At 38.1% G+C, this 72,089-nt stretch overlaps 1 protein-coding gene across 2 annotated transcripts; it reads left to right on the forward strand.

Moving 5' to 3' along the window:
• The first annotated feature begins 16,380 nt into the window (after positions 1 to 16,380).
• ZBTB10 (zinc finger and BTB domain containing 10) lies at positions 16,381 to 50,123 on the forward strand. Of its 2 annotated transcripts, none has more exons than XM_037164163.2 (6): positions 16,381 to 17,879; positions 23,651 to 24,539; positions 38,126 to 38,236; positions 43,190 to 43,261; positions 43,565 to 43,737; positions 43,992 to 50,123. In XM_037164163.2, the coding sequence occupies exons 1-6, from the start codon at positions 16,926 to 16,928 to the stop codon at positions 44,295 to 44,297; spliced, it is 2,505 nt and encodes an 834-aa protein (XP_037020058.2). In that variant the 5' UTR covers positions 16,381 to 16,925; the 3' UTR covers positions 44,298 to 50,123. The 2 variants fall into 2 exon arrangements, with proteins under 2 accessions (XP_037020058.2, XP_037020057.2); XM_037164162.2 differs by having other exon boundaries at positions 43,190 to 43,366; positions 43,992 to 50,121.
• Positions 50,124 to 72,089: the final 21,966 nt, after the last annotated feature.

Consider the following 72,089-nt stretch of genomic DNA (forward strand, 5'->3'; position numbering starts at 1 on the left):
AAGATAAACAAACCCCTTTGCTAGAGAGCAAAGTGAAAGACAAGCAGTACGGGGCGATGATGAGAGATCAGCATAGCAAATTAGATGGGGACCAGATCATACACTTTTTGAATTCCATGCTGAGGAGCTTGAATTTTATCTTGCAAGCAATGAGGAGCCACTAAACATTCAAAATAGGGAGACAAGAACTCTGCTTGGCTATTGTCCCTATATGCCAAGGTTGCGGGTTTGATTCCTTGGTCAGGACACATACAAGAAGTAACCACTGAAAAAATAAATAAGTAGAACAACAAATTGATGTCTTTCCCTCTATTCTCTCCTCTAAAAAAATAAATAAAACGAATATATAAATAAATGAAATAGCGAGACAAAATGGTAAGGTATGGAGGGACAAGTAGGGACAAGGAGACTAGTTAAGAGATATTGCAGTATTTAGAATGAGGGTGGGGGTGAAAGCTGACTAGGGCAATGATAACTGAAATAGACAGTAGTAAAAGGAATCAGGAACTCATGAGGAGATATAATTGGTAAGACTTAGGTGATCGAATGTGAGAAATATAGAAAATGGAAGAGTTAAAGACAGTTGCGTAGCATCAATGCCAAGTGCAATAGGGAATACTTGATGAGTCTGAGGTGTACTTGGACACCTAGATACCTGGAGCATGTACGTAGCAGACAACCATCAGCTCTGGAGAAAGTTCTGGGGTGTAACTATAGACTTGGTGTCATCACCAAGTGATAGTTTCATGTTAACATTCCAGTAACTCAGAGAGAATGTAGAATGCGAATACTCTCTATCATTGAAGTTATACTGTAGAGTGCTTATGGTCTACCATTAACTGTGAGCTTTAGGTTTAGTAGGTCATGAGTGGGTCAACCTACTTTATTCCCATTTATTTATCTTTGAGGCTGTTCTCCAAAGACTACACATGGAGGCTCATGTTAAGTGAAGAAGCACAGAGCAACAACAAAAGCAAACAAAAGTACCCAAAATTGAAAGCATCAACAGTTCTTCAGGACTATTTCTTACATTCCAGGGTCTCAACAATACCCCCAATATACTCACTGTTCAATTTCCCTTACCCTTTAGTTCAGCTCTTATCCAAACTCTACCTGTCTAGCAAAGATGTCATTAATTTTTTAGTGATTTTGTTATTTATTAATACATCTTTTGACAATATGCTGTCAAGAAAACAATTAGGAACAGCACCATAAGACTGATTTCTCTGGGAAACTTTTAAAGTGGCAGCTGAATTCTTTGATTAATTTTTTAAGTAATCTATTATTTTTGTTGACTTTTAAGTTAAATCAAATCCATTTTCTGAGCAGCTTCAAGAAAAGAACCACAAACTGTTGCAATGACATTTCAGAACTGTGTGTGGCAACCATGCAGATCAGCACTCACACCATTTCCAAGGGCTACTAAAAATAGACCATGTGCAATTATGCAAAATGAGTGGGTAGATTTTTTTTTAAGTAGGGCCATGACCTCTGAGGTTTTCTGTTGTCTTCACTACGATCTATAAACTGAACAAAATGCTGTTTTCTGTCTTATGGGTGTAGTCCATTACTCGTCTGGGAACAAGACATTGTATAGGAACGCAGGCATAATTCCTGTTGTTTTTAATGGCCAGTATGGGCTACTGATGCCTCCCTCTCCTATGTCCTATATCCATGGCAAACAGTTTCCTATAGTAATTCAGAATCCTGATTCCCAACAATTACAACTTGCCAGAGCTTTTTTCCTTTTCTTTTCTTTTTTTCCTGATCCAGTACTCTGCTTCAGAATCCTTCTAACTACACTGTTTGGTAATAACTAAATTACTACCAACCCCTTGGAGTGCCATTGATGGTCAAGGCCTTTCCTTTACACTTGACTTAAAGCAGTCGTAGAATATGTTTTCCTTGAATTAAAAGGAGTTAACAGTGCAGTAAGGGAGACAGATGTGTGAGTAAATAAGGGAGGTTCCTTCATATTTATAATTTAATCTGATAGTACAGTTAAAACAAGAAAGGGGAGATGAAAAAGATATTCTGGAGATGAAAAAGATATTCTTAATCTATGTCAATGTATGCACATACATGGAATACAAAGCTCTTACCTCCTACTGCAACTGATATCCATGAGACCAGAGCAGATCAACTTATTTCACTCAATCATATAAGGGTACTGAGAATCATCTCTGAAATGTCATAGTCAATAGGGATTTAATGTTAACATTAAATACAAGAACTTTATTGGTTCAAATACACAAAATAAGTTGATTTACTAGAAGTCCTGTATTTACCATGGAGCAAATCCAAGCATAGCACTGAGGTATGTAAAGTTGTCACGTAAGATATTTAAGAAAATTCTTCCATGACACCTAAAGTGAATCTCAAAAGTACAATGTCCAGCAACAGACTCCACAGCTTAAAGATGGATGTGCAGAAAGTGGAAAGGACTCAACAAGGAGCCACAGAGATGATTAAAGGGTTAGAAAAATAGGAGCCAGAAGGTATTTTGCCTAAGCTAGAGAAGACGACCACGTTTCTTAATAACAGTACTCAAGACGATGCACAGCTGCTTTCTGTCTCAACTGGGGAGTGAACAGAAGAAAATGAACTTTGATTACAGCATAAAAGATCTAAGTTAGATATAAAAAAGGACTATTGAGAATGAGAATTATGGGATGAGAAACCTTCTCAGGCTCATTTTCTTCTTTTTAAAAAATCTGCACCCGAGAATATGCATATTGATTTTAGAGAGAGGGGAAGAGAGGGAGAGAAACATCAATGTAAGGGAGAAAAATCTACTGGCTGCCTCTCATGAGTGCCCTCACCAGGGACTGAAAATGCAACCTAGACATGTGCCCTGACCAGGGATCCAACCCACAACCTTTTGGTTTACAGGATGACTCTCCTACCAACTAAGCCACACCAGCCAGGGCCAGGCTCCTCTTCTTGCACCTGCTCATTAAATGATGCTATTTCAGGGGCTTTTTATTTTTTTAATATTTTATTGAATTTATTGGGGTTACATTGCTAAATAAAATTACATTATTTTCAAGTGCACAATTCTATATTGCATCATGGGTTCTTTTAAAATGTTCTCTTCTCACTTCACATGTTTTCCTTAGTTTATTTCATTTACTACAATTTTAATTACCCATTAGGAACTAATAATTTCAAAATTTATCTCTAAATACCTCCAATCTGGACTACTTCTCCCTAGACATCAGGCTTCCACCTTTAATCTGTTCCACTGCAGTAGCATCATGACTACACCTCTGTCTCTCCAGTCTTCAACCCCATTTTCTGGCCTATAGGATGGTCTAAACCTTTCCATCTAAAAGCAAGTCTAACCATGTCATTTCCTTGCTTAAAATCTTCCAGTGTGTCTCCATCATGGACTTATTTTCCATTATTTGGGCCCTCACTTACCTAGTATCACCTCCTGCTACTCCCCAAATGTTATTAACTTTAAGATAATTTCACTTTTTTCATCCCAGTGTGCTTTTCTGTCTCTGTGCTTTTTATAGTTAACCTCTATTCTTTACTCCTTCTAGAACATACTTCTGTACTTCTTTCTGTGGTCACCTTCCACTCACCATGATAGACTAGTGACCCTCACTACATGCTCAGATTCAATAGCTGATCATTGCAAATCCAGTGACTGAAAGACCAGACTTATGCTGCCCATCAGACACTCTCTGCAGCCTTTTCTCAGGCATCTGTACATTACTCTGCACTACCGACCCGCACCTTTTCTTTGCTCTCTCTTAGACTAGCATAGTTATGTATACATGCTTAGGTACTTTGTGTACATACATCATTCACAACTCAATTCTTACAACATTCCTTTGAAGCAGGAAAAAGTCACCACAAACATGCAGATGACATATATGTGCATGTGTATATACACATATATTCATTTATCATATATATGTATATTCCATGACCTCTAGCATACTTAACATGCCCTCTCAAATACCTCAAAAGAACTTCAAAATCAAAGTTCCAATAATGAATTCATAATTTTACCCCCAAACTTTGTTCTGATGCTGCTTGTCCCAGTGAACAGTGTCAGACACCTAAGAGTCTTTCTCAACACTTTTCCTCCTTAATGCTTGTATCCAACCTACCACCAACTTCTGCAAATTTTCCCTCTCGGATATCTCTCGTGTGTGCGGCGATGTATACCTGTGCTAGGGTCCACCTAGTCCATTCTTTCATCCTCTCTTGTGGATGCCTTCATTTCCTCTGGTCTTCTTCTCAGTCATTTTCTGCAGCCCAGATGATCTCAAAATGCAAATTTGTCATGATCCTGCACGCTACCTCATACTCCGACCCCACTCAAAAATCTCTTCAGCAGCTTCCCATTATTTTTTTCAAAAAGATAAACTTTAAACTGCTACAGGGCCCTGCACAGTGGACCCCATTCACATCATATCACACCCATGTCACCTCAAACCCTGTTCCCCTTGGCTGCCCAGCCCCACTCCTGCTTTCCATCTCCCCAACCTGTGATGACTCAGTCCCCTGTAAGCCTCTGCACAGTAGGAAAGCCATCTTTCTTTTCCACTCCATCTAAGTTACTCTCAAGCATCCTTCAGATGCCAGCTTAACAATCACCTGCCCGGATAAGTCCTCTGTGATCACCCTAAGGGGCAAGTCAAATCTTTCCATTTTACATTCCAAAACACTATGTGCCTCTCTTTCTTCCCTCCCTTTTTCTTTTTTATGTTTCTTTCTGTGATTATTGGCTCATCAACCTCTTCCACTAGACTGTCAGCTTCACAAGAGCAAGAACTGTGCCTATATTCTTGTTCACCATTTTATCTCTACCACTTAGTATAGCACCTAGCATGCAGTCAGTGTTGGAATAGTTGAATAAATTGTACTGGCTGGGTAGCTAAGTTAGTTGTTTAGAGAATTGTTCCAATGTGCCAACATTGTAGGTTCAATCCCTTCAGGGCACATACAAAAATCAACCAATGAATACATGAACAAGTGGAACAACAAACTGATATTTCTTTCTCTAACATAAATTTTTTAAAAAAGAATCAACCAATGAATGCATAACAACATATCAATGGTTCTCTCTCCTTTCCTTTCTCACTAAAATCAATCAACAAAAAATATTTAAGTTGAATTAATTGGTTGACTTGTATTTGCTAGGCACTAAGGTAGCTATATGTGTTTCACAAAGATCATGCCATTAACTTTCATGACCGACTTATGAGGATACTACCATTCTATTAACAGCTCCATTTTACAAATGAGAAAAAAAAAGAGTCTAGAGATTAATTGATTTTCCCAAGCCTCACAATATAAAAACTGAAGTCCTCCATGTAAAACTATACATATGACTGGTGCCCATCCTTCGTAGATGTAAACTGGTAGATGTCTTCGTAGATGTAAACATATTAACCAAAGTAATTGAGCATGTGAGAAGAATCACAAATTGATCATTTAAATCACTTGAGCGAACTTGAAAATTCTGAAATATTTAAGAGTCAACAACAGGCCCTGGCCAGGTAGCTCAGTTGGTTAGAGCATTGTGCCAACATGCCAAGCTTGTAGGTTCAATTCAGAGTTAGGCCACATACAATAATCAACAAATGAATGCATAAATAAGTGAACAACAAATCCATGTTTCTGTCCTCTTTCCTGTCTCTCTCTCCCCCCTTCTTCTCTCTCTCTCTCTAAAATCAGTTTTTAAAAGAGTCAACACTAGAATCCCATGGTTGTAGGTTGTTAGGTTGCTTAAATAGAAGAAGAAAAAGTAGGCTGTACCTGAATTGTACTTGTTCAATGAACCTAATTGTTCCACTGACCAGTGAGGCATGATAACTTTTCACAATACAACTCTGAGTGTGACTGGCCTGGGGACATATATCTCAGGGCTGTCTAGAATCTTACCAAAGCAAAATTAATGACATCTCTTTTCACCAACAGGAAAACAATTTACCTCACTTTTGTTGATGGTATTTTTATATTCAGAAAACTCTACTGAGCCACTGGGTGTAAGTAGTAAGTTTATCCAAAGTTTCCAAGGAATTTTTCCTTCTCCACCCATGCTGTCTGGTCCGCTCCTTTTGGGAACAGAGGCATTAATGCACTGTTATCTTTATGGTTCCTGTTGCAAGAATAATACCTAAAAGTCTGAGGCAAATTTTATGTTGGTTAATCATGAATATTTGGAAGAGCTTCATGTTCATATCTGGAAGTTGAGTTAAGGACTTTTAAAGTATAATTATCATCATTTATGGAATGATCGCCATCATGAGTATGGAATTCTCAGTACACCTGAGTAGTGGGAGGCTGATGAAAATGTCATTTTCAGGGTACTATAGAGAAAGTCTTAAGTCCTATTAGCTTCTCAGCCATGGTTTCAAGAGGGGAAAATAACTTGTTGATCTCAATAACACTGTCTCAGACCTGCAACTCAGGTATGGGTCAGGCTTGATCGCCATATTTAAAATACATTACATTTTGGACACTACCTTAAACCTAATTCAGAAGAGACTGACAAGCCATTATTTTTCAACAAAACATTTATTTGATAGGATAACCTACCTTGTCTCCTTAGAGAATTTCTTCCCAGTTGGGTAAATCTACATAGGAGGCCAAATTAAATTTCAGATTGTTGGATGAGCATATAATTAGGAATTAGGCATCATGAAGAAATGTTTGACTTAGTTGTTCCCTTGCTTGACAATGTTTCAGTTGCCTCCATTGCTGTCAGGATGAAGTCCAAACCCTTTACAGACCTCTCCTTCTCCTTCCTTTTCAAATCTCACCTCAAGCATTTTAATAGTCTGGTCACACTGAACTACTGAAAATTTCCTTACTTTTAGGATAAATTCCCTTTAATTTTGACAAAATTCATATCTGTATCTCAAAGATGTATGTTCTCCCCAGCAACTCAATTTTTGAATCCAGCAAGTCATTCTCTCCTCCATGTTTCCATATCTCTGTCTACACTTCACCACTATAATTATTAATTTACACATTCCTCTCTCTCACTACAATGTGAATTTCTTGGGGGTTGGAACAATTTTATTTATTTATTAAATCTTAGTATTTGGCACACAGTAGAAGTTCAAAAAATACTTTTAAACTGGTTGCTGGCTATGCCCATTAAAGTAGGTGGTCAAGTGGCTGTGTTGATTCCTTAATAATTCCAGAATATTCTTTTGTATAAAATATCCCTGTTTACACTGCATGAGGCCAATGGTTCTCTCAGGTTTTGAATGTTGTTAGAAAAAAATATTTTTTAGCAATTTAGGGAGCAATGAAGAAAAGAATATGACAAAAAAGCTACAATGCATTAACATTGTAATTATATATCTTAAGTCTAAATCATCAGAAAGAATACAATTTCAGAATAATAGGTAGTCTTTTAAGTTGAACAAATTTACATTTATTAAAAACTCTCTCTTCAGCACCAATGCTGAAAATGGCATTTGGGTCATATTGAAACAGGCCAGTGTCCTCTGCAAAACAACCGTGAGGGACTATGTATTATTTTATACATTTTTCGGGTAGCATCTGAGATATTTTCATTGTAAGTTCAAATTGTAATGGATGTAATTTCTGGCATGTTGTAAATATTGACACAGCAAAATAAAATATCTTCTTAGAAAATCCATTCAATGTCCTCTCTATACCATAATTACTTTAGACAACCACCATCACTCATTTAAAATACTTTGAGTTGGAAATTTACATTATTCCTTTACTTCTATCCTACTTCCCTGCAGTTTTATAATATGATCTTTATACTCAGAAATTTATTATCAATTTAAAAAATTTAAAATTTCCATGTCCCTGAATGTTATAAAATACCCTAAAATTATAACAGCATTATAATTATTAGTGCACACTTGGCCAAAGCAACATAAATATATTGATATAGACAGGACATAAACATTTATTAGAAATACATTTCTTAATTAGTTGAGTTTTCTTCCAACTAATTAATGTGCCCAAAATTTGTTGCTGGAGTGAGAAGGGGATTGTCATCAATGTATTGCCTTACATTCTTTGGAATATGTGCTGAGAACATTTGGTCACAAGAAATTGTGCATGACAGGAATAGAAGTGGTTTGTCTTAGCTATGTAATAAAATTCTTTGAACTCCTTCCAAGTTGTATGCAAAAAACCCTTAGTGATCTATTGTTGAAAATTCTTTTTAATGATCAACTGAACTTCAACTAGACCCTTCTTCAGTTTTGTTGAGGGAAAGCTGGAGACTATTAGAGCTGCTTCCAAGAGATTAGTGACATTTACTCTATTTGTCTCTGGGGCCGACCTTCCCATTCTGGGACAGTGTAACTAACACTTTAGGGCTGAGTGAAAGGTTTCCCTTCTGGTGAAGTGGGAGAAGGGGGATTGTGAAAGGGGAGATGGGGAATTTTTTGTATTCCTCCAGAGCTAAGCATATGCGGCTGAAGAGCACTGGACTAGCCCTGAAAGTACTAATTTTCTTTCAAGTAGTTATATTCCAATTGCAGATGTACCCTGAATCTCAAGCATATGGGAGACTCAACCTGATCACAACTTTGGGGAGGTGGGTTCTTTTGTAAAGACCAATCTCATGACTTATATCGATTCCATAGCTTTAGTTTCTGACCTCGACATTACTTTCCAATTTAGGCAGAAGGAAGTTACTTCAGTTGGAATCAAAGCCCCCTATGAAGTGACTGCATAAAGCTGTGTAGGAAACCCTGCTCTGGGAGGTTTCTTCATAGCACTGGACCTTATGGCCTTGGTACCTTTCTCTCTTCCATACCTCGTCCTGCTGAAGGTGACTGGTGGGCACTGTGAATTGATGAAAGAGGTGGATGACCATCAAATCTGTGGCAACTGAACAGAACCTAGGTAACTGACCTATCAGGGAAATAAATCTGTGACCCAAACAGTATCTGCAAACTGAATGGTTGGTTGGGATGGATATCCTACAGAAACCAGTAATGAATGTGTGGTTTTAATAATTGTTTTCAATAAAAAATGAGTATCAAACCCTACTCCACTGTTCTAATTCTTTGCAGCCTATATAAAAACTCATACCGTAAAAAAAAAAATCCATATTTGTACAACTCAAAAAGCAGGCATTTTACTTTTTACTTCACCTCTCTGAGACTACAGTGACCTTCTACTTGCAATTAATTAGAATATGAAGAAATTACAATCACAAAATGGTTAGTAATCATTAAATTTGGAATAAAAATTTTAACTAAAAGCATAACTTCACAGATAAAGCAATGTTTTATTTAATGACCTAGTAGTTTTAATTGGAATTATTTTTATTCAGCAGTTTTAATTTTTTAAAAATTCAAAACAACCTTCTCACAACTGTATACTGTACTGAAATGCCTTACATTGAATAACATTCAAATATTTATCAACACTTTAACGCTTCCATATTTCTGTTCTAGTAGTTTATTAAGTATAATTCTCATCTATGTTTTAGTCTTTGGTTGAAAGTTAAAGGTTGTGTATACTGAGTACTTGCAAATTTGCACATTCATTCACTAATTCATCCAACACACCCTTACTGTCTGCTTTGTCACAGTCACTGTTGCTAGATGTTGGAAGTACAATACTCAACAAAACCAGAATTGGTTCCTGCCCTTCTGAAGCTATTAGTTTATTGAGGGAACATCCAATAATCAAATAGTTAATGACGCATGTGGACAAACTGCAACTGTGACAAGTTCTGTGAAGGAGAGTTAAAAAATGTTAGGAATATCTGAGGCAGGATATTTGAATGTTGAGGTGGAGGTTGGGGGTTGGGTTGTTGGTCAAGGAAAGCTGCCCTGAGGACATAATCTAAGCCTGAACCAGGAGGGGGAGGAAAGAGCCTTGCACAAATGGAATAGCTTGTGCAAAGGCCAGGCAGGGATCAAAGCAAAAGTGAAGGACAGAAGGAGTGTTAGAGGAGGGAGGGAACCAGGCAAGAGATGAGGCTGGAGTGCTGGAAGGCAGCCAGACCTTGCTAGGCTCCGCAGACAAAAAGTGTTTTAATCTGGAGACCAGAAAATAATTGGAACCTTTGTAGGGTTTTAAGTGTAGGTGGGGTGATAGGACCAGATTTGCATTTTGAAAAGATTACTGGCTTCACTGTAGGAATGGATTAGAGGGCAGAGCCAGAACGCAGGGTTTATTGAGATGGATGCTTCCTTGAACATATGCATGCAAACTTAAGCTTTTGAAAAACAAATGTTTTAAAGGGATTGGAATTTTCTAAGAAAAGAAACAACTGGTATTTATCTTTTAAGTGTTTTATGTTTATTTGGGGTGGGGGAGGGAGACAGGGCAAAATTGGTTCACAGTAAGTGGAGAAAAAGAAGAATGAACAGTATACTCCTTCCCAGAAGTCCTGGAAAAAATATGTCTTTGATTATCAAAGTCAACTCTTTCCCCCACAATGAATAGCTTTACTAGAGTGTTTTTTGGATTGTACATTCAATATAAATTATATTCTCAACATAAGACAGTACAGAAAGTATATTAATAAAGTTTTTTAGAAGCTGAAATTCTACTACTGAGGAAATTGTCTCCAGTCTGATGAATATCCTTGTAAACTACCTTCCACGCTTTTACTCACATACAAGCTTAAGTATATACTCTAGGACCACTGCTGTTTCTTGCTCGACAATAAGCGTTGGATTTATGTAAGGCCACATCAATCACATCAATTTTTTTTTTTTTTAAGATTTTATTTATTTACTTTCAGAGAGAGGGGAAGGGAGGGAGCCAGAAGAGAAACATCAAAAGCACCCCAATCAGGGATGATCCCTAATACAGACATGTGCCCCAACTAGGAATCAAACTGGTGACCTTTCAGTTTGGGGTATGAAGCCCAACCAACTGAGCCATACCAGCTAGGGCGGCCACATCAACCTTTTCTTTTTATTATTTTAAATTTTATTTTTAGAGAGAGGTAAGAGAGAAGGAAAGAGAAGGAGAGAAACATCAGTGTGTGGTTGCCTCTTGCACACCCCCAGAGGGGACCTGGCTGGCAACACAGGCATGTGCCCTGACTGGGAATCAAACCAGCGATCCTTAACTTCTCGGGCCCCCACTGACGCCACTGAGCTACACCAGCCAGGGCTTGCATCAAGCGTTTTCATGGCTAGTCAATAAATCATTATAGGTATATGCCATAATGTATGTAAATAACATCACATTGATGGAAGCCCACGTTTTTTAGGCTTATAAACAATGCTGTGAGGAACAGTAGAGTCACTGCCTGGTGGAAATGAGGGTGGGAGGAGACAGAAGAGGTTAAAGGAAGGATAAATGGTGATGAAAGGAGACTTGACTTGGGATTGTGAACACACAGTATACATATGACTAATTATAGAACTGCACACCTTAAACCAATTGTATTAACCAATGTAACTCTGATTTTTAAAAAGTGTATCATGCATGTTTTAGTAGCTAGAGAGTATTACCCTTGTCTTCAACCTCACAAATATAATTTTGGCTTATCCAGTAACCAAGTCAGTTAACCCTTTTGTACTTGACTTTCCTCATCTATTAAGTGAAGACAATAATCAAGCTTAGCTTGATTAAGCTCACAGGGAGCTTGTGTAAAATGTAATACACTGTAAGCCAGGGGTCCCCAAACCCCACGCCACAGACCAATACTGGTCCATGCTTGTTAGAAACCAGGCCACACAGCAGGAGGTGGGCTTGAACATGATGTACTTGAATCATCCCAAAGCTATCCCCCTCAAGTTTCCCCACCGTTCCACCCCCGCCCCAACCTGGGCCTCACTCTCACCTCTAGGCCCATGGAAAAATTGTTTGTCACAAAACTGGCAGCTGGTACCAAAAAGGTAGGGGACTGCTGCTATAAGCTACATAGAAAATGGTGCTAATATATTATTTACATTCAACTATGATTATCATTGCTGTTTTTGCTTAAACCTCTTTATTGAGGTATGACTGACATATAAAAAGCTGCACATATTTATTGTATAGAACTTGATGAGTTTGGAGATAAGTATACAAGGTCTGTCCAGCTAATATGAAAAATAGAGATATTTACTGAAGAAGATAGAAGACACAACAAATATTGTACATAGGACAATGATGCCTCAGTCCCCTTCGAAGCAGGCACCTTGGGACCTCACACAGTTTTCCCAAACACCATCAGTTACCCTGTCTTTTCCTGAATCTCACTGACAGTCAGAAATCTCTTCCCTTTCAAAGATGATTTTAGTTTTGTGAAAGCCAGAAGTCTCAGGGCACCGGATCTAGGCTGTAGGGGGTGATCTGATGTTTCACCAAAAAACTCTGTAAAAGACTTGATGCATGCATTGACAGGGTGTCCTGATGGGTGTAAAAGACTTGACAGGGTGCATTGTTGTGATGAATCTGCCAATCACCAGTTGCCCATAGCTGTGGCCTTCTGAATCATCCCAATAGTTTCTGCAATGTTCAAGCTTAACACAAAATTTTTTACAGATTCATTGCTCTACTCACTCAGTCATTTTGAATGCGAATGTCACACAGTACACGTGCTCAGACAATGGCATCTACCACCCCCACTGACTAGTACAGTGAAGTGGTCATTGTTCGTACATGCAAATTCCAGTTCACTCTCCTTGGCTGCCAAGCTGCATCAATGTTGTGAAAACTGTTCTCATTATATCAACAATGGTTGGACTTTTCCTGGACAGACCTCATATACTGTGAAACCATTAGTACCATCTACACCATAAACATATCCATTAGCTCCAAAGGTTTCCTACAGCTTACTTTATTATTTTTTGTGTGTGTGATATGGACACTTAAGATCTACACTCTTAGCAAAATTTAAGTATACAATATTGTTAACTTTAGACACTATGCTGTGCTGTAGACTCTAGGACTGTTCATCTTGTTAACTGAAACTTTGTACCCTCTGTCTAATAACTCTCATTTCCCTCTCCCGAACCCCTGGCTACCACCATTTCACTTACTGCTTCTATGAGTCTCACTAGATTCCTCACATAAGTAATATCATGGAATTTTTTCCTTCTTATGCTTATTTCACTTAGCATTAACGCTCTCCAGGTTCATTCATGTCATTACAAATGGCAGAATTTTCTCGTTTTTAGCGCTGAATAATAGTCCTATATATAAATTATTGCTGCTTTTAATGTAAATTCAATGAAAGCATTAGCTGAATTCCTTTTAAAATAATATTCTTAAAATTAGCTAGGGAGAAAAAAAAAAGAAAAGTGAGGAGAAAAGTTGCCTACCAAAACAGATTGTGAGAGATAACAGTCAACGAGCATTTACTAATTGCCTACAATGTGCCAGGCTGGGGTTGGACTGGGTGGTAGGGGAGTATAAGAGTGAATAATACACAGTCTCTATTCTGAGGTACTTAATTCTGGAAAATGATACATGTGCATCCACAGACAATCATAGATCATTATCCCTAGACCCTAAAGAGGCAAAGCAGAGGAAAGTCAAGTTTGACCATCAAAGGTCAGCTGATCCAGATATGGGAGCTTGGCTTCATAACAGAGTGACAGTGGGGCCTGCAGCAGTTTTACACAGCCTAAAGTGAACTCAGGGGACACACTGGTTGGGGATGCCCCACTCTCTAGGGGTTCCCCTGGTAAGCATAAGGGGGAATCCCCCTGAACTGGTGGAACCCCAACACTAAATATAAGGGTGATAGGAGAGAACAGATCCCTGATTGCTAGCAGAAGACTGGAAGGGGTGGGGGAATTCTTAAAAACTCCACTTACAGAATAGGAGATCCCCTTCTGTTACTCAAAGTTCCCTCGAACAGTGTATTCTGAGATATCTGTGGTTACTATCCTCTCAAACTTTGTTTCTAATTCCATTTTCCTTCAGGGTTTAGAGGAAGACAACTGTATATGTGAGTATATACATAAACATAGAATAATAAAAGTTGAAATACATATACGCATGTACATATACCACACAACGGCTGTTAGGAGCTCAGTGGTCCCAGAATTTATGTCGTTTACTTGTACCACTGGGAACTAATTGTTGTTCATTCATAATTAGTCCATATTTAAACATAATTTCAGGCAAAAGACAATGTAAGGTAAGATGTATGTGCGAGACAAATTCAGTCCTGACACAATACCATTAGGGATTCCAACATTTTTGGTGGATCCGGTGCTACTAGGAAACAAAATAATACTGGCATAAAGTATTATGTAGTACCTATTATGTACTAGGCATACAACATGAAGAGAAGCAAAGATATGAATTTAACAATTCTGGAATGAAAATAATCTTTGAAATTGAAATGAAAATTCTCAAGTCCATTTTCACTTCCCATCACCTGAATCTTAGATAAGCAATCAACTTCAGTAACTCTTCAGTCTTTTTATGGAAAAGGCAGTTTTCCATAAATAAACAATGCATTTATTTGCAAAGTGCATGGAATTTTAAAAATGCATTAAGGACAGAGCACAGTATTATCATTATATTCTTCAAAATGTTCCATGGAAGCATATATTAAATACAGCCACGCAGGCAGAATCCTCTCGTCTCTCCAAGGTACAAATTAGGTCAACATCAGACATTCTACTGCCCTAAACTTCCCAAATTCTAAAGCAAAGCAGAACAATAAAAAAAAACCCATAAACTGTACCAATCTGAAGACCTATAATGGAATTTCAGGCTGATGATCACTGGTAGTCAGATGACAATATAATCACTACTGGGGAAAAAAACCCAAAACCAAACTTTTTGTGGCAGGTTAATAGCATCATTCTTTACATTAAAATTACACTTCATCTATTATATAGATACTAAAATTACAGTGAATTATGTGCAAATTGCATTGAGTAAATCTATACAGTCCATAATAGAGTCTGACTCTGCCTATATGTGTATAGTTCATTCAAAAGTATTCAGATAACTGGTATTTTATAATTTAATTATAATTAAATATACTTAATTATACTTTTATAATTTATAATGTACAGTGTTCAAGAAAATCCGCTTTTTAAAGTTAATCTTGAAAAATATACCATATTCCATATTCCACATTATATATTCAAAGCTTTAAATACTTTTATTTTAAAAATAGAAATTTCTTAAGAGAACAGAATCAGAAAACCAAAGGGCCTAAGAAATGTAACACATGCTCTTTATAGGACATGTATAACTTTCCATTAATATATAGATTAAACTTCTATAAATATCCTTTGCCCACTAAATAACTATCTTGAATATATTTTGCTGGTTTGTGATTAAACTTTTAATATATTCCTCAAGAGTAAAAAGCCTCTATAGTTTGAGTACATCTTTACCTCATATGGGTTTGAATAAAGGTACTTTGAGATTTCACATATAAAAATAGTAAAATGAGTATAAACACTTTAGAATTTGCTAAATTTAGCATATTAAAAAAGTTAAAAATCAGTATGAGGGCTCTAAGAAAACCTTTTTCTAAAAAAAGTGGACTAAAATTATGAGCTACATTTCCAGCTCAGTCATTTTTCTAATAATTCTAAATTCCATTTGCAATATCAAGTTAAAATGTTAAGTCTTAGAAACGGGTTCTTGTGTTTGAACAATGATCAGAGTCCCACACGACGTCGGTGTGAGCAGACTCCTCCCCGCTACTGGGGAAAACCCTGCCTAATATTTATAACGTTATGACAGTGTAATACTCACAAGGTGGTTGTAGAAGTATAAACACCACTGCAGTTATCTGATTGGCTGCTGGTGATGTAACAGCCCTGTCAATACTTCCCAGCGAACGCACGTGTTCGACCTTTTATTTAAATTTCCATTTCATCACAGCAGTAAGACACTCCCGGCTGCGCTTTTTCGGAGAAACGATTGTCGCCCGGGGCCCAAGGTGCTGCCTAGCAGACACGAGGCGTCGCAGCGGGAGGTGTCCGTAGTTGGAGTCTCCTCGCGCGAAAGGCACCGCCCGGGCCAGCCTTTGTCAAGGAGCAAAATAAAATAAGTTCACTTCCTCGGGCGCTGCCACCCGCCCCCAGCAAATGACACGGCCGAAGCGCCGCTCCCACCGCTCCCACAGTCATTTTCCAAGTCCCAGGTGATCGCGTGGCAAAAGAAGGAAAATGAGCGTCCCGGGCGCGGGTAGGTGCGTGCGGGCAGCGGGGAGGCGGCCAGCCCCTGACACTCGCCAGCTGTCTGTCCCCGCGGAGCCCAGCCCCGGCTGCACGCGCCCGCCCCTCCCGAGACCCCGACCCACCGCTCTGCTCTGCGTCTCCTCCCCTGGCCTTCGGCCCCTTCCCAGCCTTTGCCGCCGCCGCCGCCGTCGCCGCCCCCTCCCCCCGCCCCATTCTCCGGCGCCCCCACCCCAGCGGCCCGGCCCCAAGCCCAGCCCCCTCCCCGCCCGGCCCCCACCCTTTCCCCCTCCAGCGGTGGCTGCTACCCCGGTGCATTGTGGGCGCACGGTCCGTTGTTCATTTGCCATTCGACCTCCGCCGGGGCCTGGTCGGACGGAAACGCTCCGCCGGCTTCATTGTCGGGCGTTATGTGGCGGAGCCCTGTGCTCTAACGAGGCTCGCGCCCTCAGCGCCTCGGAACCGGCGGCGGCGGACTCCGCGGGCGGCGCGCCGGGTAGGCTCTCGACTCGTAGGGTCGGCGCGGCGTCCGGAGGGACGGCGAGGGGCGCCCCTACTCCGCCCCAACTTCCAAGGCCGCACGCGTCCGCCGGCTCCTCGCCTCCCCGCCGCCCCCTTCTCCGCGCGGGACGCGGCCCGGAGCGCGGCGGGGCGGGGACGCAGGACGCGGTGGCGGCCGGAGGCAGCGGCCCGGCGGCTGTGGACGCGTGAGGCGGCCCCGGGACCGAGCCCGGGCCGGGCGGGAGGGCGAGGTCGGGCTCCGCGAGACCGGAACGCGGGGAGCGCGCGGGACGCAACCCGAGGCAGGAGCTGGCCGGGCACCGGGAGGTGGCGGCGGCGCGCGCCATGTCTTTCAGCGAGATGAACCGCAGGACACTGGCGTTCCGAGGAGGCGGGCTGCTCGCCGGCGGCGGCGGCGGCTGCGCGAACAATAACGCCAGCGGGGAGGCCTCAGCTTGGCCCCAACAGCCCCCACCGCGACAGCTCCCGCCGCCCGCGCCGCAGCACCTCAACGGGCGGGGGGCGGACGAGGAAGTGGAATTGGAGGGCCAGGAGCCCCAGAACCCCGAGGCCTCCGCCGGCGGGGCCGCCGAGGAAGCGCAGGAGCCGCCGCTACCCCCGGACGCGGGCGGCCCCAGCTCGTTGGGCGGCGGCGCTGGGGGCCCGCTGCTAGCGGAGAGGAACCGTCGGACTCTGGCCTTCCGCGGCGGCGGCGGGGGTCTCGGCAACAATGGCAGTAGTCGCGGCCGGCCCGACCCCCCGGCGTGGCCCCCGCGGCATTTCAATGGGCGAGGGCCGGCGACGGTGGAGCTGGACCTGGACGCGCTGGAGGGGAAGGACCTGATGCCGGACGGCGCGTCCCTGAGCGACAGCACCGAGGACGACGAGGAGGGGGCGAGCTTGGGCGACGGCAGCGGTGCGGAAGGCGGCTGCAGCAGCAGACGGTCGGGCGGCGGCGGCGACGGCGGGGATGAAGCGGAGGGCGGCGGCGTGGGGACCGGCGACGGTGAGACTGTCCAGCACTTCCCGCTCGCGCGGCCCAAGTCCCTGATGCAGAAGCTCCAGTGCTCCTTCCAGACCGCCTGGCTCAAAGATTTCCCCTGGCTACGGTATTGCAAGGATACCGGTCTGATGTCTTGCCGCTGGTGCCAGAGGACCCCTGAGGACGGCGGCGGTGGCGGCGACCTTCCGCCCGTGGGGCACGACGAGCTGTCGCGAGGGACCCGCAATTACAAGAAGACCCTCCTCCAGAGGCACCACGTCTCTACCGAGCACAAACTCCACGAAGCCAACGCCCAGGTACCGTATATCCTGCCCCTGCTTTCTCAGATCCTTTACGGAATGGTTTATCAGCTTAAAAAGCCGCTTTCCTTGGGGAACCGTAGTTGCAATCGGAGAGGTGTCGTCTGCAACTTCCGAGTGGGAGGTTAGAAAGCCTGGGAACAAATTTTCAGAAGTTGTGTGTTGGGAGGGAGAGGGAATGACAACCTACTAATCGTAGCGCTGAGTTTGTTTTACTTTTTTATGACTCATATTTCTTTGCCTATCAGAGTGAATCAAAAACGAAAACTTAATAAAGCAAGGTTGAGGGTTTTAACCCAAAAGGTTGACTTTGCGGAAAATGGTATTGCCTGTGATTTTTGTAAAGCTCCTTGGGTTCATATGCTGGTGGAAGTCACATCTGGCAACTTTTTGAAGACTGAATTAAACAGTTTCCTTAACATTTGATGCTTACCTCTTTTAAGGAAATATCCAGCCGAAGAAATTCTTTCTATCAGGTTAGAATAACTTGAAATATGAGAGCAGTATATAAATGTAGTGGAAGCTATCTGCTTACCGCTCCTTTTTCTTGTGAATAATTTTGCTAAATTTATTGCCGTCGAACTTCTTGTTGAACTTTGCTTTTGGTAAATTATTGTAGTTTTTACGTGTTTCCTTCTACCCAAATTTCTGTGTTGAGATTTTTGTACGATTACCCTCTTTTCAAAAGTTAATTTGGACTGGTAGAGAACATACGGACCAAACTTTGTTAAAACCAAGTTCTTAGTTACAAAACAAGTAAGCTGCACTTTATTCTTTCTTGTTTTAATATTTTCTTTCTAGAGATAGTACTCTTTATCATTTTGATAATCCCCCTTCAAGCCAAGCAGTTCTCCTTTAAGACTTTGAAACAACCTTTGGTAGTTGATGGAATTCATTCTTTTGTAATGATAGCCAGTCATTGCTTTAGAAAGTTGACTTGCAGGTATTAGTCCCTCTGTTGCATGATTTTGTTGTTCAAAATATATACTGGAGTTAATTAGGCAGTGTCTAATAACTCAATAGCCCAGAAGCTTCTCAGAAGTTTAAAGCTTGAACCTCAAAGCATAGGTTTATTTTTCCCAGTGGACAACGGCAATAATTTTTGTCCAAATATTAGCTGCCAAAGCCTTAGAAGGAAGGTTACTTAAAGATATAAGGCCCAGAAAGGTTAAATAAATTGTCCTGAGTCTTAGAGCCATTGGTGATAACTAAGACTATAGTCTGTAAGGATTGTTGTAATGGGAAAAGAATGGGTTTTGGAGTAAATCTGGGTTCACATCTCAGCTTTCTGCAATTACTAGCTTTATGAGCTTGGGCAATGGAGTGAAATGGAACTGACATTTCCTTGTCTTCCATATGCAAACACCCATTTACCTTAACTCTACAAAATAGTTGTTTTACTCTCATTTTACAGAAGAGGAGTCTGAGGCTTTAAAGGGTTAAGTAATGTATTTCTGAAGTTAATAAAATGATGTAGGTGGTGGGCTTGTGAAAATGAAAAGTGAACCTTTCTAAATAATGGTAGGTTGGTTACTTTGAAAAGTCTAAAAAGACAATTAGAGTGAATTTTTGTAATATACAATGGACCAGTTACTTCTCTTATCAGCATAGTCTCTCCTTATAAGCAAAGCTTAATGGGAATACAAATTGAAATGAGCTACTTAGTGAAATTGAAATTAGAGGAAGGGGAATAAGTTGGATCACCTTATGACAGACACAAACTTGGTATGGTGCATGTATCCATCCCCCAGGCATTTATCTGTTTCAGGGAATTCGTTTCTAGGTAAAACCATTATTAAACTCAATCTCTGAATTATCTGTCCCTCTCCCATACCCTTTGCTCCCTTGAAGCTCTTTTTATAGACCTTATTTGCAGCCCATCTTTCTCTGGAGACATTCTTTCATTAGACTGAGGGTTACAACTTAGTTTGTCTGAGGCTATATATTGATTCTCTGTATTGGATTTTGGATGTTTCCACTCTGAAATGATCCTAGTAATTTCTCTGTTTTAATTGTAGGTGACTTTAGTTTGGGGTGTTACTTTGCTATTTTGTGTGCCTTGAAGGTACTACCTACATTTCTCTTTGTTAACATGAATGACAGTTTCGAGAATTGACATATTTCTATGGGCAGGAGTCAATTTTTTTTTATTGTTCTACAGTCTCTGTAGATATCTGTAGGAGGCAGTATAACCCAGTCTGTAAGAGTGTTTTGGGGTTTAAAGTGAGGGGGACCAGAGTCCTAATCCTCTTTCTTGGCAGGCAAGAACTTCTAGTTTCCTCACATGTACAAAGTATATATGCCAACACATAATCACTTAGTAAATAATAACTTATTTTTTTATCATTCTTATTTTATTTGTAGCTAAGTATAACAAGGTGCTTTTCCTTGTGGCCTGGTATCTCTTGTGTCAGTGTTACCAATTTGATAAGTTTTAAAGCCACTTTATCCCATGGAATCACTGATTTTAGAGAGTAGACCAGCTCCCTTTTTCATACCTTCAGAGACTTTGGTCAGCCAGTTCTTTGAACATTTTGAGACTTTATCATCATACATGCAATTTTTCTTAGCTTCATAAAAAAATACTTTGCATTAACTTTCTCCTGTCTTAAAAATATTAAGAGTTCTGGAGTTCTTGAGGCAAGAATTCAGTTTGAGCCCGGGGTGGTTCACTCCTTTTATTATACACACACACACTAAGTTTTAAGGAGGCATATTTTTTGAGATAAGTTTGGCCAAATCGTAGTATGTCACTAAGACTAAGGGTTACTTTTCTTATTTTTCTCTAAGAAAAGTTCTTCCTCATTAATGGTGGCGACCAAATCATTTTAGCACCCTCTTAAAAAGTTTGATATTCTTTTGATAATTGGATGTAGGTTGTTAAGGATTCGTGGAAGAATCTGCAAATGAGCTTTCAGAATCTCTTCTGAGCGTTCTGTTTGAAAAAGATCCCTGTGTTCTTTATAAGGATGTGTGAATATAGGATGTGAGGCACGGGTCCCCAACCTCAGGGCCCCTACGTTAGAAACCAGACTGCACAGTAGGAGGTGAGCTTGAATGTAATATCCTGAAACCATCACTGCCCCTCAGCCCTCTCCCCTGTCCATGAAAAAATTGTCTTCCACAAAACTAGTCCCTGGTACCAAAAAGGTGGGGACCACTGATGCAAGGGACAACACATAGTTTTTAGTTTGAATAACATCTATATTTTCATAGAATCAAGTTAAAAAATTAGCCCATACAGGATTGACCATTTGGCTTAGAGGACACTAAAATTGGTTTAATAACAGTGATTACTGCTGTTTCTTGGTTCAGATCACTTTCTACTCACTTGCGAAATTTTCATAGTCTAAATGACACAGTCTGTCAACTTCCCAGTTTACTAACCCTGAAACACATACTCAGGTATATTATTGTTACAGATTTATTATAACAAGAAAGTTTGTTAACTTTTCCAGAAAGTAAATACTGAAATCAGATTAGCGGTCTGATCCAAATTACTAATTAAAATATGTTGAGATCAGCAACTGATACAGAGGTGAAACAAATCTGCCAATCTTCTTTGATTTGGCAAAAGTATGTCTCATCATTTTGCCAAAATGATAATTAGGGGACATCCCTAAATGATGTTCAGGGAACATCACTAGAATAATATTTATATGAGTTCTGACATTGATTGTGTTTGATTATGTGATCATTTATTGAAAGAAGAATAATTCTGAGTAGGGAAGTAAATACTAATTACTTATTGATTTTTAGCTAAATAGCACATTCTTATTTATAGATTGACTACAGTGAGCTCACTGTTTTCAACTGAAGTTATCTCTGCCACTCTTCTCAGAAGGGTGGTGTAGATTTCTCTCCAAACTGATGGCATTATCTATCTGTCCAAGCTAGAATGCTGAAGACCCTGTAATTTTTTTCTCCCCACCCCCCCCCCCCCAGACTCTGCCTTACCACCTTTCCCTCTATTAAATAATCCGTCTTCCCTAGTTAAGGTCCTTGCTTACCACAAGTATGTTTCACTAATAACAGTAGCTTCCCCAGGTCAGGTTATCTCCAGTCTTAGTCCCCCAATATTAATCCCCCACAGTCATCTCTTCTGCTAATCCAATCAGATCGCTCTGGTTCTAAATCTTTGTAAGGCACTTATAGCCGGGTTCTTAATCTTGTTGGGGATTCAGATCTCCTTTGATAATCTGATGAAAGCTATAGACACCTCAAAATATCCATAAGTGCATATTTGCATATGTTGGATTGTTTTGGGTCACCTTGAAGTTCTTTCGTAAATCTGGAATTGTGAGGATACTGTAGGCCATCTTTTTTTTTTTCCTCAGACTATCTCATTCACTTAGAATTTGCATCCTTGTCTTACTCCTGCATCCTTTAAGGTTCTGCTGAAATGTTTCCTCCAAAGTGTCTCCCTAGAGTCTGAAAAAACTGGATTTGATACGCCTCCTGTCTGCTCTTATAACACTCTTGTCATATTCTTCAGTACCTTAAGAGTCTTGCCCACTAGTGATAACTTTTTTGTCTTTAATATTAAGAATTTATGACTTGCTTCAATAAATCATTTTGGCCATTTTTTTTTTGGCTCTGTTTCACCCAAATCCTCAAGTAATACTGTCCTTGGAGAGTACACACACTCTTAATAAAGCCTTCATTGCGAAGGGCATAGTTAATCGGTGCTTCCAAAACTTAGCTTAGCGCTCAAATCAGCAGCACCGAGAAATGCTGGTGTTGCTTGTAGAAGTAGGGAACATCACTATTCTTGTACAATGGTAATGAGAAAAACTAGTAGTTGAATCATTGTGCTTGATTTGTAGTTTGTGTTAAAATAGAATGGGCAAGTGTTTGGGTGAATAAGTTTTTCCTGAGTTTTTAAAATCTGATCTGATAATGGCAGAGATTTTCAGAACTGGGTATTACCCCAGGAAATTCAGAACACTGACCATAGCCTAAAATGATTGCTACAGTTAGACATAGCCACCTCCTTAAAGTATCAAACTGCTTCATGTGTGAACTTGAAGTTGTCCTTATAAATGCTAATTCATTGTTTTTGTAGATATTTCATCATGTGCTGCCAAAGTCTATTTTAATTTTAAATAATTCTTAATTCACATCCTTATTTTATATTTCAAAAGAATAGCGTGGGGCATGCTATTCTGTAAATGAAATCCTGCTGATCCTGATTCAGATGTTTTTCTCTTATAATAGCAGTGACTTACACCAACCTATTCACTCTTTTCTCTGAGCATTTGGATTGTGAACCCTTTGTAATGATTACTAATGTTAGTATACAGTTGGGCCCCTCTGCTGTGGATCAGAAATGATCAAGAAAAATTACATTGTTGCCAACACACACTAGGTGGTTAGACCTACTATGGTTGTGTCTGTACTAAAGATACATGGACTGTTTTCTTTGTCATTCCCTAAACAACACAGTGTAACACCTCTTTTATTTATAGAGCATTTATTACATTGAACTGGGTATTATAAGTGATATAGAGGTGACTTAAAGTACACAGAAGGATGTGTGTAAATTGTATACAAGTACTACCCATTTTACATGAGAGAATTGAGAACCTGTAGATTTGGGTATTAATGGGTGTCCTGGAACCCAAACCCCTGTGGATACTGAGGGATGATTTGTGTTTGATTGGTATTTTTTTAAAAGTTGCACAGATGATGATGGTACTTTTTTTTCTTGGTTAGGAGGCTTTAAAAAGTAAATAAAATTTAATATTAATGTTTTCCATCACTTACAGGAATCAGAAATACCTTCAGAAGAGGGATACTGTGACTTTAATAGTAGGCCAAATGAGAACTCTTATTGCTATCAACTTCTTCGACAACTGAATGAACAGAGAAAGAAAGGTATTCTTTGTGATGTCAGCATTGTGGTGAGCGGAAAAATCTTCAAAGCTCATAAGAACATCCTGGTTGCAGGCAGCCGTTTCTTTAAGACTTTATATTGCTTTTCAAACAAAGAAAGCCCTAACCAAAACAATACTACCCATTTAGATATTGCTGCAGTTCAAGGTTTTTCAGTCATCTTGGACTTCTTGTACTCTGGTAACCTGGTGCTCACAAGCCAAAATGCCATTGAAGTAATGACCGTGGCCAGCTATCTTCAAATGAGCGAAGTTGTTCAAACTTGCCGAAATTTCATTAAAGATGCCTTAAATATAAGCATAAAGTCAGAAGCCCCAGAGTCTGTAGTTGTGGACTATAATAATAGAAAACCAGTTAATAGAGATGGTCTGTCTTCATCACGGGATCAAAAAATTGCCAGTTTTTGGGCAACACGGAATCTTACCAATTTGGCAAGTAATGTAAAAATTGAAAATGATAGTTGTAATATCGACGAGGGCCAAATAGAAAACTACCAAATGAATGACAATAGTTGGGTCCAGGATGGTTCACCTGAATTGGCTGAAAACGAAGCCCAAGGTCAAACAAAAGTGTTCATTTGGAATAATACGGGCTCCCAGGGAATTCAAGAAACTGGCAAAACAAGAAGGAAAAACCAAACTACAAAGAGATTTATTTATAATATTCCACCTAATAATGAAACAAATGTAGAAGATTGCTCAGTGATGCAGCCATCTGTTGCCTATCCAGAAGAAGATTTGTCATTCATTAAGGAAGAACCAGGTAAATACTTTACCTTCAGAGGTATTTCAGTTTCAGTCTAATTCTGGTTGGATAGCATGTTGAAGTATATGTTTTAAGTAGGTTTTTTTTAGTTATAGAAATAATACACCTACGTACTACTAAATTTAAAAAATAGAAAAAGGGAAATTATTGAAGCACAAAAATTTGGTATCTTGGGTTTTTTTCTTTAGTCATATACATGTGGGTTTCTCAAAGGTTATATTAACAGTCAGGCATTTGCCTATATTGTAGTATGGCATGTGAATTCCACTTAATGTTTAATTCTTTGACTCCTGATCTTTGGGCTCTGCTCTTTTTTTTTTTTTTTTTTTAGTATTTATGCTCAACTTCCGGGCCACAAGCTTTTGTTTCTTCAGTTTTTTTTTCTGGATATCTTTTTCTTCTGTACAGCCTTCTCTTCTGGTATATGGAACAATCTGCTCTTTTCAGTAAGGATCATCTCATTATGGCAGGGAGAGCTCCTGGGTAGGTTAATCTTCCAGGGAGAGTTCTGGAAGTTCTTCAGGGCATCCTGGGAGTTCTGTTCACCTGGATGTGCTTGATGACTGGAGAATCTACATCTAGACCTTTGAAGTTCAGCATTTTTAAGCATGTGCAGCAAAAATTCAACACTCTTTTTGGGCTACCTACCCTATGTCCAGCCCCATGGTTTGGCCTGGGCACATCTACCAACTCCACCATTACAACAATAGGATGGCACATATTGCTTCTGTAAAGTGATATCCTTCAGATGCTTGGTAGCTTTTTGGATATCCATACCCATAATGCCCTGGGGAATTTCACACATGTTCTTAAAGTGAACACAATATTTGAACCTGTTGGTTTATATGATTTTGTGGGGTTTTCTGGGTCAAGTGAAAAGTGAACCATTTTCAGAGGTCACCTCTGGCTGCTTTTAGGAAGAGGTCTGTGCTCACAGTTTTTTGCACTCAGTGCTGGGAAAGATAAACTCCATAGTTGTTCGTCATTTCAGAACATTTTTGAGACCTAGTTTACACCCTTTACTCTTCAATTTTTTGGGATAAATTAAACATTTGGAAGTGTTTATAGAATTTTGCAAATGGTATTGGGATTATTCTAATTTGTTTAGAGCTACTGTTCTCACAATAAATTTTACAGAAGCTGGAATAGTTTAAGTTTGTCTCACTTCACCTCATTTTTATTAGTTAAGAGAGGCCTCTGAGACCCATTATATATCCCCAAAGGAGTACATACAAGAATCTTAGCATATCACATTTGTAGTGTGGGGTTTTTTTTTAATGGGGTGAGGGGGCATTGTTATAGAGTATAAATAGATTGAACCTTTTCTTTAATGCAATTTAATTGCCTGTGTCTAACTTACTTTTATTGGAAGAAGCAGCCAAGTTCTCTGTGCAGACCCTGGACTTATCTACTTGTCTACTTGTCTAAATCATACTGGAATATATGATTTAATGCTTGCTTTGTCCTAAAGCTCTGTGTCTGTTCGATGTTAAAAAGAATTACTTTTATTTCCTTTTCCCTTTGGGAAAAGGGCAAAATGTCCTAGTAATCCTATGAAATGGCTCCTCTGGTTTTTTAGGCTTGGGTTTTTCATCAGTAGAAATTTTACTTACTTGAAAATCAAAATACATATGTAATAAAACACTCTTTGCTCTCTTTTCCATCATACTTATCAAGAAATAAAAACCTCAGAGGCAGTTTGTTTAAAGTAGTAGCACTTTATTTTGGCTTAATTTTTTTAATATAGAAGACCTCGAAGCAGTTCCCAAAATGGAGTTATATGGTTTTCTGTGGCATGGATTGTTTAGTAGCATGACGGGAACCTTAGTGTTTTTTTAAATATATAAATGTACACTCAAAGTGTAAGGAATAAGCAGATTTTCTGGGTGGTAGCTGATTGGTAAAACTAATCAGAGCTAGCCCCATTCTTGAAATTAATCTCACATTTAATTGGAGTGATCCAAGAAAAGGAAAACACTAATATTGACCCACAATGCATACCTCAAACAAAATAATATCACCAGCAATTATCTTAGCAGGCATCTGTAGCTAAGGTTATATTAATTTTTAGTAGTCAAATATGCTTTCAATTTCTTAAATTTGTCTTATAAAAGATAATTTTATTATGTTGTTGGTATCACTTTGGTATCTGAACATTGCTTAACCCACAAATTTGTATCAGCAATGTGTGCTACATTCCAGCTGTTTTTCTTTTTTTTAATTTATTATTTTTATTGATTATGCCATTACAGTTTTATTCCCCCCTTCATTCCCCTCCACTCTACCCCCCGTCCCCACCATTACCCCCCTTTAGTTTATGACCATGTGTCTCAAGTTCTTTAGATTCTATATTTCCCATACTATTCTTGCCCCCACCATCTATTTTCTATCTACTGTCTATGCTACTTATTTTCTGTACCTTCTCCCCCCTTCTCTTCCTCCCACTCCCCTGTTGCTAACCCTCCTTGAGATCTTCATTTCTGTGTTTCCACTCCTGATCTAGCTGTCCTTTTAGTTTGCTTTTGTTTTAGGTGTGGTTGTTAATAACTGTGAGTTTGCTGTCCTTTCACTGTTCATCTTTTTTATCTTCTTTTTCTTAGATAAGTCCCTTTAACATTTCATATAATAAGGGCTTGGTGTTGATGAACTCCTTGAATTTGATCTTACCTGAGAAGCACTTTATCTGCCCTTCCATTCTAAATGAAAGTTTTGCTTGATAGAGCATTCTTGGTTGTAGGTCTTTAGATTTCATGACTTGGAATACCTCTTTCCAGCCCCTTCTTGCCTGTAAGGTCTCTTTTGAGAAATCCACTGACAGTCTGATGGGAACTCCTTTGTAGGTAACTGTCCCCTTAGCTCTTGCTGCTTCTAGGATTCTCTCCTTCATTTTAATCTTGGCTAATGTAATTATGATGTGCCTTGGTGTGTTCCTTCTTGGGTCCAACTTCTTTGGGACTCTCTGAGCTTCCTGGATTTCCTGGAAGTCTATTTCCTTTGCCAGATTGGGGAAATTCTCCTTTATTATTTGTTCAGATAAGTTTTCCACTGGTGGCTGTGCCCTTCCTCCTTCTGGTACCCCTATAATTCGGATGTTGGAGCGTTTAAAGATGTCCTGGAGGTTCCTAAGACTCTCCTCATTTTTTTTGAATTCTTGCTTCTTCACTCTTTTCTGTTTGGCCATTATTTGCTTTCTTCTGGTCCACTCCATTGATTTGAGTCCCAGTTTCCTTTTCATCACTATTGGTTTCCTGTGCAATTCCATTCATTTCAATTAGTTTTGCCTTCATATGTTTGTCTAATTTGTGGCTATAATCAACCTGTTCTGTGAGGATCCTGATCACCATTGTTTTAAACTGTGCGCCTGAGAGTTTTGCTATTTCTTCATCGCTTAGATTTATAGGCTCTGGGGCTTTGAGATCTTCTTGAGCCATTTTTGGTCTGTTCGCACCCGTTAAGTATGAGGAGTGGAGCCTTGGACTCCCAGGTCGCTGGGTTGTGACGCTGTATGTGGGGGCGTGGTCAGAGCGGGGAAATGGCGACCCCCTCTGCTGTTTTGCCCAGCTGGGTGAGGAGCAGAGCCTTAGGTGGTTCACCAGGGCTGGGCCACTCAGAGTCGCTGGTTTGTGATGCTGTATGTGGAGGTGGGGTCAGAGCAGGGAAATGGCGGCGCCCTCTGCTGCTGCTCCCCGCGGGTACTGGCTGGGTCCCGGTCCAATCGCCCACTCCCTCGTCTATCCGCGCATGAATGCGTTGACCACAGTCAACCCGTAGCCCTGCTCCCTCGCTGTTTCCCCTCGGTCACTGGGTCTCTCACTAGGTCCAACCCTGCGCCTGGATTCCGCCCGCCTGAGTTCGTCTGACCGAGTTTTGCTGTGCTACCCCGCTCCTCCAGCTGCTGGTTTCGTCCCTTACCGGTCAGGCTGAAGAATTTGTTGTTATCAGACTTCCGAAAAGTTCAATTTTCTGTGTTGTTGCTTTGTTTTCTGTCTCTAAACTTGGTTGTTTGAGGAAGCATGGTGTCTCCACCTATGCCTCCATCTTGGTGGAAGTCTGTTTTTCTTTTTTAAACAACTTTTTAGTATCTCTACATCCAACTTCATTTATGGAAGAAAATGGGTCTTATAAGAGTATTATAGTTAGGGCATAATTGATATAGAGCCAAGGGTTGGCAAGTTTTTACTGTAAAGGGACAAACAGTAGTAAATATTTTTGGCTTTGGTCATAAGTTCAGTTACTTAACTCTGCCATTGTACCATGAAAGCGTTAGTATACAGTGTGTAAGCAAATGAAAATGGGTATGTTCCAATAAAGCTTTATTGTTAACCCTTGGTATAGAGCAGTGGGTGTTAACCATGCCTGTATGTTGGCATCACTTGGGAACTTTCTTGGGTCTCTCCCAGGTTGTCAGTTTAATTGGTCTGGGATGTGACCTGGATGGTGGGATATTTATAAGCTATACGAGTTATTACACTGTGAGCCAAGGTTGAGATCCATTAATTACTATGTGGCCATGATCAAATTAAGTTAATTCTTGCCCTCAATTTTTTCATCTTTAATATATGGTACATAATAAGATTATTAGGAAAATTAAATGACAAACAGAAAAGCATAACTATCGTGGTCATTTTAACCTCCCTTAAAGTTGGGAGACTGTTGGGGTTATTTAAAATCAGTTTTCCAGTGCAGTGTACTTTCCACTAAATTCTAGGTAAAGTGGTCATACTATCTTCAGCTTGACCTTGTGTTTGAAAACTAAAAAGGATTTTTTTTAAAGCAGCTATTCCAGTATAGGATGTCTATGATTATAAGGAAGTTATTTTATATTGACACAGTATTTGCTTCACTTTAACTTCCTAATTATGCCATTTTGGGTAGTGTAACCTGATCTTAACCTTTAATCACTAAACTACCTGATAACCCTTCAGATATTAGACATTTAAAAAATTGCCCTGCAGTCTCCTAGGTACTGTGCTCTGTCTCCTACTTTGTGGATTCCTCAGTTGTAGACATGACATGGCTTGTTTCACCTGGAAATTTTGTTGGACAAAGTTGACTACAACTCTACAGGCAAGTTCTGACCAGTATAGAACACAGTGGGTCTTTGTTTACCAAGGTTAAAACCTTTCTCAAGGTCATTTAACTAGTTGATAATATAGGCCAATGTCATGTTTTGTTTGGGACTGCCTCACATTAAAATCTTGCCATTAATAAACTAGTGCATTCTGTCTTATAAAAAAATGAGTCCCTTTTAAAACTGGAAACCTGTTTATGAATTCCACATCACTGATTACACTTTCATTTCCACTTATTGAGAAAATAGTGGAAGTTTTCAGTGAAATAAATGCTTTTAAACAAATTTAAATTTCTATACATGAATGTCTGGAGAGTTGTGAATTCTTCATTTACTCTGTGAGCAGTGCTTGGCATATTTGCATATCTGGATCTCTCTAGGAAATATAACATCCCCAGATTCTTAAGTTTACAGTTTGTAAACCACAGCTCTAAATAATGTCTTTTTGCCACATAATATTGAAGCTGGTGTTTGGATGCCTCAGAGAAATGTAAGATATTGAGATATGAAGATATACCCCAAGATATCAGGGATTTTTATTCAGATGGTATTTTTTAATCTTAAACTAGCATCTCTGTAATTTGACTCACTACTGAGATTTGAATCATTGGTACATGAGGATACTTGAAAGTAGAACTCAGGAAAGGTTAGAAACTTCTTTCCTTTTTACTGTTTTTTGGGGGGTTATAGGATAATTAAAACCAACAGGAAAAACTAAATTCTGAGTAATGAAAGAGGAAAATAAAGTGTCAGTTGCTCTGGTAATGTAAAAATTTTAAATCCTTGTTTTGCTGACTTACAACCAGAAAACAAATTTCAGGTAAATAAAGTAGATAAAAATGTAAGAAATTAAAGAAATAATTTATGCCAATTTTTCCCAAAGTATACTCATATAGTGTTATTTTTAATCAGCACAAATCTGATATGCATCCCATTTTTGGTCTTTTAATGTTTTGAGCTCATGGAACATGTTTTTTCTGAATCCAGACTTTCTATTTATACTAGTCACATTAGCTGGTTGTACCCATTGTAAATAACTAGTCTGCATGTATGTGTACATTTTATTTATGTGTGCATACAGACCACATTTTGAACAAGGATTGTGAAATGATTGACAAGAAATAAATTAGCAAAATGCAAATAAAATTTAAATTTAGTGTGCTAGTCAGAAGTGTATTAATATGGTTGCCCTAATCAAGCTTCTAATCGGCTTTAAAATAGGCACACCTCCAAGATATTGTGGGTTGGGTTCCAGAGCAACTCAAGAAAGTAAATTGTAATCTTTTTGCTGGTGGAGGGTCTTGCCGTCCCTGTAAAAAACACAATGCTGGTGAAAGTGCAGTAAGACTAGGCGTTGTGCCTCTACTAAGCAGCTTTTCTTTTCTTGTTTTAAGTAATTGACTTTTTTAAAGAGTAGTTTTAGATTTACAGAAAAATTGAGCAGATTTTTGCCTTTTTTCCCCTGCACCCAGTTGTGGTACATTTAATAAACCAATATTGATGAATTATCATTAATATATATTATGTGTTGTTTATAGTAATGGTCACTGTGTTGTAGAGGTCTGTGGGTTTTGACAAATGCCTAACATCATGTTTCTACCATTACAGTATCATAAAGAATGGTTTCACTGCCCTAAAAGCCTCGTGTTCTACCTATTTATCTCTGCCCTCCCTCCCTATCCTCAAGCTCCTGACAGCTACTGGTCCTTTGATGTCTCTAGATTTTGCCTTTTCTAAAATGTTATATAGTCTAAGTAGCTTTTTTCAAAAGGGGGAAATGGCAGTTCTGCAGGATTACAGGCTTTTCTGGCACTGAATTCTGAAAGGAATTTCTCCAGTGTGGTTTTGTAGAGTTGACACCAACCTAGTATAATGGACAATTTCCTCAAAAGTGTTCTCTAGTAAATGCAGCAGTAGATGATATAATTGATTTTCATCTTTAATAAAAGCTGATAGAATTCAATACTAATGATTGTTTTTTTCTTAATTATTCACAAATATTCTGATACAAAGTGGTTTTTTGCTTGATCAAGGAATATAGAGTTAATCTAAAGGTCCTTTCTGTCATCTGTACTTCTGATGGGAAAACAGCTGTACAGCATTTGTAAACTTTTATTTATCCTTACAAGTAGAGTTGAATCAGGTTTATTCTTTACATTTTCAATATTTATAATTGTGTTTTGGCTAAAAGCATATAATTTGAGTATTTTTAGTAAACAGCTTGGAGAAAAGAATGCTGACTCAGTATCTTTAAGATATCCTAATACAACATGTAATTTGACATTTCGTTATTAGTTCTAATTACAGTAAACTTTTAAATTAGTTATCTGCTAACTAGACTTGTGCTCTGCTCTGTTTTGGGTGGTGGTATTACTTTCATATGCTGCAGAATCTTAAAACTCTAAATGATATTTTTAAAATTAAACATTTTTACAATACTGAAAATCTGTGATCTGATTTGAGACTTCTAATATTTTGACCATGTCACATACATTTACTGTATGAAATATTTGAAATGTTTAGAAACCATGGAACATGGGCTTTGGACTCAGTTTTGCCACTTAACTAGCCTTGAGTGTATCCCATGCAATGTTTCTAATGGAAAGGAAGGAAGAAAAAGGTCATAGTTCTGAACTCTTGAAAGCTGTAAAGCTGTAGAAACTATCCAAAGATTTTTCTTAATTATTTTGCTAACAAAACCTGATACTCAGATGGCAGCAAAATCAGCTTTTTATATTCTTCTTTAAATGTGAATGTGTTGTTGCAGAAATAACTGTTTGATTACAGGATGCTACCATAAGTAGACTCCACCGAGAATGTTGTAGTTAATTACTTTTCTAAAATCTAAAATTTTTGCAGTCTGTGTCTTACCCCAAGCGTTTCAAATAACAGGTTATAGGCCTGGATCTTGAGTTAGTTTTTTTTACTCTTAAAAATTCCAGATGTTCTGCCCTACCTTTCCAGCATCCTTTTTCATTGAATATATTATAAAGGATGGGCTGCAGGTGATAATGTTAAGTAATTTTTCTTTATAAACCGTTAATGATCAGGTTTTAAATGGTAGTTTGAAGGCCTCATGCTCATTTTAAAACATAAATGGTCACCAGTTAATGGGCTATAAAACATACTAATACCTAAGAATTTTCAACACTTAATCTTAAAAGAATACTAGTAAGACTATTCTGCCTTCTTTTTTCCCTTTTTTTTACTTTTTCTCTCCCTTGTATTTTCGTTCTGTCTGCTGTATTTGACCCTAGATAAGGCTGTACTAATCTATAAGTTAGAACCCCTGAGGAAATAGACTGTGTGCACACTGAGTCTGGATGCTGAAGAAGCTTTGTGTGGATCAGGTAGAAAAGCATTTGTATGATTTCTACCTGCTAGGTTATTAACTTATCTAAACTTCTAAAATATCAAACCCTAAGTTTTTTATAGTACTGAACATTTGATTTCTGACAAGGCTTTAATATTGTAGGTTCACCACATAATTTCAATTTTTCAAAGCTTTACTCTCCAAAAAAGTTATGTTATGATCAAACATTGCATTTCTGGGACTCCAGAGTAGTTTTCCATATCATAATATAAGAAGAAATTTGGTAATAAAATTTTTATTTAAAGCCCCAAGAAACTAAGCAACATACCAGGTAAAACTGAGTACTTGTTCACAGTAGAATGGTTGTGGTACCCTAGGCAGTGTGATAAGTATTCAGTAAGAAATGTGGCAGGGGTACAGCTGTTTAGAAGAGTTGGGGGGAGCTTCCTGGAGAAGCAACAATAGGGTTGGCTCTTACGTGTGTTGAAGTTTGCAAGGAGGGGGAGGAGGACATTGACCAACTGCATGGTAACAAGAAGTTGGAGGAGTGGTTAAAAGAGTAGAAGGGAGCAGGGGTGTTGCAGGGAGGTGAGGTTGGGTGAATAGTTTAGGGCCAAATTGTGATTCTTTTTGACATGGTAATAAATTGTGAATTTTATTTTACAGACTCTGAGACAATGGGAGGTTTTAACTAGAGATTCGGTCTGTTTATATTTGCCTTGAACACAAAAACATTGGCAAAGTGTTATTCATAGAGTGGAGAGTGACCTAGGGAGCCCCATCAAGGCCTAGTCATGGAAGAAATAACAGGCTTATTTGAGCAGTGCAAAGAAACAGTAGGGTCTAGTCTAAGACAGTAGTCACTTCAAGTCAGCAAGCTTCTGGGTGAAGGGAAGCTGCTGTTTGAGTCTCTAGGCTGCTACAGGAATTCGGGGTGCTTGATACAATAACACTGCAACTCAATTTACTCCACTGAAAGAAAAATCTTGATTGCAATGAAGGAAGAGAAAAATAATCTATACCCAATTGTAAAAACATTTTCTTTCTGTTGCTTGTTAATCAGATTCTCAAAAAACCCATGAGCAAGAGGTCATGTTTTAAAAATGGAGTATATGGTTAATCAGAATTATTTTAAATGCATTCCAAGGAGGAAGAGGCTTTAACGATAGACAAAAATGTATTACTATAAAGAACTGATAGCCCAAATGTAAGGTCCACTTTAGGTTTTGACATGGTTTTATTAAATAAAGAGAAGGCTAATAAACGAATGCTGGTTTAGCAGAATATAGGTAAGGTTTATTTTTGTTAGTTTAGCAGAAAAGAAATTAAGGTGAATATACTTCTGCACTTTCATTTCTAGCATTGCAAATTGAACCATCATCAACCCCTGCCCTTTTCTTGTGATCGCTTGCAGTATGCCATACGTTTGGTGCTCATTATCAGGAGGCAGTGTAAGACAGTTAATGAGCAGTGCAGCACTCTGCCTGTAGCTTGCCTTAGTTTCCTCATACAGTTGAGGATAAGAATGTTCTTACTATTATTACATAAACATGTAAAGTTTGAATGAGAAGGAATATCCAAAAGGACTTACTGCTTGATGCATAAAATCTGGTTTTTGTTTGTGTCTGCTTTTGGGCAGGGATCTGCTATTTCCTGTTCATGGGAGAAAGACATTTGTAAAAATGGAAGAAATTATTCATGGCTTATCATTTAGCTTTGATTTGAATGATGTTATTACATAGCACATATAATACCTGCTGCCATTCAGAAAGAATTATCTTGTGGAAATGTTTAAATTGTTCTCCAAAAAGGTGTGTTATTTGTAGAGAGATCTTAGCCCTTTTTGCTAAGTTTAGGTGAAGTGAAAGATTTCCATAGCAAAGTTATAAATGTTTAAAAAGCAGTATGTTAGAGTTTATTTTTTTAATCTTAAAATTTTAGAGAAAAGATGATGAGCAAGAGTTACTGCTTTTGCTTCTCAGTGAAGCAAATGCATTCCTTTATCAAGTGAGTGGTTGGTTGCCCAGCTTCTCTCCTACTCATATCAACAAACTGATGAAGAATGAGTTGCTAGGCAGTGTAGCTGTTTTTAAATAAGGTACAGCAGTGATATGATGTATTGGTTCCTGAGTTAAGCATGATATATATGAAAGCTTATTGTAAACCTGGAAGAGCTTAACTGTTTTGAGATTTGTTGTTGATATCAAGAACTAAGTAGTTGGTACCTCTCAAAACAGATTGAGTATCTGTAGCATGGATATGATTTTGATTCAAGAGGAAATATTGTATACAGGAAGAATATATTTGCCTTCTATTAAGTATACAAAATACATTTTAGGGTGAAATGTTCTGTACTTAGTGTCCATGTAGGATTAAATATCATAAGTTCTAATACTTTAGAGGTAGGATAGGAGAGGGGGTTTGGCATCTCTGGGCTACACATTAAGTACACAAACACTAATGAAAACTGATGAGCAAAAAAAAGATTTTAGATGAATTTATGATTTTTGTATTGGGTCAAGGGTTGAACACCCCTGGTTATTTTAAGAACCAGTAGAGAAAAGCCTTCAACAAATCACTATAGAATGTTACATAAATAGAAACACCTTGTATTTACAAACCCACTTGGGAGAATTTTAAGAAGTGCCCTCTGAATAGGCTACACTTTAGAATGACTTTTTAAAAAGAGATATTGGGAAACCTAGTAAAATTGTTTGGATGGTACTTTAAATTTATGTTTGATTATTGAAATACATTTAACGTTTATGGTTATGTTTTACTGTTACTGTACACCAGAAAACTGAGAAGTTATTCTTCAAATGCTATTAATTAAAACTAAACTAGTAATACAGGTTGTAAAGGGCAGAATACTTAAGCCAGCATTTAACATTTGTTGAGAAGCTTTTTATTTGTCATGCATTTTGGTAAACACTGGGAAAATAAAACCCAAACAGTGTCCCTGCTCTGAAGCAGCAGGTAAAGAAATCTGCGACTGTTTACTGTCCATGAACTTCAGTCATCCTGACTGCCAGCCCATTTCCTCTAAGCAGTAACCTCACATTCTACCTGACAGAAAATAAGAACCATTAGACTGAAATGTCCTAAGTGCCTATCGTCAAACTTTTCTCTGGACAGATTGTCTTTGTCTTTTGACTTTGTCTGGACAGAGTCCCAGACAGACTCTAGGAATCTTACAGATCAGATCACTACCACTTTGGTGGTATTTCTTCAGTACCTTTAACTTCTCTTGTTAGTGACTCGTGTCCTTTGAGCATCTAAATATGTTTATTACTTTCACCTTAAAAATATCTTACTCTGTTTTTCATTCTTCCCTTTTTACAGCCAAATTTCTCAAATTGTGTTGTATAATTCGCTGTCTTCCATTCAGAACACAGGCCACCCTTACTCTTTCTGTTTACTCCACCAACCCACTTAGGTGCTCAGTTTTCTTTTGAAATGAAAGTAATGCATATTTCAAGCCTCATTTTGAATTGTTGACAGCATTGTCACAGTAGACTACTTGAAATACTTCTCCTTAAGTCTTGTTTTTTTTAAGGTTTTATTTATTTATCTTTAAAGGGGAAGGGAAGGAGAGAGAGGGAGAGAAATATCAATGTACGGTTGCCTCTCATGTGTTCCCTTCTGGGAACTGGCCTGCAACCCAGGCATGTGCCCTGACTGGGAATCAAACCGTGATCCTTTGGTTCACAGGCCCACACTTGATCCACTGAGCTACACCAGCCTGGGCTCTCTTTAAGCCTTTTTATGTACCCTTTATGTAGCTTATTAAATGCTAGTATTCTTCAATAAATTGGTCATTGCCTTTTCCTCATGGTCTCATCTTTTTACTCCCATGGCCTTATTTACTATGTATAGTCTAACAAACATTTTTGTCACCAGTTCAAGCACCAAATTTATACCCTTTGGTAGTAAATTTTTCCACTTGGAAGTTTAAATGAAAAAAAAATAAATTTTTGAGTGTTTGCTATATACCAGGCCAAATACTAACAAGCACTTGTCATTTTCTGAGTAGGTCTGGGATGGGGCCAGATAACACTGCTGCTGCTTTAGGGACTACACTGGGGACTGGTATTGCAGGTCTCAGTGACAGATGCAGAATAACCTGCTTCACTGCTGTGGAGTGGCAGAGCTGGTCCCAGGAAGTATTGGGCTGGCCAAAAAAACCGCTTAGTTTGTCCGTAAAATAAAAAACACATTTTTCATTTTCACCAATAACTTAATTGATTTGAATATTTTGAGTATGCCAGCCACCATATTTTCACTGTGTATAATATGCATCCACGTTTTTGTGCACATTATATATGGGATTATTATATCCATGGTATGTAATCATTATACACGGCAAAATACGGTATCTCCTACCATAGGCTTATAGTGGATAGAGACCAGGAATGCTGCTAAACATTTTCCAATGCATAAGACAGCCCACAGCAAAGAACTTTTTGACCAAAATGCCTAAAGTATCAAGAAACTTTGCAAACCACTTTTGGCATATTTGACCAGTCACAGCACTTTCTTCATGTACTGCACAAATCAAATTTTATTGTGTTTCAGTTGCATTTTTACCTTTCTTGAACTAATAAAGCATAACATGCTGAAAATGTTGCATAGCTTTTCTATCATCAGTGGTTGCACAAAAATTCACCAGTTGTTTAAAATGCATGCTGGTATGACATGTCACAATACACAGTCTAGCAAAGTTGTTTTGAATGAAATTAAAGACAGCTAAGCACTACTAGAGCCATCTTACAGAAAAAACCAAATGAACTTTTTGGCCAACCCAACATCTAGAATTTAGCTTTTAACTCACCATTCCCACCCCAAACATATTATTAAACCTTTTTCTTAAGTATGTGATACTCAGTAAGTGCATAACTAAACTTCCTAAACCTACTATTCCCTCCAGAACTGGTTCTCTTCTAGGGTTCCCTGGCTGGGGTACCAAGTTATCCTAGCTCTAAAGCTCGTTCCTATCTAGAACACTATATTTAATGTTGAGCGTGCACTTTTTCCTGTGGTTGAAAGTCATGTCCTATGCTTACATGCCTTGTAGGTATACAGTACTTGGAGATAGCCTTTCTATGTCTGCCTAAGAAACAATTCCAAAAGGGAGTGGTTTTTTACATAATGGCTATGGTGTGGTTGTAAATAACAGATTATTCTCCATCTCCTTTTCAGATCTGGATGGTGCTCTACTCTCAGGGCCAGACTGTGATAGGAATGTGAATGTGAATGTGAATGCAAACTTAATGGCCGAAGCCAGCTTGGGTCAAGATGGAGGTGATGTTGGTAGGTACAGTAGGAATTTAAAAAGAGTACATTTAAGAGGATTTGAGGATTATGAAGTTTTCAAGTACATGTTTATTAAGATCCTCCCGCAGTTTCTTTTCCTTAAAGGAAAAAGGAGAGTCTTTTTTTAAGCCAGTGTCATCCCAATAAATTCAATACAAAGGGGAAAAAAAGAAGAGTATTATATGTAAATATATCATCTGTGGTGGCTATGATTGTGATAGACTTTGGAAGCCTAGTAAATACAAATAGATAGGTGTTCCTCATCTTGGAGGACATTTTAAAACTCTAAATAGCGCAAGTAATTATGGTGACTTTCTGCTAATACATAGATGGAATTGAGAATGGTAATTATCAGAATGATTGGTGTATTTGAATTAGCTTTGATGTAAAATAATAGCATAATTCTAAATGGCTATAGAAATATTCATTGTGAATAGTAAAATGGTCATACCTTGGTACTCGTCAGCTTCAGAACTTATCAAAACCCTGTGCTCATTGCATTTTGATGAAAAAAAAGTTTCAGCACTCAACACTTGTTAGGGACTTGTTGCACTTGCTAGAACTGGTATGAGTCACAATGCCGCCGCCCCACAAGAGAAAATGCTTCATTGCTCATTGACTTCATACGGTACTCATTGGTTTCAGTACTCGTCACAGATTCCAGGACAACTTAATGATGAGTAACAAAGTACCACTACATATCAACTGTACTTTGGGAGAAGCAGCCTGCAAGTAAGGACAGAGAATCTTTGAATATTCAAAAGAATTACATGAGTACATTGTAAGTCAATTAGAAAGGGAAAAAGTTTTCTTTACAGAAGACCATGAAGCTAATAAATATTAAAAAGTGACTAGATTGTAAAAATACCTATTTTGCAACATCCACAGGAAATAATTCAAAATCATCACTGGATGATAAGCCACTATTGATAGGCTTACATGATGATTGAGCGAAAGGGTATTGTAATGGCATATTCACATGGTCTCAATAACTTCTAAAAAGATAACTTTACAATAAAGAGATCTGATGAACATTACTATAACCAAGTGATTAAACTTAGTACTAGCAGTAAAAGAAACTGAAATAATGTGCCTTCTGACAGGATGCCTGAGCTGGCACACATCATCATCTATGTGGTATTCTTGCCAAAATGTTTCACCCAGATCTAATCACATGGGAAAATCAGACAAATCAACACAAATTCAGCTGGTCCAGATTCTAACATGTTAGTGCCAGGAAAGACAAACAGGAACCACTAGGTTGGTGCATTCACAAGGAGATCAATTGAATGCACCATGTCGATCTTGATTGCATTGTGGGTTGAAACAATGACTAAAGGGGCATTTTGGGAACAGTTGGATATTTGAATATGTTGTATAGGCTAAATGATAGTCATTGAACAATTTTAAATTTCTTGGATGTGATAAAGGTGCTGTGGTTGTATAGGAGAAAGATACACGCTGTTTTTAGGGGCGAAGTGATGGGTGTGCATGTTTTCAAATAGACATAAAATGTATATATATGTAGACATAGAGTACATGTGGCAAAAGTAACATTTGCTGAATATATATATACACACACACACACACACACATATATATATATATATATATATATATATATATATATATATATATATATATAAAGGGATATTGGATGTTCATTGTTTCAACTCCTGTAGCTTAGAAATTCTTTTAAAATTTGATGGGGAGGGAGACAACTAGGGGTCCTTCTTACAGAAAGCTTTTGGGCTTCAGAACACAGTATACACTGACCAAAATTAAGCCATTTACATCAAACCTTGCTTACAACTAAGATCAAACAAAAGCAAAACAATCCCGTAGTGTTCCAACTGTGTGTTTCAATTTACTCTATGCAATCTTACAAAAATTTGGTCATTATTTACCAGATACACATAAATAACATAAGCAGCAAAAGAAAATTCAGCTTAAAAGAGAGCAAGCTCATGTCTTGAGGAAAAGTAAAAGTATATTAAGAATGTAAAGCAAAGTTCAATTTTCATGCAGTTAGGGTAGAGTGGTTTCTCCTAACTGTTGAAAAGAATTTACAAAAAAGGTTTTGAAATGGGTAGTTTACAGATCAAATGGGTTGAATTTTGAAGACTTTGCTTGTACAGAGAATTGCCAAGTGCAGGAATTTTTTATTGACCTTGTTTTGGTTTAGAAATCTGTTTCAAGAATGGATGGGTTCAGTTGGGCTATGTGAATTTATATGTAAAGTTTTAAATTTGCACACACACATATTCAGTGGGTAATGATCTATATAATTTATCTCATTCTCAAAAAAATACACCTTTGATCCAGTCACTTTTCTTTAGGGGACACTTTGATCCATTGGAATTTTTGCAACTGAGATCAGCCTTTATTGTAATTTTGACTTTAAGAACATTGCTTTCTTCTTAGCTTGCCATTATGGAATAATGTACTCAGAAGGATATTATTGAACAATAAGCACAGTTTTGAGGTAGATCTTTAATGAGCGTAATGATCCTTCAGTGTATTGATTTACAAGGGAATACCTTTCTTCAGGCTGCTGTTATGTTTCCTACAGGATACTTACTGGTTCTAAGAATTTGGAGAAATGATAGAAGCTTGGGATGAGGCTTTGTTAATTTGAGTTATTTTGAATTTCAGGATGCTGTTTTGCCTGTCATCATGAATGCTTTTTATTGTATCTTTACTGCGGGTTATTTAGAAAAACATAGAATTTCAAGTATTAAAAATTTTAAATTCTGACCCTTAGATTATCAATTTATATGTTGCTTTAGGGCTATTCTGTTTTTTATGTAGTGAATAATATTTAGTTGAAGATATCAGCATATATAACGTGATGTCTTATGTTAATCTTTGAAGTATTTTGAGCAAGCCAAAAATACCTGTGCGTGTTAGCATTTGCCAGATACATGTACTGAACAAATAACTGAAGTGTATTTGGACATTAGAAATCGAAGGTAGACAAGCACAGTCCTTGCTCCCTTAGGGCTTACTTGGTTTTGCATTGATTTGGACGAGAACTATGAGTCACAAGGGTCAAACTTTAGAAATGTGAAGATAATCTGTTCCACCCCACACACACAGATAGGGTGACACACTTTAGGATTCAGAAAACCATAGTATAGTTAAATGGGCTTTCCTTTTTTTCTCTTTGCTTTTTGTTTTTGAGATGGCTTTCCTAACAGTATAAAAAAAGGATGTTTTTCAAGTAAAAAATAATTTATGTTAATATTAATGAAGTGTGATTTTTAAATACCTGAGAGATTTTTTTTTTGCACTGTTGGGTATTGATACTGTCATCAAAGAAGTCTTAAGTTCTTTTAAATTTTAAGAGAGGCAGTGTATTGGATTGGCCATAAGTCCATTTATTTATTTTTTTCCTTAAAATAAGACAAGCACTTTGTCATATGGAAAAAAACTAGATGAACTTTTTGACCAACCCAATATCTAGCATGTAGATATAGGTAAGTAAAATCTTAGAAAACTCATTTTGGCAAGCATTCTTTTATCAAAACCATGGTGTCCATGGGAGGAAAATTGAGCCTGGATGGGAGTATTCCAGGAAGAGGGAAGAATGAATGCAAAGGCATTGAAGTAGGAGCCATCTTACCACAGAGGGACAGTAGAGAAACTAATGTGGTCAGAACAGAGTGCCTCAGAGGTTGTTGGAAGCAAGGGTTGGGTCAGGTAAGGCTTTGTAGAATATTGGAAGTCCTTGGCTTTTACTGTGAGTGAGATGGATAGTCCTTGCAGGCTCTTGAGCATAGTGCCAAACTCTGACTTAAAATTTAAAAAGAATATGATGATGGTTATATTAAACAAAACTCCAGGAGGGCACATAAAACTGATGACTGTTGAAAATAATCCAGTGGCAAGGGTTGATGGTCAATTGGATCAGGGTGGCAATAGCCATGGAGGGTTCTGGATTCACATTGCGGAAGGATTACCAATTACAAGGAATGTTCAAGATGAAATGAAGTCCACAGGAGATAATTCCTACTTTAGCTGAAGATCCTCAGGCACAAATTCCCTAAGGGACTTCAACTATTCTATTTTGATTCTACCTTCTGGATTTCCATTTAAGAGGATGGATAATCGCAAGAGGTTTTGATGAAGCCCCAAAAGGGCCAGTTACCTTGTCCCAAGGTATCTGAAACCACAAGCAAGAGACTAATAATCTACATTTGTATTTACTTGTGTTTATATTTTTCATCCTTAGGCCATTTTTCTTTACAAATTAGTCTTAAAACAAGACTGTGATTGTTTGGGAGACAAAAGGAGATTATCCTGTTCCACAGCTGGGTTTCCAGGTGATATTCTCAAGTGATAGAATAGTCAGGGATAGCAATTACTAAGACAGCATTCTGTTTTGAATGTATTTGAAACACAGTATTTAAAGGAGCAGTTTCATGTGGTCTCCACATACCATTAAATAATCAGGTTTATCTCACTGAATTTTTCCTATGATTGGATTGTATTTTAAACTTTAGATTGTTTTCTGTTTAAGATGCTTGCCAATCGCAATATAATAAAGAATGAAGACATCTCGGTTTTAGACTAAAATGTAAAGTTTTTTTATTTAGCTATTTTATATTAATCCCTTCCATCAAAATGATAGAATGTAGCCCTGGCTGGTGTAGCTCAGTGGATTGAGCACAGGCCTGCGAACCAGAGGATCGAGGTTCAATTCCCAGTCAGGGCATATTCCTGGGTTGTAAACCGGTTCCCTGCAGGCCAGTTCCCAGCAGGGGATGCACGAAAGGCAACCATACGTTGGTGTTTCTCTCCCTCTCTCCTTCCCTTCACCTCTAAAGATAAATAAATAAAAATCTTTTAAAAAAATGATAGAATGTTCATATATATTTGTTTTTTTGATTCTAGCAGGAGACCTTTATTACCAATATTACCTCAAAAATCACTTTTCAATTGTATTAGGTACCTCACATGATTTCAAGTATGGCCTAATGCCTGGCCCATCGAGTGATTTCAAGTATGGATTGCTACCAGGTACTTCAAACGATTTCAAATATGGATTGATACCAGGTGCTTCAAACGATTTCAAGTATGGGTTATTGCCTGAATCCTGGCCAAAACAAGAAACTTGGGAAAATGGCAAGTATTAGTTAACTAAACATCTATGGAATTATTTGAAATGCTTAACAATTAAAAGCTTCCATATTCTGAGTTTTAAAAAAATCGAGATAGCAGTAGCCCTGTATCAGTCCCTGTTTTCAGGGATAGTAGGCGGTTAATAGCAAGTTTTCTGTTTATATATAAGTGCTTTTTGTGTTTGTTTTTTTATTCTCAAAGGTGAATCATCTCTAAACACAAACAAGTTAAAATGTCCTCATTGTACCTATGTCGCCAAATACAGAAGAACACTAAAAAGGCATTTGCTCATTCATACGGGAGTCAGATCCTTTAGCTGTGATATTTGTGGAAAGCTGTTTACTCGCAGAGAGCATGTAAAAAGACATTCCCTGGTAAGTAACTTTAAATATAATTGATGTTTATGTCACTAAAATTAACGGTATTAACAGTTACCTGCAGTTTTAAGAAAGGTTGAATGTTATATAATTTTAAACAAAGAATATGATTTATGAACTGATATTAAAGTTTATACAGCAAAAAAGTGGTAAATACACTCAGGGTTAAATGGGTGGTGAAATTTGAATGGCTCAAATGCACTATATCGTCTACACCATCCTTACTGGATTTTTTTCCCCCCTTCAATTAGGTGCATAAAAAGGATAAAAAATACAAATGTATGGTGTGTAAGAAGATCTTCATGTTAGCAGCCAGTGTTGGAATAAGACATGGATCTCGACGCTATGGTGTTTGTGTAGACTGTGCAGATAAATCACAACCAGGAGGGCAAGAAGGTGTAGATCAGGGACAGGATACAGATTTCCCTCGGGATGAAGAATACGAGGAGAATGAAGTAGGAGAAGCTGATGAAGAGCTGGCTGATGATGGAGAAGATCAGAACGACCCGTCTCGATGGGATGAGTCAGGAGATGTTTGTATGTCTCTAGATAATTAACTGGCCTACTATACTCCTCAAGGATGCTGCATTTGGACATAATATGAATTGACAATTTGAATTGTTGAACTTGAAGGCTTGCAAAATATGGTACATGCTGGATGGTAGTTTTGTTGCTGTGAAAACTGTAGGGTCAAAGCCTTATAGCAAAAAAATTTTTTTTATATTTGCACAGGACTGTACAGCAAACAACCTTGTGGTTGGATTACATGGAGTCCCACAACTTCAGTCATTTATCAAAGTAAAAATATTTTTTATTTATAGGATATACAATAATTCTTTGGGTCTTATGAAAATGGAGTACCTGTCCTTGAAGAGCTGACATTCATGTACCAGTTTAACATGAATGAAGAAAATCCATTTATGAGAATACAGTGACAGCTGGCCCAATTACTCTGTCCATCAAACCACTCAGGCTAGTTTGTACCAGTAGAGTTTGTTTCTATTTTTATTTTTATTAATTTTATTTTTTTTAATACAGATTTTCAGTGAGGGGCCTTTTTCAACCCCATTGGTTGTACTTTTCTGTATTTTCCATTTTAATTTGCTTCATAAGTTAAACCAAGTCTCTTCTAGTCTTAGGTATTGCTTAATTTTGTGCTGATGGGCATGTTTATAAGAACTGGAGAGGTAATTTATTGGAATGAACTAACTGACTTCCTCCGTTCCCCCTTCCTTTTTGACATGAATTTTACTACTTCACAAATGAAGAATGATGTTGCAAAGTTACCATGGCAAAGTTGACACATACCACTAAATGATTATGATTTTGAAGTAACTTTCTCCTGCTGCTCTAATATGATAAATGGTTACTATATGACATTTTCTGACATGGTATTCTCCGACATGGTATTCAGTTTTGGGAATCTGTTACTTTGGCACTATTCTAGTTTGCCTCTTTTTGTTTTTGCCGGTGTACTATACCTCAGTCCTATTTGAAGAGACAGAATCTAATTGAAAGAAGAGTCATAGAAACAATAAGTAAAATGATTTGAGTTTATCCTCCATGTCCAGTTTGGTTAGCTTGTTATGCAACATAAGTGACGTATCAGGTTTTCACTCTTGTGCCCTTTTATTAAAATTAACACAAAAATGGCATTCTCTTTTGTTTCATACTTACTGGGATATTGTTTTAAAATTATAAAGACAATTTTTCACATTGATAAATAGTGTTTCTAATAGTCACCCAGATTCAGCAATTTGCAACAGTCTTACAAATAAAATATTGAGAGGCTTTACAATTTATTATTAAATAAATTATTCAGGGTACAAGCCGTGATGTATTACAAAGTAGAAATTGTCAGATTCATTTAGCCTGATGATAGATGAATTAGCTGATTGTAAAACTCACAGCAACATTTCACGTAATTAATATTAACATGCACAACATTTATCAGGAACATATTGTATATTATATAAGAGTAAGGGATATCATATTTTCAGCTTTCTTTTAAATAGAAATTGAGTATATTTTCCTATTTTATATCAGGTAACTAAATTATGCTAGTCATGTGAGAAAAGTTGCAGAGTACACTTTGACAGACATAATTCTTTTGGTGCTCCATCTGATCAAAGTTGAAACATTGATATGTTTTAAGAGACGAGCTTTCTCACTGTCTCTGATTTCAGTAGAATAATGGTTAAATGTTAGACACTGATGTTTCTGCTTGGATCAATCAAAGATGTAAAGTGTAGCTACATGGTTAGATGCATCTTTTGTTATCTAAACTTTATTGTAGTTTCTTCATAAGTGTAAAACTGACATGAATAGTTTTGGTTTGATTTTTGTTTAGGACTGAAGAGTATATCTTATTCTCAATGTTCTAGATAAATGAGTAAAATGTAGTTCTGGTGGGGTCCAAAGTAGATGTCTGTTGGGCAAAGATACTATGAATGAAAAAGTATTTTAAGCATAAAATGTTCTGCATTGTGAATATGTAAGTATAGTATAAAGATTTCTTTCATACCATTTATCCCCCCCCTTAAAATAAACCATAGTTTACAATTGGTAGATCTGTCTATATATAAATATATATTAAAGAGAAAAGATATATATCTGAAAACCACCTAAATCTGCTTTATTAGACTACAGTTCACTTATTGCATAGAAACTGGACTTGGCTTTACATTCTTATGTACTTTTACCTTTTCCTCAAGAACTTATTCTCTTTAAGCTGAATTTTCTTTTACTGGTTAAATCATTTATGTATATCTGGTAAATTATGACCAAATTTTTGTTAGATTGCATAGAGTAAATTGAAACACACACTTGGTACACTACGGGATTGTTTTGCTTTTGTTTGATTTTAGTTGGAAACGAGTTGATGTAGATGGCTTGTTATTATTAATTTAAAATATTCTATAATTGTTCATTACCTTTTATGTTGTGTTGTGACAGATTTGGCTATATTTTTAGTCAACTGAAATATGATACTTTACAATTTTGTTTTTAGAAAGGTAATCCAAAGGAAAAATGTTTATACTCTTGAATATATTAGCCTCAGCCTATATAAAAATTTCTTCTTTAAAGTAAACGTTTTACCAGAAACAGAATTGACAGATTTTTCTACTTGCTGACTGCCTAACTTATTTTGTTCCATGATCTGGAGGGACTGCCTTTACCCCTCTAGATCTTTTTTTAAAAAAAATAGTTTTAGTACTAAGGTATACTACTGGACGTTTCTATTTTTTTAAGTATATTCTTTTTCTGACTTACAGTACAATTTCAGGAAGTTGATAAATACTAAGAACTTATGATTGGTCTCTGAGGTAACAATGGAATACTCATAATTTTGTCTGTGGAGCCCTGGCAGAATTATGTGTTACACGTTTGCTGAATTTTTCTCTTGTAACTTGCATTTTAAACAAAAAAAAATATGTTAGAGCTGTTAATTTTAATGAAGGGGAAGAGTATAGACTATTTCTTTCCTATTTCCTCTGTAGCAACAGACCCTCTCATACAAATGAAGATCTTGCATTATTTCTTAACCTTCTCAGAGACAGTTACCTCCATATAGTCCCTACTTTGTCATTGTTTTTGGCCCTCGTTTTTCATATTCACTACATGTTTTGCTAAATTTAATACCCTAGCTACGAAGCTGAAAGAAGAACATAGGAAGGGGAACTGAACATTCATGATAGCTTTGAAATTTAGGGGGAAAACACTAGCTGGTTTGGGTAGAGCCATCCTAATGAGAAGAGTGGGATGAATGAGCAAACTCATGTGAAGTGCTTTAGAACAGTATCCGGCAGTTTAATAATGGATATGAACCAAGAGGAAAAGAAATGAGAAAGGGGGGAAAGGGGAAAAAATAAGAAATGAAAGCATCAGGGCTTGGAAACTTCTCTTACTACAATATGTAGAAGGCCTGAAAATAACTGGAGTAGTATAATCATGGGGAAAGTATGAGGAATATGGGTTTTAAAAATCATAAATTTTAAACTTTGATAAGCTTTATTTATATTTTTAGGACTTTGTCAACATAGAATGAAGAATTTATTTTTCTGAATAATGATTCCAAAAGCTACCATTTTTTAGTGCCTACACGTGCCATTGCGCTTTATTTTACCTGTTCCCCTCTAAGGTAGGTGCTATTGTCTCCATTTGGAGGAAAGGCTCCAGAGCAGCCACCTGCTGTAACTTGCCTAATGTAACACCGCCACGGGGCAGAGCTGGCTTTGAGCAGGTCTCATCTGAAGCCCAGGCACTTTTTAGGGGCTCTACTGCTGCCACCTTAAACTACTTTTGTAGAATTTCAGGTCTTTAAGGAGTCTTCTATGGAGACACTATTTTCCCTCTAAAACAGCTACGTTAGGAATTGGAGTATCTAACCCTTTCTCTCCCAAATATCCTCACTGATACAGCCCTTGTTTTCTCACCTGACTACAAGTCAGATGCCTACCAGTGTGGCACTGGCTAGGAATTGGCTGTGGCATTTTCATTTTTAAATGGATGGTTTTTAAATGAACTAAATACGAACCCCAGTTTTTGTGCCGTTCAGTCACCCAGATCCTTAAACTTAACTATGGTACATGCTACAGTATACATGCTTAAAACAGGTGATTTTTCTTAGTCACTTTAGGATTTAAAATGGAGAGCTTTGTTCCTGCTGTATCCCTGCTTTCAAGTGAAGTTGAACAGGTCTAGTTTAAGATGTGTCAGGGATAAGCACACGTTAAGCCCTGAATTTTTTGAAATTGGGTACTTAAATTTTGGAGTACACTGGCTATTGAGAACAAAATTTTGGGTTGAGGAGAGGGATGGTTGAGGCCATTATAAAAAGGGAGAATCAGCATTTAAACACTGTAAACATAAAAAACACTTTCTTCTGCCTGCTGTTTGTAAAAGCTCTTTGGAAAGATCTTTTACGAAGACCAATTTTTTAATGTAATTTACCTACCTAGTGTAAGTGTCGTAAGACATGTATGTAAACTTCCAAAACTGTTTGTCTGTGTATTTAGAAAATACACAAGAATCTCTATCAAACCTAAAAAATATAAACTTGTGAGCACTAAATGGCTTCTGGCTTGTGAATTTTGTTGACTCTGACATTTAATTCAGATTTCTTTGCATTTAAAGTGTACAAAATTAGACTAATTGGGGTAGGGGAACACCTCTGTAAACTTAGACTTTTAATGTATAATTCAGGTATCTTTGTACTTAAGGTTTACAAGTTTGAATTATAGAATATTTGAAGGGTTCCTGTTTGTGTGCTTTTATAAAGTAAATAAGTGACTCAAACTACCTCCTAGTATTGCTTAGAGAGCTACTTCAGAACAGGAGTGATTTGTAATCAGCGTGTCATTTATCACGATTACTTTAAGGATTCTTTACAGGTTTTAGAAAACAAAATCTCCCCTTATAATTTACATGTGTTCATAATTTGGGAGATGAGCTGAAAAGCAAAGGTAAATCACTTTATCCCATATTTACTGCATATTAGTAGATTAATGGGTTATAATAAATATATAAATTTCAAGTCTTTAAATAATATGTATAAAACATAACTAGTTTTTTTAGGTTTTTGTGGTGTTAACAGTAGGACAACGGAAATCACAGAATGACCAGATAGGTATTCGTGCTCTCACTAAAGAAGTGAGAGTTACAGTTTAGTTGGGAGAAGAGCAAATTAAAGGAGGAGGTGGAGAGCCCATGTGGCATATAATGTCCAGTTTCTTTAACTTTGTAAGAAAATTGTCAAGAGACAGAAAAATTAGATACACCCTGTATGGTTCCAAGCAGTTGAGACCACTGCAGTCAAGATTAAAGGGCAGTTTTTAATAATTACTCAAAGATGAAATGGGATTTCCTGAGAAAAACCCCAAATCTACCACTGGATATGTTCCTGATAAAGTGAATGACTACCCGACAAGCATTTGGTTAAGGCAGTATTGACCAAACGTTTCTATTGAAGGGTGCTGTATTTTGTTTTAAATTTTTCAGACCATTGTAGTTGCCAGTTTTTTGTTTTACTTTACTAAAAACATTGATGAGGTTATGTGTGTATAAATATCATGAAGGATATTTTGACACCAAAAGGGGCACAATTAAAATTTAGAAATTATGTTTCACTTTATGGGAAAAAAATTGCTGTTGAACTTTTCTGTTTCCCTACAAGTCATCACAAATTGAATTAGTAGATCTGTGGTCAGATAGAAAATCAAAGGTCCTTCAGGCCTTAGCCCATGTCATAACTATCTGATTTTTGTACTAAAGAAGGAAATATAAAAGTGAACTACAAGGTATCTAGTAAATTGATCAAAGTAATAAAAAATATGCTCCATAACTGCACAGTGCCTTACTTGCTATGAATACTACCTTCTGACCATCGGCCAGATATTTTTCTTTTTTCCAACATCTCCAAAATTTGGCAATATGAAAACATTTATCTTCCGAGCACAATTAGGTACATGTTTGAATCTTAGTAAAAGATACACAAAAGACAGTCTTACTTCTTAACACATGTCCCAACAGCTGGTGAGAGAACGATACATAAAATGTTCTCAAGGTAACTGGAATTTTTTAGGTTGGAAGAAACTTGAGAGTAATAACCAATTCCCAGAGAGGTTGTTATGACTTTGCCATGAATTTTAGGACAGGGCTCCTAAACTTCCATTTTAATGGAAGTTTGCCCTATATCAAGATTATTCAATAAATATTTTAGATTTGGGAAAACTAAAATTATACACTACAAAGTATATTCAAATACAATACCTGGCACATAGTTTGAGCTCAGTATTACTTACTAAGTGATAGTTAAAGGCATCTGTGACTTAAGGATTTTGCCTGCTAGTATCTGATGGCTTGTAGCTTACAAGCTAATTTTATTCAGAGGTAGTTTGTGTTCCCAAGCACTGGATATCATACATCCTGGGCCCTTGGGACCTTTACCTGCAATACACCCATAGGTGACCATACCCAAAGACAATGACCGAACCCAATCCATAGCAAATATTTAGAGATCTCAATGAAAAAGTCTTGCAATGTTTTCATGTATACCACCTCCATAACTCAGAACACTTAGTGACAAGATTAAGTATTACCTGTTTGCTGCAAGAATATTTGTTTCAAAATGATTGGTGTAGCTACCACTAACATGTGTCTAATCTTCAGTGTATATAAGGAAGATGTGAAAACCTAGGAAGAAAGCCCTGAAGTACCACATCTTGCCATGTGTAATGTGCTCTCATGTATAGTGCGTGTCCACATTTTTGACCCAAACTTTCAGGGGAAAAAAATCTTTAGTTTTAATTAAATTACTTATATTTAGAAACAAAGTGATTATTTTATTCCAGGGCATTATTTTACATATGGATATCAATTACTTTCTAGAGTTATACTTTTAATGCATGAGCATAAATAAAAGAATTAACATTTATATAGGTATGGTGGAATTAGTACTACCCATCCGTGTATAATGCGCATCCTTATTTTTCCCTCAAAAACGGGGGAAAAATTATACATGGCAAAATACAGGTAATTGTCACCTAAATCACTAAGTAAAACAATTAGCTCATTCCAAAGAAAGGCAATTATAGAACTGGATCAGACTCCAAGAGTACTACTAGCCCAGGGCCTTATCCTCATTATGGCAAAAGAAATTTAAGACATCACTTAAAGGCTATATAGAGTTTTATAAATGTAGGTGTGATTTTTCTTTCATTGGTGTTCTTCAATTTGCCTCCTTTTAAGATTTTTTACACAGGCTTAGAGATATTGAATAAACTCTTACACTAGACTTCAGGTTTGCCTTCCGAAGGTAGCTGACTGCTCCAGTCTTGTCTGTTGGCTTTCCTTTGTTACTGTGGGTCATTCACCACACTCAGAAGGGAGCTCCCCCGTATCAATCTATGGACCGCTTCTTTGGCCACAAAGATTCCAGATGCACATAAATACCCATTTGTGAGAAAATGGTTACCTGTGATGGATCATGAGATTACACTGAATATCCATTCTCAGCTATTTCTACAAGCCATTTGGGAATGGGAAAAGCTACAAGATTAAACAAGCGGGGAACTTTATCAGAAAGGCCCTTCATTTCAGCAGTTTTGAAAAGTGGGAGTAATTGGGAGGAGTGGACAGGTAGGATGACTAAAAATAAAACGGTGCAGGCTAAGGTAAGCTAATGCATACACAGCACTCTATTGTTCACTTTCAACATAATATAATACTTTGACCTTGAAAATATATCTCAAGTCTTTGGGAAAGGTGTTTGTTACCCATATAATTTTTGCAGGGACCTTAATATGTTTGTCTTAACTGGCAAACAAAAATGTTTATAATAGCCATTTGTATCTTTTTCTGGGACAGGAATATGCATATATTACTTTTTCGTGCCTCCTAGTTCTCTTGTCAGCTCTGTTGGACCACTCTCTAGGAAGAGACAAGCTCTTTTTTCCCTAGAACCATTTATGTACTCAGGGAAACTGACACCTTAATTTAAGATGTGAGGGCCTAGATAAAGGGATGTTGATCTAGTGAAGTTTTTCCTATCCAATAAGTCAGTAAAATGACAGTCACTTAGAGTTAATGTTCATTCCGCGTACATATTGGGTAGGGAAAGAACATCACCTTCTCTCAAAGGATGAAATCAAGAAGCTTCTGAGTTTCCCTCTCCCACATTATTTTTTTAAATTTATTTATTGTTCAAGTACAGTCTTCTGTTTTTTACTCCCATCCCAGCCCACCCTCCAGTGCTCCCCACCTCCCTCCCCTTTCTACCCCCCTTAGTTGTTGTCTGTGTGTCTTTTATACTAGTTCCCGTAAATCCTTCCCCTTTTTCCCACATTATTCTTAAGGAAAGGGATAGCTTAAGTATCTCTACTCAATTTTCATGTGCTTTTTTAGCATAGTATATTTCCACATCGCCAAAATCTCTTAATAACAAATATCAGTGTTCAAAATCCCAATCAGATCCTGTTTTGTACATGTGCATGTGTGTGTTTTACAGTTTGCTGGCAGTGAAGATTCTAATAGTCTATAATGAGTCAGCAAACTTCTTCTGATAGGACCAGACAGTACATATTTTTGGTTTTGTGGGCCATAAGACCAGTCACAACCAGTCAACTTTGCTCTTGTACCTTGAAAGCAGCCATAGACCATGTGTAAATTAGTAATGTAACTGTGTTCTGATAAAACTTCACTTAGGACATCAAGGTAGTGGGCTGCTGTTTGCTGACTTCTGCTCTATAAGTTCTCACTGCATCCATTTCTCTCCTGACCTTTCTGTCCTTGCAATACGCACACTGAAGAATGATGTGCCTTCTTAATATCAATGAATTCCATCCTTTCCAGCATTACAAGTCTCGAGTAGCAACAGAATTTAATGCTCTGGTGATATCATTTTAGCTGGGAAGGGTAAAAACCTTAACCATCTTGGCTCTGGTTAAACAACAAGCCCTTCATAAGAATTAAGTTAAATACCACATCCCAGTATACAAGGTGCCCCTCCATACTCCCTGGTTCCTGAGCAAGAGAAGCAAGGAATGAAAAATACATCTAATTCAGAAGTCCATTCAGCGAATAATAGGAAGAGACTTACTTGCTGATAAAACTATCTTTCTAATTCAGGCTCTTTTCTTGCCAATATATATCCTGTGTGAAAAGATCCTTTTATTTTACATGTCTCAACCCTAATTGAGGACTATGACATTGACTTTCTGTAGCCTTTAGAATGTAAACTATTTGGGGGGCTTTCATTAATATATACATTGTTAAGAGGTGTCAACAAATTAGACTTGTCAGTCATTTGGACATAGCTTGAAAATGCTGAGCTAGTGAGTAATTGAACCAATATATCTGACCTTAACACTTTCCATCAAACATCTAATGAAATAAATTCACAAAGTCAACGACTGTCAAACTGAACTGGAAGTCTGTCATTGTTTCAGACACACAGATTCCCCACTCTGAGCCCTACTGAGGACAACCTGGTGGCCTGTGTGTGTTGCTCAGTCTCTATGTGTCAAATGAACCAAGTACTGAGGGCACTTTTAGTCAAAATTTCTATTTAGAGAGCATTTGAGATCTTACTCCATTGCCCATGTCAGTTTGACACATAACCTTTTTAAAAATTCTCAAAAAAAGTTTTATTTAAACAATTTCAACATTTATCTAAAATAGTTTCAAGAGTTTTTCCTTACTAAAATTCAAATTAGTCAGAACAGATAGTCTGATCCTTAGGGACCCATTGTGGGTATCAGACCTATTCTGAGAGAACATCTGATCGCACTCAGACCTGTGGGCGCTGCGGCTGCACTAGGGTTACCACTGTGCCTTCCGTTCACTCCTGCACCTACTGCAGTCTAGAGGAGCTTCAATATTTGAGTGAAACTACCTTGAGAAAGGCCACTAATGACTAGTCAAATCCTTCACTCTGCAGCATTTGGCACTGTTAATAACTGGTTTCCTTCACTCAACTTTCCTCTTTTGACCCCGTAAGTGTGGTATTCCCTTAATTCTTTGAGGGGGCACGCTCCCAGTGTCCTTTCTGTTGCTGTTCTCATTCAGTCCCGATTGATCACAGTGACTCAAATCTTGGTGACTTTCATCACTGACCTTTCTTCAAAGTTTACAGATACTTGTTTAAATAATACATGCATTGTTAGTCATTCCTAATTAGGGTCTTGGTTCTTTCATTCCTCTTGGACGACGAGAAGGGTCTTTAGACATTTTACTGTATGAACTCTTGCCACGAGTGGATACTGCCTAGCGAAGTCACCCTCAGGAGAATTATAACCTTGATTTTTCTGAAGGTATTTAAAGCATTCTAGCCATGTTCACACTATTTTTGATGAGGTGGTGCCTGGTTGACTTTATCATGTCATGTCAGCATGTATATGTCTCTGTGAATTATACCAACGAATCAAATATTTGAACTGAAGGAACCTGAGGATTATATACATGTTTAGCCAGCCTCTGAACTCCACGAATGTTTATAAAGCAGGTCCTCTGAGCTTGAGACTCTTCTGTTTGTTCTCTAAGCTGAGTAGAGTTGAAATCTGCTTATTCCATCTCTTGATGCCACAGAAATTTATATCCTTCCATATAATGGTCTGTGTGACAATAGAAATTGGAAAGAGGCAGGCACTGGATTTGAGGAGAGCTGAGGGCCTTAAACTTTTTTCATTCCTAGGAAACAGTATTCCGTGTTTTCTTTTCTGTAAGAATCATATCACAATCCCATAGTGTCTGCCATTTAGCCATTTACCAATTTAATGTTCCACTTGTGATCTTAAGGCTAAGAATCAAATCTTTAACATGGAAAACTAATGCCCAAAGAGAGATTTTTATTTTATTTTTTAAATATTTTATTTATTTTTTAGCCTGGGGAAGAGAGGGAGAAAGAGGGGGAGACAAACATCAACGTGAGGTTGCCTCTTATGTGCCCACTACTGGGGCCCTGGCCCACAATCCAGGCATGTGCCCTGACTGGGAATTGAACCTCTGAACCTTTGGTTTGCAGGCCAGTACTCAACCACTGAGCTATACCAGCCAGGGCTCAAAGATTTTTTTTTTTTAATTCAGAAATATTTCTTAAAAATAGAATGTTAATTGGCAGGCACTACACTTATGAGATTAAATTTGCTTCTTTAAGATAACATTAAGTTTGTGGCTTGATATAAAAATGTTAATGTTGCTTAATCCTAGGCTTTCAAGAATTTCATAATTAATTGACTTCTTAATGCAGTATAATTTTACCATATATAAATTTAATGGTTTAACTCCCTTGAGAAAATGTATTACAAGGAAGATGAGAGTTATTTTTTCCTTTTAATTGCATTTAGATCTGAAAGATGAGAAATATTTCACTTATATTAAGTTCTTATAAAATTTCAGCTCCCACATGTCTAAGCCATTCCTTTCCTTTACACAGCAAGACAGATTCATAATTATGGCTACTTTGTTATTTTTTATACATATTCTGAAAAAAACATGAGTACAGTCCTAGTGCATTTGTACCATTAAGATGGGAGAATGGGAACAGTGTCCTCATTAAGTAGCCAGTTTAAGTCCTAAAAATTACTAAATGCTTATCAGCATGGTATTATTTTCTCAATGTTTAAACTTTAAAAATATAAGTAAGGGGATTCCATAAAAATACTTACCATTATGCCTTCTGTAAAGTTTATTGCATGCTGTTTGAAAGTTACTATGATATTCTTCATCTCTGTCTCAGCAAAAAATCCAAGACAACAAGACCTGAGAATCCTAGCACATTCTGCCTATGTAGGTGATGTATTTCATTGCCATTCTCAGCCACTTATGGACATGAAAGAAAAAGAAGGGGTGATTTTACTCTTTAAGCACTTATCATTCACTGACATCACACCAATTAGTTATAACTTTTATGTTTAACATAAGCAGTTTCTTTATAGTATAATTGTGACTCTAATCCAAACCTCAGAATGGCCATTTTTTGGAAACTAAGTATAAATAATGCAGACATAATATTTTTTGCAGGCAAATAGTGAACAACTGCATTAGCTGGTTAGCCACTGTAAAAGTCCATTATCTGCCTATATAAAGGAAGTGACTTAAAAATTCAGATTTGAGAATTTTTTCAATAAACTATCATTAATGTCCTACTTTTTTAACAGAATCTTTTCTTATATTCCTGCATTTATTAACATAATTCATTGTTGGAGATGATTAATGAAACAACTGCAAAGGCAAAATCTGGCATTTTGTATATCCTAAGAATCTTCAGTTTTATTTTTGTAGCCACATGTACATACAGAAAGCAAAAGTTAAATCATGCCATTAAAGAGAAATCTTAAGCAATTGAAACTAAGGATTAATGTACTATGTAATGATCTGAGTTTAAAGTATTTCTATTGTGGGATTCATATTAGAATATGGTATATATTTAAGGCCTTCAATATTTTGGTTTCAGGGTTGAAGCCTTCCAAAGCTTCTGAAAAGTGGAGACTCATTCACGTGGCTGTTTCATTCAGGGACATTGGAGAAGGAACTTTATATAAGTCTCATAAGAGATAATCTATTGACAAGAGGTTTGATTCCTCAAGTAAAAGTTTTCACGATTCATAGATGTCACTTAAAAAAGGTTTAACAATACGGTACTAAATTTCATATGAATTTTACTTATTCGAACCAGTAAATTTGGTGAATAATTGAAGAATGTATCCAGACCAATAAGGAGCTGTTTTTTCTGGCTGAAATCTAGACACGTTTTAGATATAAATACAAAGCTAAGTAAGGATCCACTTTATCCTCAAGGTAACCTTAAATGGATTTTAATCTTATATTATCTTGCAAAAATAATCTCAATTTAAAAAACTTTATCGTACTGGCAGCCATGTGAATTTACTGCCTGATTTTGAATACCTTACTTCCAGAAACACTTTCTTCACAGTGTGTTTTTCTCTCTGCCTTAAATTTGGCCACTTTACCCTGACTGTGACCTTTCTTATTTAAGCCTAACTGGCTAACAAATGCAGAGCAAACCTCAAAAGAGGGACATTGTTTTCACTTGCAAATAACCTTCTTTAGGGATTTTCAAACTGTGCTCTGGGATACTAGAGGTTCTTTGAAGATGTCTCTATGGGTGTGGGCTTTGCTGGTGCAGAGCAGGTGGGGCCCTGGGCTTCAGCCAAACCTTTAAGCAGCTTCCCTTTTATCTTGCTGTGCTTTCAGGGCCCAGTACTTCAAAAAATGTTTTAAAACATTCATGGATGGTGACAGCAATAACAGAATAGTAGCTTTTGTTTATTAAGTGCCCACCATGGGTCAGACCCTGCTTTAAATATTTTCTAACATTAATCCATTAATCCCTAAAAATAAAAAACAACCCTATAAGATCAAGCATTTTTAGTATCCCTAAATTACAAATATGGAAAATGAAACTTAAAGAGATTAAGTAACTTGCTGAAAGGGTCACAGCTGCTAATTGACAGACTTTGGACTCAAATGTGGGTATGCCAATTGATGTCTTAGTTTAAGTTAGGAATAGTAAATCCAAGATAAGTGTGCCGGCACCCGGACTCCCACACCTACGCCAGACAGGCCGACAGCTAAAAACTCCCTCACTGTTCACCACCTCCACAAGGTGCAGGCCTATTTACTGCCACTGCTTTAAGGTGAGACATCTATGACCACACTCTTCTGTTGGGAAGTCTCCCCAGGTCTAAAAATGTTGTCAAGTGCTTGTTTGGATATTGGTAGTAGGAAAACACCCAATTATCATAGTCCTAGATGTAATTTTTCATGATGAAGCTATTCTATGAACAAAAATCCCTAACTGTGGCATCCTCATTCTCACCGACTACTAAGAGGATTTTTGTTTTTGTATTACATATTTGTAATTTGTATAAACTTGTAAGTGGGTTATAAACACTATACAATCCTCAAACTCGGGACAGTTAGAATTTTTAAGTTTCTCTCTGCGTGGCTACTGGAGCAAAAACCTAAAGTAATTTATGTTCTGAGACCTAACATTTCACATGTGGGGGACAGGTGGAGAGAGAGGGTGAAATGTTTAGGCTCGGGGTAAGTCTGCCAGTTTCCACACTGCAGCAGAGAATTTGAATAACCTTCACTATTTTCTCTACCAGCGTGTCCTGCCCAGGAATGTCATGGCCAAAGGACTGGGTGAATACCCAGACTTTTAAAAATGGAACACACACATACACCCAAACCCCAGCTTTTTCTTCAGTTGCTCTAGCCAGGCGGTAACCAGTATAGTTCCTGGGCTGTGCCCATTCTTACTAAGGAAAGCCAAGTTCAATTAAAGTTTTTCCTGTTAGGTACAAGATTTTTGAGTGACTCATAGTAGTACCTGCTTAAGATATGTCAGAGAGGCCCAAGGTTGTACTTAGGAATGTGCTGGAAGATTGCCTGTCAGTTCCAGCTAACTTTTCTAATGCTGTATATATGGAGAGTTAGTCACAAGTAATTTATAATTTTCAATACATGAAAAAGAATCTTCCTTGTTGTAAACTGGTATTGAAATCTAGATTTCCTTAAATGGATGGACATTCCTTTCAAGCGATTATTTAACATTCATTCAGTATACGCATTACTGTGTAGTACTGAAGTGATCTTCATATGACCATTATCAGGGAATCCATTAAGTCCTTGTTTACAAAAATGTTTGAATATTTCCTAAAATGTTCTGTGTGTGAATAAAAAGTTTCTTCCTAGAACTATTTCTTATGCATTTCCTGTCCAATTATTTGTAAAATTGGAAATTGCTGGGCAGTGCTAAGGGGAATGAAGGTGCCTGGGTCCATTGACACTTGGATAGTGCTACTCAGTAGGAAGTAAGTTCCTTAGAGTTTAAAGAACCACCTCCTGATGATGGTGGTAGAAAGTTCCATAGTGACACTGCATGGTGAGTTCTACATGCCTCTTTGCTCCTGGTTTTTGCTTTTGCTTTTAGTGAGAGAACAGAATAGCCCATTTTAAGTTGCCCTCTCGATAGCTGATCAGGGCTTCCTAAAAAAAGACAACCAAAGCCATTGATTCAATTACATGAAAGAGTTTTAATTAGATTTTAGCAGTCCACATGAAGTGGAGATAGAAAGCCAACTGAAGAACTATGTTGTTGTAAGATAAGCTTCCCAGAAATGCAGAAGGGAACATTATCATAAAGATGGGAGTTAATGCCAGGGTTATATAATGGTGATTGGTAGCAGTTAAGATTTGATGAGAAAAGCTTAGTTATGTATGTTTGTTTCAAAAGCTTAACATTTCTTTCTTTTTTTTTTTTTTTAATTTTCACCTGAGGATATGTGTATTGATTTTAGGGAGAGAGGAAGCGGGGAGGGTGCAGAGAGAAAGGGGGAGAGAGAGACATCTGTCTGTGGCCTACCATATATCCCCCAACTGGGAATGGAACCCACAGCCCAGGTATGTGCCCTGACAGGGGATTGAACCTGCAACCCTTTGGTGTATGGGGTGACATTCCAACCAACCAAGCAACCCAGCCAGGGTCAAAAGCTTGACCTTTCTAAGTTACTTTATTAGAGCATCTGAGCCTAAACATTAAAGTTTTTTTTTTGAAATGTAAACAAATATGCCACTACTGTACCATACAAACATTGCATGAAAAATATTCTACAGAAATAAAAAGTCCTAAGTGCAGGATTGATTTCCAGTCAAGATGGAGGCTTGCCTCCCCACACAACCACATCAAATTACAACTAAACTATAAAACCACCATCAGAAATTGTGTTGAATGGAAGTCTAACAACTACAGAATTAAAGAAACCACATCCATCTAGATTGGTAGAAAGGGTGGAGACATGGAATGGGTTCATCCCACATTTACATGTGGTAGATAAAAATTTGGGAGGGGTATCTTGGGAGCGAGGAGTCCCAGCTGAACACCATGCCCCCCAGCCCAGGATTCTAGTGCCAGGAAGATAAGTCCCCATAACTTCTGGCTGCAAAAACCAGCAGGGACTCAATTGGTGGGAGAAACTGCTGGAGTCCCAAACAGTTCCTCATAAAGAACCCACACATGGACTCAGACTCAATCCCTCTGAGCTTCAGCACCGGAGTAGCAGATTGAAAGGCATCAGTGGCATACAAGGAAGAATTGAAGTGTCTGGCATCAATGCAAGAGCTGGGGGACAGGCTTTCTTTCAGACAGAGGGGCTGGCAGAGGCCATTGTCCCTCTTCTGAACCCTCCCCACACAGAGCCACAAAGCTCAAAGGTGCCATATCCTAGCCTCCATCAACCTGGCTAACAATGTTTGCCCCACCCTGGAGATCCCCTTAGGCTTCATCGTCCCATCCAAGTAGGTGGCCACCCATGTTCTTAACAGTGGCTTTCCCATATGACTCGCTGATCTCGGCTCATGTTTCACAACTTCCTAAATCCTTTGAAACAAGCAACAGTGGCCTCAGTGAACCCACAGCTCTCATAACTTTTGCTAAGGGGCCCTAGGCCTAGCACTAGCTGCAACAAACCTAGGCTTACAACTTGGCTACCTCTGGGAAACTCCAAGACCAGCACAAGTATCAGCCATCTCAGTTTGCTTTATAGCTTAGGCAGGATGGTCCCTGGTAGAACACAGGTGGGGGATGACCTTGTTCTACATCACCCAGGAAACCCCACAGCCTGCACACCAAGTAGCTAGCTACAGACCACATCAGAGCACCACCACCCAGCCCCTGATCCTCCAAGGAGGGCGGAGGTTGGTGGTCAGTGGTCCCAGACAGTCCTTGCAGTTGACTCGCCTGGGTAAATCCCTCCCATTGACCTGCCAAGAGCAATCAAGGCTCAACTATAAGAGGAGGGTGTACTCAGCCCACATGAAAGGCACACCTCATGTACCCAGCTTGGTTGATAGGGGAGGGACATCTACTAATTAGGCCTTACTACCAAGACAGGGAGTCATAGCAGCCCTATCTAATACACAGAAACAAACACATTTGTTTGTTTCAGCCTCATTTAGGGAGGCTGCCTAAATGAGGAGACAAAGAAACATGGCCTAAATGAAAACAGATCTAAACTGTTTTCAGTAAAAGAACTAAACAGAAAGGAGATATGCAATCTACCAGATGCAGAGTTCAAAACACTGGTTATAAGGATGCTCCAGCAACTTAGTGAAGACCTCAACAGCATAAAAAGATCCAGCCAAAAAGGAAGGATACACTAATTGAAATAACAATTTACAGGGAAACAATAGTAGAGTGGATGAAACTAAACATCAAATCAATGATTTGGAACATAAGGAAGAAAAAAAATCAGAACAACATGAAGAAAAAAGAATTAAAAAAAAATGAGGATTGTGTAAGCAGCCTGTGGGATGACTTCAAACATTCCAACATTCTCATCATAAGGGTGCCAGAAAAGGAAGCGAAATAGCAAGAAATTAGAAATTTATTTGAAACAATAATGAAAGAAAACTTCCCTAATTTGGTGAAGGAAATAGACATGCAACTCCAGGAAGCACAAAGAGTCCCAAACAAGATGGATGCAAAGAGACCCACTCCAAGATGCATCATAATTAAAATGCCAAAGGTTAAACATAAAGAGAGAATCTTAAAAGCAGCAAAAGAAAAGCAGTTAGTTACCTACAATGGAGTTCCCATAAGACTGTCAGCTGATTTTTCAAAAGAAACTTTGCAGGCTAGAAGGGATTGGCAAGAAATATTCAAAGTGATGAAAATCAGGAAGCTATAGCCAAGATTGCTCTACCCATCAAAGCTATCATTTAGAATCAAAAAGCAGATAAAGAGCTTCCCAGGCAAAACAAACAAACAAACAAACAAACAAAAAACCCACCAAAAAACCTAAAGGAGTTCATCATCCCCAAACTACTATATAAAATGTTAAAGGGGCTTATTTAAGAAAAAGGTTGCCAGATGGGAGGGTCTGTGGGGAAATGGGTGAAGAGATGAGGGGATTAAGAAGTACAAATTGGGACTTCCGCCAAGATGGAGGCATAGGTGGAGATGCCGTGCCTTCTCACACAGCCAAGTTTAGAGACAACTAAATATTAGCAACAGAAAACACAGCCAGAACACAGAAAATTGAACTTCCAGAAACTTCCAGAAAATTTTGGAAGTCTGTTAACAACAAATTCTTCAGTCTGACCGGTAAGGGGCAAAACCAGCAGCTGGTGGAGCAGGGTAGCACAGGAAAACTCGGTCAGACGAACTCAGGCACGCGGAATCCAGGCGCAGGGTTGGACCTAGTGAGCGACCGAGCGAATGACCAAGCGAGCGACCCCGGGGAAACAGCGAGGGAGCAGGACTGAGGGTTGACTGTGGTCGCGCATTTGTGCACAGATAGACAAGCGAGGGAGTTGGCAATTGCACCGGGACCCAGCGGGTACCCGCGGGGAGCAACAGCGGAGGGCGCTGCCATTTCCCTGCTCTGACCCCACCTCCACATACAGCGTCATAACCCAGTGACCTGGGAGTGCAGGGTTCCCCTCCTCACACTTAAAGGGCGTGAACAGACCAAAAATGGCTCAAGAAGATCTCAAAGCCCCGGAGCCTATAAATCTAAGCAATGAAGAAATAGCAAAACTCTCAGGAGCACAGTTTAAAACACTGGTGATCAGGATCCTCACAGAACTGGTTGATTATAGCCACAAATTAGACAAATATATGAAGGCGAAACTAATTGAAATGAATGGAATTGCACAGGACACCAATAGCAATGAAAAGGAAACTGGGACTCAAATCAATGGAGTGGACCAGAAGAAAGCAAATAATGGCCAAACAGAAAAGAGTCAAGAAGCAAGAATTCAAAGAAATGAGGAGAGTCTTGGGAACCTCCAGGACATCTTTAAACGCTCCAACATCCGAATTATAGGGGTACCAGAAGGGGGAAAGGCACAGCCACCAGTGGAAAACTTATTTGAACAAAATATAAAGGAGAATTTCCCCAATCTGGCAAAGGAAATAGACTTCCAGGAAATCCAGGAAGCTCAGAGAGTACCAAAGAAGTTGGACCCAAGAAGGAACACACCAAGGCACATCATAATTATATTAGCCAAAATTAAAATGAAGGAGAGAATCCTAGAAGCAGCAAGAGCCAAGGGGACAGTCACCTACAAAGGAGTCCCCATCAGACTGTCAGTGGATTTCTCAAAAGAGACCTTCCAGGCAAGAAGGGACTGGAAAGAGGTATTCCAAGTCATGAAATCCAAAGACCTACAACCAAGATTGTTCTATCCAGCAAAACTTTCATTTAGAATGGAAGGACAGATAAAGTGCTTCTCAGATAAGATCAAATTCAAGGAGTTCATCATCACCAAGCCCTTATTATATGAAATGTTAAAGGGACTTATCTAAGAAAAAGATGTTAAAGAAACATGAACAGTGAAAGGACAGCAAACTCACAGTTATTAACAACCACACCTAAAACAAAAGCAAACTAAAAGGACAGCTAGATCAGGAGTGGAAACATAGAAATAAAGATCTCAAGGAGGGTTAGCAACAGGGGAGTGGGAGGAGGAGAAGGGGGGAGAAGGTACAGAAAATAAGTAGCATAGACAGTAGATAGAAAATAGATGGGGGGTGGCAAGAATAGCATGGGAAATATAGAATCTAAAGAACTTGAGACACATGGTCATAAACTAAAGGGGGGGTAATGGTGGGGACGGGGGGGGGTAGAGTGGAGGGGAATGAAGTGGGGGAATAGAACAACCGTAACAGCATAATCAATTAAAAAAATTTTTTAAAAATAAGTACAAATTGGTAGTTACAGAGTAGCCATGGGGATATAGATTACAATATAGGAAATGGAATAGCCAAAGAACTTACACATGACCTATGGACATGAACAATGGTGGGGGGAATGCCTGAGGGAGTGGTGGGTGCTGGCCGGAGGTAGGTAAAGGGGGAAAATTGGGACAACTGTAATAGCTTAATCAACAAAACATAATTAAAAAATAAAAAAGAAATAGTCCTTTTGGATATAAACATATACATCAATGGTAAGTATCATAAGCTAAAAATTTAATGTAGTTCTTTCTTTTAATGATTTAGTAGAATGGTTATAATCTAGGCATAATATGAAACTAAATACTATATGCCACATTAACTACTAAAATTTAAATACTGTAAAATCAGAATAATCCCATCTTGTGGATTAATAAAGGGCCATCACATTTTTAGAAACAAAAAATTCTACTAAATGTGTCATATATATAAAATTATTCCTTAAAACCAATTGTTAAAAATATTTTTAATATTTTGTTTACGCTATTAGAATTGTCCCAATTTTTGTCCCTTTGCTTCCTTCCCCATCCAGCCTGCCCCACTCCCATAGTCAATCCCCACACTGTTGTCCATTACCATGGATCATGCATATAAATTCTTTAATTAATCCCTTTACTTCTTTCAATCAGTGCCCTTCCATCCTTCCCTTACAGCTGTCAGGCTGTTCCATGATTCTATGCCTCTGGTTCTATTCTGTTCCTTAGATTCCTCTTATAAGTGCGATCATATGGTATTTGTCTCTCACCACCTGGCTTATTTCACGTAGCATAGTAGTCTCCAGTTCCATCGATGCTGTTGCAAAAGATAGGAATTCCTTCATTTTTACTGCTACGTAGTATTTCACTGTATTGAGGAACCACTGTATTTTACCCATTAATCTACTTAATGGGCACGTAGGCTGTTTCCAAATCTTGGCTATTGTACATAGTGTTGTTATGAACATCAGCTACATCATTTTTTTAATGCTTTTCAGGATCTTTCAAGTATATCCCCAGCATTGAAATCACTGGGTCAAAAGGTCATTCCATTTTTAGTTTTTTGGGGAAATGCCATACTGTTTTCCAGAGGCACTGCACCAGTCTGCATTCCCACCAAAAGTGCACTAGTGTTCCTTTTTCTCAAAACCCTTGCCAGCACTTGTTCTTTGTTGATTTATGAATGATAGACCTTTTGGTAGGTGTGAGATGATATCTTATTGTGGTTTTAATTTTCACCTTTCCGATGCTAGTAATGTTAAGTATTTTTTCATGTCTATGGGCTATCTGTAACCTTGAAGAAGTGTTTTTTCAGGTCCTTTGCCCATTTTTAAACTGTATTGTTTGTCTTTCTGTTGCCGAGTCACATAAGCTCTTTATATATTTTGGAGATTAAATCTTTGTCCTATCTTATCTGATGTTATTTAAAAAACTTTCTAAAAAATTTCTGGCCCATTACTTATTAGATAATCGTCATCAGTAGAGTGCTATGACAATAGCACTTGCCATAAACATGCTATTCATATGATAAACATACACAAATAATTCAATGAAACTAGTTTTCAAATATAAATTAAAACATTCTAGAAAAAGAGTGATGTTATTGTTTTTTATTTTAATTACTCTAATTGGAAGATGTTCTCTGGCAATACATTTCAAGAGTTGTTAAAAATGGCTACAGCCCAAAACATACTCCTACAAAACTGTCCCATGGCAGAGATGATTTTCATACAAAAATGTCTTTCAGAGTGTCATTAATGAGAAAAACAATACATAACTTAATTTCCAGTAATATGTGAATAGACAAATAATGGTAGATTTTCATTTTATTAGGTACCCATTAAAAACATTTTGAAACAATGTTTGATAATATATTATCTTTTCTTAATATTAAGAAAAAAGACTTCCGCCAAGATGGAGGTATAGGTGGATGTGCCCTGCCTTCTCACACAACCAAGTTTAGGGACAACTAAATATTAGCATCAGAAAACACAACCAGAACACGGAAAATTGAACTTTTTGGAAGTCCATTAACCACAAATTCTTCAGCCCGACCGGTAAGGGGCGAAACCGACGTCTCGTGAGGGGTTGCACAGGAGGACTGAGTCAGACCGGGCACGGAATCCAGATGCACGAATCCAGACGCACGGGTTCCAAATGTAGGACTGGACCTAGTGAGCGACCGAGCAACCTACCGGGTGAGCGACTGCAGAGGAGACAGTGGGGAGGCGGTGCTGCGTGTTGACTGCGGTTGCCTATTTGCGGGCGAGCAGACAGGCGAGGGAGTGGGCGGTTGGACCAGGGCCCAGCGTCCCCGCGGCAAGCGGCGGTAGAGGGCACCGCCATTTCCCCGCTCTGACCACGCCCCCACATACAGCGTCACAACCCAGCAACCTGGGAGTCCAAGGCGCCGCTTCTCACATTTAAAGGGCCAGAACAGACCAAAAATGTCGCAGGAAGACCTCAAAGCCCCAGAGATAAATCTAAGCGATGAAGAAATAGCAAAACTCTCAGATGCACAGTTTAAAACACTGGTCATCAGGATCCTCACAGATCTGGTTGATTATAGCCACAAATTAGAGAAACATATGAAGGCTAAACTAATGGAAATGAATGGAATTCCACAGGAAACTCATAGCGTTGAAAAGGAAACTGGGACTCAAATCAATGGAGTGGACCAGAAGAAAGCAAATAATGGCCAAACAGAAAAGAGTCAAGGAGCAAGAATTCAAAGAAATGAGGAGAGTCTTAGGAACCTCCAGGACATCTTTAAACGCTCCAATACCCGAATTATAGGGGTACCAGAAGGGGGAAAGACACAACCACCAGTGGAAAACTTATTTGAACAAATAATAAAAGAAAATTTCCCCCAATCTGGCAAAGGAAATAGACTTCCAAGAAATCCAAGAAGCTCAGAGAGTACCAAAAAAGTTGGACTCAAGAAGAAACACACCAAGGCATATCATAATTACATTAGCCAAAATTAAAATGAAGGAGAGAATCCTAGAAGCAGCAAGAGCTAAGGGGACAATCACCTACAAAGGAGTCCCCATCAGACTGTCAGCAGATTTCTCAAAAGAGACCTTACAGGCAAGAAGGGGCTGGAAAGAAATATTCCAAGTCATGAAATCTAAAGACCTACAACCAAGATTGCTCTACCCAGCAAAACTTTCATTTAGAATGGAAGGACAGATAAGGTGCTTCTCAGATAAGATCAAATTCAAGGAGTTCATCATCACCAAGCCCTTATTATATGAAATGTTAAAGGGACTTATCTAAGAAAAAGAAGTTAAAGAAACATGAACAGTGAAAGGACAACAAGCTCACAGTTATTAACAACCACACCTAAAACGAAAGCAAACTAAAAGGACAGCTAGATCAGGAGTGGAAACATAGAAATAAAGATCTCAAGGAGGGTTAGCAACAGGGGAGTGGGAGGAGGAGATGGGGGGAGAAGGTACAGAAAATAAGTAGCATAGACAGTAGATAGAAAATAGATGGGGGGGCAAGAATAGCATGGGAAATATAGAACCTAAAGGACTTGAGACACATGGACATAAACTAAAGGGGGGTGATGGGGGGATGGGGGGGCAGGGTGGAGGGGAATGAAGGGGGGAATAGAACAACTGTAACAGCATAATCAATTTAAATAAATAAATAAATAAATAAATAAATAAATAAATAAAAGCAAAAAAAAAAAAAGAAAAAAGATGAACTGTAATATGCCCCCAATTTTGTATAAAAAGTTAATACACCAAAAAGCTTTTAGGATAATTTATTATTTTTTTATCTCTGTATTTCCAAATTTTCTCCAATAAGCAGTTTTTTAAACCAGAAAATTATATGACAAAAATAAAAAATCAAAGCATTTATTATTATTTTAGAAAGCAAACATAGTTATTTCATGATTAATGGAAATTGTGCTATTTAGTTGATTTTTGTTTGGTTTTCTCTTCTTTTCTTTATTTCGTTTTCCAAATATATGTAGCTTTTTCTGATTTTAAGAGTAATAATGCTGTTAGTTTTTTAAAATATATGAAAATATATAAAACTATGACTGAATAGAAGAGACATGAAAAATCACCCACAGTTCCATAACCCAGAGACAGTCATGGTTAACATTTGTTCTCTATTCTTCCAAATAATGTCCATGCATAGATGTGTGCACCCAGAGCTGGTTTCCAGAGATATATGCTGATAAAGAACCATATCCATTAGTATTCACAGCTGGCAAGTGTTCTGGTGGTTCAGGATCCATGCCCACTAGTGGCTAAATATGTTGACTATCACCCTTTTCCAATCTATCAATCTACTGATCAATTGGTTGATCTAAATTTTTAATGTATTTTATTGATTATGCTATTACAGTTGTCCCATTTTTTTCTCCCTTTTATTCCCCTCCACCTGTGCCCTCCCCTCCAACCATTATTCCCCAACTTAAATTCATGTCAATGGGTCAATCATACATGTAAGTTCTTTGGCTTCTCCACTTCCCATACTATTCTTAACCTCCTCCTGCCTATTTTGTACCTACCATTTACCCTTCTTATTCCCTGTATCTTTTCCCCCATTCTCTCTATTCCCCTTCCCTACTGATAACCCTCCATGTGATCTCCATTTCTGTGAAAATGCTCCTGTTCTAGTTGTTTGCTTAGTTGGTTTTTGTTTTCCTGTTTTAGGTTTAGCTGTTGATAGTTGTGAGTTTGTTGTCATTTTACTGTTTATATTTTTTCTCTTGTTTTTCTTAGATAAGTCCCTTTAACATTTCATATAATAAGGGCTTGGTGATGATGAACTCCTTAAACTTGAGCTTATCTGAGAAGCACTTTATCTGCCCTTCCATTCTAAATGAAAGCTTTGCTGGATAGAGTAATCTTGGATGTAGGCCCTTGCCTTTCATGACTTTGAATACTTCTTTCCAGCCCTTTTTTGCCTGTAAGATTTCCTTTGAGAAATCAGCTGTGAGTCTTATGGGAACTCCTTAGTGGGTAACTGTCTCCCTTTCTCTTGCTGCTTTGAAGATTCTCTCTTTATCTTTAATCTTGGGTAATACAATTATGTTAATAATTGTATTATTATGTGCATTTTAATAACACACACTATTATTATAGTGTGTGTTTCCTTGGTCCCCACTTTTTTGGAACTCTCTGAGCTTCCTGGACTTGCTGGAAGTCTATTTCCTTTGCCAGATTAGGGAAGTTCTCCTTCATTATTTATTCAAATAAGTTTTCAATTTCTTGCTCTTCCACTTCTCCTTCTGGCAGCTCTCTGATTTGGATGTTAGAGCATTTAAAGTTTTCCCAGAGGTTCCTAAGCCTCTCCTCATTTTTTTTGAACTCTTGTTTCTTCATTCTGTTCTGGTTGAATGTTTATTTCTTCCTTCTGGTCCAAACCCTTGATCTGAGTCCCAGTTTCCTTCCCTTCACTATTGGTTCCCTGTATTTCACTTTGCATAGCCTTCACTTTTTCCTCTATTTTGTGACCATACTCAACCATTTCTGTGAACATCCTGATTACCAGTGTTTTGAACTGTGCATCTCTTCATCACTTAGTTGTTTTTTTTTTTTTCAGGAGCTTTGATCTGTTCTTTCATTTGGACGATATTTGTTTGTCTTGGCCCACCTATTACATAGTAAGGGGCAGAGCCTTATCTATTCACCAGGGCAAGGCAAGCCACATTGTTGTGTTGTGGCACTGTGTCTAGGGGAGGGGTCCAAGAGGGAACAATGCCTCTTGCTCAGCTCTGGGCTGGCTTTTAGTCACTTCCTCCACTACCCACAAGCAAACTAGGCCCTCTGGTGCTGGTTCCCAGGTGGGTGGGTTTGTGTACAGTTTAGGACCCTGTGGGTCTCTCCAATGAACCCTCCTATGAAGCTGGCAGTTTTCCCCACCACCTCAACCCCACAGGTTTTTTCAGTCAGAGGTTTCAACCCTTTATTTCCCCCCACTGGAATCCTGCGTTCTGTGGTCTGTCTCTCTCCCCAGTTGTTCCTCCAAGTTTATCCACACACAAATGTGGAAATACCCGCTCTTCCAGCTGCCACCTTGCCTGCCCTGGTTCACCTTGCCAGCCAGGGCAGAGAGGACTTGCTACAAGTCCTCTCTACCCTGGCTGCCCTTCTCTGCCCCTTCTACCAGTCTAGATGAATATTACTTCCTTAACTCCTTGGTTGTTGGACTTCCATACAGTTTGATTTTTCTGGCAGTTCTGGTTATCTTTTGTTTTTAAATTTGTTGTTGTCCTTCTTTTGGTTGTGCAAGGAGCAAAGTGCACCTACCTATGCATCCATCTTGGCTGGAAGTCTCAGTTGAGATTTTATTTTTAATAATATCATAGTATGCCATATTTTCATTCAATCATACAGTAACATCTTTTCACATTAATAAACATGGGTCTACTTCATCATTTTAACAGCTGCATTGTATTTGTGTGCTCAGAACAACCTTCTCACTTGAAAATTATTAAAATAATCATCTATTTTGCTTTCCAGTTAAGCTTATCTCCAGCTCAGTGGTCAGTAAACATTTTCTGTAAAGAATCAGATAGCAAGTATTTTGGGCTTTGTGGACCATCCAGTCTCCATAACAACTACTCAACTCTGCCCCTAGAGAAGAAAAGCAGTCGAAGACAATACCTAGCAAATGAATGTGGCTATATTCCACTAAAATTTTATTTATGCACACTGGAATATTTTATGTATTGTTCATGTATCATGAAAAAATGTTCTTCAACCATTCAAACATGTAAAATCGTTTCCCCTCTTCTTAGTGTTCCAGTCACAGAAACACGGATAGCAGGTTCAATTTTGGCCGCACTTTGCTGACTCCTCTGTTAGCTGAATGCTTTCCCTCAAAGCTTTTCATCTCTTGCTATGAAGTATATCAGTGTCACAACTAAGTTTTCTTCAGTTAGATGCTAACCTCCTTAGAAAATATTCTTTTATGGTACAGAGAATCCCAAAGGAATAATGGAAGAAAATCATACCTCTGACCTAGTTTGGTATTTCTATCACATGGTTCCAATCCAAGTCCTAAGACTAAACTTAAAAGGTAGGATGAACACTTTCATTTCTATTTTAGAATCACAACTATTCCACTTCTTCAGAAACTGAACGTGTTCACTGAATACACTGATATATTTTGTAACTTCTGTTTCTTTCTTTTCTGGTAAAATTTTCCCATTGCTTTTACACTTTTACTAAGACAAAATGACTTGATATTGAAGGAGGAGGCTTTACCTTACTGTTGTCTTCTAGAAACCATATTCCCAAGCCTCATTATATATGCTTTTTTTGTTGTTAACTAAGATAGGAATTTATCTTTCTTTTACATATAAAAAAGTTTGGAAGCCCAGAACTGTCAGGGCAGCTTCAATAAGTCATCATGGACTCAAGCTCCTTCTCTTTGCTCCATCATCCTCATGTGTGGGTTCCTTCTCATGGCACAGTATGGCTACTTGGACTCCAGCCATCATACCTACAACCCATTCTTTTTTGGTTTCTGAGGTTGCCATGCTCACTGACTCGTGGCCCCCTTCCTCCACTGTGAAGCCCAGCAATATGGGGACAAGTCCATTTTACAGTACTATATAAGAGTCTTATGTATTCTTTCTTCTTAAATAATTTGTACTGCTTAAGTATTGCTGTTTTTTATTAATTGACCACCACCAAGAAATAGTGAGTGTTAATAGTGACCATATATTTAGCCATGTTTTGTTTGTCAAATATTCTCACAAGAGCCTAATATAAATTATCTCATTTAACCATCATATAAACCTTGTGCGATGAGCACTTAGGTCCATTTCACAAATTAAAAAAATATGGGTCAGGAAAGTAAACAACCTGCCAGCTACCAAGTGCAGAATCAGAATTTACACCTAGATTCGTGAGCCTTCTAAAGCCACAAATGCTCTTCAGCAGTGCTAGCCTGTAGTCCTGTAATTTATTTGCTACCTGATGAAGTGTAATTTTTGTTGTTCAAGGAAACCCTTGTTAGAGGTTTTTTAAAATATATGACAAAGGCCCATCTCTACAAGATCCATATCCCACCCAAAACAAATTACAAGCTGGTTGGCAGCATGATCAGAGGCTCAGAATGAATTCAGCCCAACA

Source organism: Artibeus jamaicensis, unplaced genomic scaffold, assembly GCF_021234435.1.
Source record: "Artibeus jamaicensis isolate MK-2021 breed Jamaican fruit bat unplaced genomic scaffold, CSHL_Jam_final scaffold_916, whole genome shotgun sequence".
Classification (NCBI taxonomy): Eukaryota; Metazoa; Chordata; class Mammalia; order Chiroptera; family Phyllostomidae; genus Artibeus; species Artibeus jamaicensis.

Bases quoted from the DNA above. Each gene is read 5' to 3' on its own strand.
- ZBTB10 (XM_037164162.2), top strand. From the start codon at position 16,926: ATGTCTTTCAGCGAGATGAACCGCAGGACACTGGCGTTCCGAGGAGGC. The intron at 38,237-43,189 runs GTAGGTACAGTA...CAATTGTATTAG, and splicing joins TCAAGATGGAGGTGATGTTG to GTACCTCACATGATTTCAAG. The intron at 43,738-43,991 runs GTAAGTAACTTT...CCCTTCAATTAG, and splicing joins ATGTAAAAAGACATTCCCTG to GTGCATAAAAAGGATAAAAA.